Here is a 72,089-nt window from a genome sequence, read left to right as displayed (position 1 = left end):
TAAAAACTCGACAGCTGAAAAGTAGTGCTGTAACTTGTTTGTTAAAAAACTTATAACTTACTTAGTTATTACTGTACGAATATTAACGTCAATATTTATTCACAGAATTTGATGCACTTCATTAGCTGCAGAAGTATAAATGCCAGCAGCTTCGCGCAGCCAAAATTCGTAGATATATAATTTTGTAAAAGAAGTGCGAGATATCCTCTTTGGATAGATATTTATTACGAACATTTTTTTGTACAACTTACTTTTCGCAAATTCAATTCTTAAAAATTTTAGTCGTAAAAATATACAGGTATTTTAATACAATCAGAAAAGTCTTTAAAAACGTTTTAAAAAATGTGGTGTAAATATTACGCAGAGGGTAAGGCCAGAACATTGAAAAACTTGACTTATGGATGTATCTTAGCTAAAACAGTCTTAAACCAGGCTCCAGGCCGGCTTTACCACACCAACGTGTAAGAATCTAATTGGTAAGACGGCCAATCTTTATTCCAGCATCTACAAATTAAAGTGCCTGAAACCTGACATTTCATAGACTTTATTCTTAGTTTTTTTTCTTCATACGATAGCATTTGGACTAAACCTATTTATTTTCCTCCAATAGTAAACAAACGGATTTGATAAGAGAATTTTATCACTGATGTAAATATAAACATCACAAATCTGACCTCATCACTAATTCAACGCTTGGTCACCTAAACATTCTGCAACAGCCGTAATGGCCTAAGTAATGAGGAACAAAGCACTGTCATATAAATCTAACCTCCCATGTGGTCTGTCTCACTCCCACTTGATTTGATAAAAGCTTTTCGTAATCCGCTGTCCCTCTCCCCCGTCCCGTTAAACCCTAACCTTCTGGAATTAGAGATGCAGTAGGTATTGCGGTTTGTCTGAGAACTAATACGATTCTATGTACTTTACTTTGTACTTGGTTCCATTTAGAATTTAGTTAGCGTTCGTTATGTTTACTCTGACAGGTTGTTTCAGAGAATTTGAACAATTCTTAAAATTTCAAAATTAATTTTCAAGGTCTGTGATAGTTCTTTTCAAGTTAATTGATTCATTTAGATTGACATTCAGTTTGGATTGACTAACTAAAAACAAAATTAAATGGATTACTTAAAATACAGATTTTTTTTTGTAATTCACAAGAAGAACTCATATACGGATCTATTATTACTAATTATAACAGGCCTAAAAACAAAAACAAAAATGCTTAGCACACTTAAGGCCATGAAGCTGTGAAATAAATACAAAATGAATAATTTGCCAGATTAACGACGCTATGGATAAAATTCAAAACACATGAAAATTGATAGATGAGTACGAAGGAGAGTCTCGCTAGAGTTCCGAAGAACGCGTCGTTTCTACGACTCGTCTTTTAGTTCAACTCGGCTGTGAAAAGATTTACCAGCCTCTTTAAAATCAATGTTCATTCCTTCCTTTCTTCAAAAAACCCTCTACACATCATCCCCAAACCCTCATGACAGCAGTCAAAAGAAAGAGATATACGTCGTTGCAAAAGCAAATGATGTTGTGGTGCTGGCCACCGAAAATAATTAATAACAAGACGTAACAGTTTTCGCATTCAGTCACCCGACTTACTGATTCATCTTGAAAGTTTATAAAATATAAGCCAATTCGGTGGTCGGCTTTCTTCCATTAGTTACTTGGTCTACAGTATACACTGCATAAAATATGTACTTAGGTACCGGAAAAAAGCTATAAATTTTTCTTACAATGGGGGAAGATCGAGTCTTTTGATAAGAATAATTTAACAGCCTTTTAGTTTACCTGGTTAACATAATATATTAGGCTTTCCGCTCTGATTTAAGTACAGGACATCCCAGAGGGGTGATCCCCACCCTAAGGTAGTCAGAAGAGTTAAAGTGGTATTTCGTAACGTACATATTGAGTATAACTTATCTACCGTAGATATAACTTTGCGGTTGGCTCTCGTGACAAATGGCGAGATCTTTTTTTTTTCTGGCACGTGAATGTTACATAATACAAGTATAAACAAATTTAATATTCTTGTTTTTTATTGTTGAACGAAATAACTACCATTCATGTCGTTCTCGCGCGATTTTAATAAAAGGGAAAATTCCAGTAACTTTTTCACTTTATTTTTGGAAAGGAAATCCACACCAAATAAAACCATCGCATTCGGAAGGAGTGCTTTTTCATTTTTACAATGGGAGAATAAATTTGTTATTGTGGTTCATTTTGTACTTTTTCGTTTACGGTTTTACTTTCTCTGAAAATACATACCATTTAATTTTGAAATTTAAATACGTGGTTGGTTGTATTTTTACGTAAATATAAATATAATATCTGAAGATGTTTAACATTTAATTATACACCAAAAAACATATGTGTACTATTTCAAATTTCGAGGTGAAAAAATTTATCAGTATAGAATGAAATCATTTCATATTATGTGGTGCAAAACTTCTACGAATTTTTATTATATTTGTTTTAGAAAATTTTGTTCATTTTATAATAAAAAAAGTTAAAAAATTGTAAATTTTCTTACCTTAATTTATTCGTTCACTTTTATATTTTCTTCATTATTTCGGTTATAATATCTATGAAACAGTTATTCAAAAGTTTAATTTTATATAAAATATTTGAATTTTATTTTCTTCATGAAATAGTTATGTTAATGTACCTAGTAGGTACATATAAAAAAACTCGGTAAACGTATATTTGAAATTACAAGTGATGATGCAGTAATTTTTAAAATTAGAAAAAACGAAACGATCGTGCCGATTTTAATAATGATAACAAACAAAAGGACGTGTACACTTTTAACATGTGAAACAAAAATGATCACCATTGCTTCAATACATTTCAAATTCAAAATTTTAAATTAAATTCAAATATAGTAAAACTCATCCATTAAATGTTCACTTTCAGAGAATTGGAGCATAAAATCATGTAATCCGTGCGGTAAAAATATTTCAATGGGAATTCTAAGTAAGCCAACAGTGCATGTCAATTAGTTTGAAGTAATAATTGTGTTGACGTTACGATTGCCAAATTTCGTTCTCGTAACGCAGCACAAAATACTGCACGGGGCTACGACTCTACGATGCTGATCTACGAGAGTCTAATGTTTATATTTCCGCTACGATAGATGTTGTTTAGAACAAAACTCTAAGGGTTTAGAAGTAGACTCCGATATAATCATTTTGCATTTGCACTACCTATCTTAATCAAATTTTAATGACCTACAATTGAGGCGATTATTGATGGTATAGCAACCTAAAGTTTGTAATACCTAACTCCATATCTAACTAGTGTACTAGAGTTTCGCTGAGACCTAGTCCTCCCTGAAACGTTTCCAAAACTATTTTTTTTTTTTTGCAAATGCATATGCACGTATCTTAATGCAGTATTTGCAGGAATTTTACACTTTCTTGTAATTTTTTTCATCAAAGAACGCTCTAGATCCAAAAACTTTTTTTTTTGTATTTGTTTGTTTTTTTTACATTTACTAACCTCTCCCGATCCGGCACGCCACGCAGCTGGTGGGCAGGCGCATCTTGAATACAACTAACCCGATGAACTCAGGCACCCCTGCTAAATCATCAAACGTAGTGAACCACTCGAGGTGACCTATGGTAGAGGTGTTGGTTATCGGAGCGACGGTATCCAAGCCCTTCTCCCAAATTGAGAATTGTTTGCTTGCTAAGAACTTAGTGGATGGGCTCTTAAAATAAATCTTAACAGTAAAATAGATATTTCAAAAGTAAATAGTTCATATATTAGGTAAACAGTTATGTTAGAATTTACAAACAGAAAAAGCTGGGCAAATTTCGATAACTTGGAGTTTAAATATTGTATCTACAATTTTGGTCGGAAATATGTATATATGTAATGTACTGAAAAAAAAATCTATATTTTTGGGTTCAAATATTGCATCTTCCAAATCTGCAGTCTCAAAGATATAAATATATTTAAATTTATTGCAAATCCTCCAGACAATGATTTAAAGAGCACATATGTCCTTAACAATTATGACTTATCTTTATGCTTAACGAAAGTCAATGCTTAAATATTGTATTTGCATCAGATAAAGATAATATAATAGGGAAATAAAAATTAAATATAAATTTCGAAGGCTTAAATACTGTCAATCGTTTTCTCATTGTTATGGATTAATGGGAAATATTTTAACTCTAAGCGATCGATTTCGTGTCGGGTAGCTAACTGTCCGTTCAAGAGTATTTGCTCAAGCGGGCAAACATATTTTCTGCTGTGTTGCTTAAATGTAAGCGCATCATTAGAAATGTCAACATGTTTTAATTGACTGCGCTTTTAACAGTGATTAAATAATCATACGACGACTATTCACGAATAAGTAAGTTTGTGTTTCCCAACCTTTTGGGACTAAACTAATATCTCTTGGGTTCATACTATACCCACTCCCCAGTGAAGTTTGCACACGCTCCGCAATCAGACCACCGGTGAGTGGACTATTTAATTATTCACTTTCAAATTATAACACATTCCGCATAATAGTCCCGAGAGGTTATCATTACATTAGAACAAATCAAATAACCCCTTCCATTGACATAATTAACACTAGATGAGCCATTGGCTCACTAAACAAACTATTGATTTCGGTTGTCGGTGCATGCGTGATGATGATGAGTAATATTCCTGTGCGGAATGCTTAAAAGTATTCATGTTCAATAAACCTTTAAATAGGGATCAAAATAATTTTAATAATTAATGGTTCTTTATTTGAAATGTGCACTTATTTTGTTTTATCTGTTTGACCGATGCGGATTGATGTAACATTCGAAAAGTATTTTTTCGTTTGAAGGGAAATGATCTAAAGGCAAATATTTGTTCTATAAATACTTTATAAAATGGTAGAACCTGCACTGAAACTGCCTCGTGGTACGACTGCTATTTAAATACATCTATATAAATTTAACTTTTGTTTTCAGGAATGAATTAGTGCAAATTTTTGGAGCGGAAATTAACCCACATCCCAATCATTCACATATACGAGGACATATACGATGACATTACAGCAGTGAATATACGAAATAAATGTTGGTCCTACCCGATAGGCATTTGGCGAAGTTGTTAGCTCGGTTGACTTCAGATCCTAGAAAGGAAGGTATAATTAACAGTCAAACAAAAAAAAAGTTTTAAAATACATTCCAAATTGCATTACGGTTATTTTTTTTTCACTCTGATTTTTTTATTGTTAAAATTATTGAAAAATCTATTTTTTATGATAAAATTAATACATTATATTATATCGTCCATTTCCTCTCAAATGAAAATTTCATAATTACATATTTATACATATTTATGATAATTAAATTAAATATTTGTGATCAAAATATGATTATTTCAACATAAGAAAGCATTTGAAATAAAATCGGAACCATTTTTTATTTGATCGTTTTGTTTAGTGTATCATTTGTATAATGCTGGAGTAACCAATGTTAGATATTATGAAATCAAAGGCTACTTACCCTTTCATACATAGTTATTAGTTCCTACTAAGTGTAGACTTCGCTTCCGAAAAAAGTATGTTTTCTCTTACAATAAATCGATACTATTTTTTTCTCTGAAATCATTAGCTTCGTAAGTAGGCCCTTAAGAACCTACCTACTTAAATTAAAACCATGTATTTCAAATAAAGCTTTTTTTTTAATGTTACCTATATAATTTTATAATTAGTTCAAAGAAACATCATTTTCTCAGTGTCAATTCTTTTTTTAAGCTTTCATCGGGCAGGTAGTTACCATAATATTAAAAAAATGCTAATAAGAAAGAACAAATAAACACGATGATTTCAAATTTGAAAAATAATCTTTAATGAACTATTAACGGCCATCATCTTGAACCCGAAACAAAATGTACAAACAAATTTACAGACAGACGAAATCCAAAACGGACGTGTCAAAATAAGACTTCGCTATGCTCAGTCAATAATATAATACGAAACTATATCGGTATTGTCTTCTATATTTCTAAGGAATACATCCAAATGTTCTGGAAGATTTCTCATTAAAAGAAATCCAGTGATTTTTGGCCAAAAGTTTCGAAGAGCGTTGCCTTTTTAAGGATATTCTTGGATATAGAGAGGAAATTATGAAAATGTAATTGCAAAAGATGCTTGATAGATGATATTTAGATAACCCTTTTTTTACCCAGCCCATTAGCAAAAAAATAAATCAATTTGTATACTTCATATCCATCAACGGCTCGTAGTTTCCCGATAGTATAATAAGGTAGAATTTTCTATTCTACATTATTACAATGTTCTATGATTATGCCAGTTACCTTTGATCTTCACACAGTTCGTCTGTCAATGTTCCCAAAGTAAAATGGCGGAATGAATTGTTGTATCACCAAAACTCAACAGTGGGGTCTGCTATACATGGGCTCTTCAAAGTTACCCCTCACCCCCCTCTGTGTTGACATGTCATTAATCAAGGGTCAGAGAGAAAGGGGGTGCGGACATATGATGTATAAATAAACGCTTCACTTAACCCATGTTACGGCTTTGTTAAGAAAAGCATCACGGAAAAAGAAAACAAACTTTGTTACAAATTGCAATTAGTGCCTACCTAATTTATGCTTTTTTTAGGAAAAAGGATTTTGTAAACAGCTGGATTTTTTATAAACCTTTTTTTAACGGGCCTCGTAAAAAACAGTTAAAACACTCAAATGCTTTAGTTTATAAAGCCGGCGAAGTGCAAATAAATTAACTAAATTTCCAGAGTAAAAACTCTCAGTATCTTCTTGGTAAAATGTCAGTAATCAGAATTGAAACGTTGCTTGAAATGGCTTAAGGCGTGTTTGATGACCAGATCGTTAACGAATTATGCCAAAAACAAATAAATTATTACAAATTTAATCAGCTGGGGATTCGAAAATTTTACTTCTATGATGACGTATATCTGTGACTGTAATTAGTAAAGAGATATGTTATTATAGCCTTCTTTTAACTATACTCCATGCTGTTGAACACAGCTACAATTTCTGCGAAAGTTTTGCAAACTCCATGCAATCTAGGTACAAGCGAGTAAAATTTATCTAAATTACTCATTTCTGATATTATTGTTGCAATCAAAAATTATTTTCGATCGATTATTTATAGTTGGTATGTTGAAGGTGATTAGACTGAATAAATCAGGTCATGGCATTAATAATGTATAAAATAACAGTCAAGTGTTGATATCCGATAAATGAAAACTAAACGCCGAAAACCACTATAATTTTGCGGAAATACCGGCCGAAAAATGATTATGTCATTTGATTAAGTGATTCCGCTACACGGTATCACTTCTACATAAACACACACGTTATTACAATCCGCATACCTGCCTTGATGATGGACACTATAACGCTATCTGAAAAGTTTACTACAAAATAACCAGAGATGTGCAAAATGGGTAATCAAAACCAAATGAAATGCAAAATGGAAACGGGTCAAAACTTTTTCATTTGAAAATGAAAAATGCAAAATGGTTTTTAGAAAAGGATTTCAAATGTAAAATGCAAATTACCTATTTTCAAAATGCATTGAAAATGCAAAATGGTTTCTCAGATCAAACCATTAAAATAATTATAGAATTTTTAAACAATTTTGTCATTTAATAATGGACATCAATGTAGAACAAATATATTACATGATGGTAACACCAAAAACACCACGACTACAGATTATGAAACCACAAAAAAATTGCGCGGGACTAATGTTGCCAACGTAAAAACATAGAAACTGCTATCTAACATTTAATATTACAGCGTCATGCGTCATGGCCCCATGTTCAGTATTTGAATCAGTATTTTTTGTAATGGTATCACTCAATTGCTAAGGCTTCTACCAGGGAGCAGCTTGACAAATTTAAATTATCTCTCATATCGAGGTTGAGGACCGACTGATATTTGGGGCTTATGAAAAAAAGATGAATGGAGATAGTAGGAAGAATGTTGCAAATACGCATTTAAAATGGAAAATGCATTGAGGAAAGCATTTAAAATGCAAAATGCAAAATGGTTTTTAGAAAAGCATTTAAAATGGATTTATTTGAAATAAAGCAGATCTCTGATAATAACACTTAAATATGAAGTAATTATAAATTACAGGATACATACAATAGAATATTTCCAATTTGTTTTAAGTTAAAAGATATTTTTATATCATGAAATTAATTATTTGACTAGGTTTTTATTGGATACCAGAGTAATTCATTTTGGTTAGTGGTTAGCTTTATAAGCAGAAGTCAAGTAAGAGTTGGGTGCTTTAAAATCACAGACATTTAAATCCTGCATTCAGATTATATGATGTGGTTTCTCGAAACATATTCATGCTTGGTTTATTTTATTACTTTTGTAGAAATTTGTTCGGCCCTGATGATGACTAACCCTTTATTTAGAGTAAATAGTTGTTTTGCTGCAAAAGAATCTAAAATCTACGCCAATTAGTAAGGGGTAAAATATAAACAAATGAAGGAAGAAAAATATACCTAAGTTACCACAATATATCATAACATTTTAATTCTGTTTGAATAGTAGCCACCCATAAAAAATAACACACTTTTTTTGTTAACTTAACATAAACTGTAGGTCCTAGAAGTGGTACTTTCATAGATCATTCGTTTTTTTTTTTTATAGTGACAAGAGTCCCAACTGCTCCCGTCTGGAGCCAGTGAGACTATGGCATCCCCAATTGGGGGATGTTGTGAGGCTGAAGGTAAGTGGGGAAGGAAAAGAGGAAGGTGGAGAAGTACCTGGCTATTCATATCTAGTCACTAAACCCTACTAAAGCCATTTGGAGCAACGTTTCAATTCTGAATGGTGGTCTTACACCAAGGCGATACTGGTAGTATCTTCCACTCTGGAACGTGCCGCAAATATACTATATATTATTTTAATTAATTAATTGTGATCACACCCGAGATAAAATCGCCGACTTCCTTTAAAGAATCGCATATCATAATTATCATTCTAGTTTATATGGTACGTACCTTTAATATTCTTTAAATAGTGAATACCGACTGCATTTTTTTTGTAAATTTCTTTTTTGCAAATTTTCGCAATTTAAATAAAATATGTTTAATAGAGTTCATTAAAGTATTTAGCAATTTCAAAACTTTCGATTGTGTATAAACTTAATCATGAAATTTGCCACCACAAACCCTTCCAAACAACTTTATCCTAAATATTGATGACTTGAGTTTAATTACAAAGTGGAACAAAAAGCGTTTCTGCACGGCCAGCATTGAACAAAACAACTTAAAAATATCACCTTAAATATACTGGCTTCTGAATTATTTAGGCGGTTCCCACTTTTCTCTTTCGGCTGCGGTTCGTAGTACGTAAATTATTAATTTGTCGGGCCGGTGAAACGGGGAATTTAAAACGGAATTTACTCGTGAATGGTGGTGTTAGGGATAGGTCCGTCCGATAAACAAAATTTACAAAAAACACCACGGAAACTGGCGCTCTCGGGTTCCGAATGAAACTCATTCTTAATTCAATAGTTGCCAGTTTGTCTCAATATAGATTAATCACGAAACATTTTGATATTTAGTTGGGAAAATTCGCATTTTTTGCTCTCAGTGGCATTTTTTTACTCTAGAAAGACGAGATTTTTCCTTGTCTTGGAGAGTTTTACAATCGAATTATGTCGGTGTTAGTGATTTTAAAAACCTTACGATAGGCAGAATTCACCATTTTCTGATAGATATATCTGATAAAGCCCAATCTGAGAGACCCTGTGTTGCCACTGCTACTAGAGTTTTAATACTTAATTGATTAAAAAGTATTTTTATGGCTTGCAGATAAAACCAGGAGTACACATTTATCCAATCAACAAAATCGATGTTTAAACTACATATTTTCTGATAATATAATCGTTTCGATACTAAACAAAATTGTCGTAAGCTTAATTAAATTATTATTGAATAAATAGGTGTCCAAATTCAAAACAGATTATCTGGTAATATAATGGTTACGATACTAAACTGAAGTTGTCGTAAGTTTCATTAACTTGTTATTGAACAAATGATGTCAAAATTCAAAATTACATTGTAGCGGGAACACTCTAGGCGCAATGCTAGTGTTCGGCGTCCTACCTACAGTTATGAAATGTTCTTGAATGCACCCGGACGGCTATATAATGAGGCGCGCCCAGAAGTACAGGGTCAGTCATTAATTAGCAGTTTTATGAGTGACCAACAAGGTAGCGCTGCGACCGCTTGCTGCGCACTGAGAAGTCGGCCGCTATGGCCGGTTCTCCGCGCCGCGTCCCGTTTTTTCTTCACCTCGCCTCTACAGGACCTGCTCACCTACACCCGGCTCTGCACGGACCACAATGCTCACGTTATATACTGCGCCTGCTCTCAACATAGGAATTTCAAATCAGACCAGAGGCGGCTCGTGACAGAATTTGCCAGCAGTGCATTTCACAAATAATGGTAAAATGTAAAATAGGAAAATAAAGTGATTTAAAGGGAACTACATACCCAGTACAAATAATTCATTTGTAGTGAAAATCTATTCGTCGCTCTTTCATTTGAGAAAATTCTTCAATTACAAGATTATTAAAGACTGGTATAGACGAGATCAAACTTTTTTCGATGCTCATCATTGATAAAACATTGAGACGATCTTGGGACAAAAATGTTTTTACACGTTTCAACGTAGAAAAACACCTTTCGCACTCGACAGTTGTCATCGGAATAGTACAAATTATTTTTAACAGTTCCACTATTTCACTAAAACACTCCACCAAATTACACTTGTAAAATTGATATTGCTCCGTCAGCATTCGCAAAATCATCTCTAGTTTGTTGGGATTAAATGAACTTCGGTTACTTTTGATAAAACCGCAATGTTTTCATTAGCACTCATTTTTAAAAAGCTTTTTGCAGAGCAAAACTCGTAAAAACTGTTAAAACGTCGCGTCAATCGCCAATAATGAATACTGTCAAGTTTGCAGATATGTAGATCGCGCCGGTAACGCTAGAATATTATAACATTGTTAATTAGTTCGAAATCTGTCAATCCTAACTAATGCATTCCAAACGTTTTACGCATGTTTAAGGTTTTGATACATATCAGGGTGTTTCTGCGCATGCGCCGATAATGCACAGACCTGCTTCTATCTCCACTGCTCTAACACATCATCAGCCGTTATGGGTCTCTACCTGTCTCGCTCATTTCACGGTTCCGACCTCTAGAGACAGTGCCTATAGAAGGTACATGGCATGTCTCGGGCAAAGCCGAAAATGCACGGGTTGATATATTACACTGTTTTTCGCATGCGCGGCAGTCTAGTACAAACTTTGATTGGTAAGAATATTATAATGATCTGGCGTGAATTCTTCGTGAGTGGATATACGAATTTACATTTCTAACGTATATCGATGTTTGGCAGTGCAGTGCACAAATGCACTAAGGCAGGGACCGCCTCTGAATCAGACAGGCACAGAAAATCACCAATGTAAATGTAATTAATAAAGATGAATACAAAATAAATAAATAAAAATCCTTTGTCCAAAGGCAAGGAAATTCTATTACGTTGAAATTCTTTTAGGTGATATAATTAGGTATATTATAATATATAACTAATTGTCAGTGTTAATTTTACTTTTTATTTAATGTTGATTTTTGCTATTTAGGTACTGTAGGCAGACTATACCTTCTTCGCATTTCTTATTTGTTGTGAAAACTATTACATTAATCCATTTTGTTCGTATTCTATTTTTATATTCTATTGTTTGCTTAAGTTCCAATGTGGATAACTTAATTTACAATCACATTTATATAACTGCGAATAATACAATTTATTTAAAAGATATAAATATACAATATAATGACTGGTATCTTTTTTATGTGTCCCAACTGCTCCTAACCGTCTGCAGCCAGTGCAACTATGGAATCCCCAAAAAAATGGCGTATGCTGCAAAGCTGAAGTTAGTAGGGAGGAGAAGGTCATTAAAAAAGAAAGGTGGGGAGAGAAGTACCTGGCTATTCAGATCTGATCATCAAACACGGCCAAAGCCATTTAAAGCAAGATTTCAATTCTGATTGGTTGTCTTACACCAGGGCTATACTGAAAGTATATTCTACTCTGGTATGTGCCGCAAATATACTTTATATTATGTTTTGAGTAATTTATGAATTGACATAAATTAATCAAATTTCAATTAAAAAATTTACGTTCGCACATTGGGATTTGAACCAGCTACCCAAAGCTTGCTAGCCTAGAGGCTTACTCCTCGATCACGAAGGCAATAAATATTATGTTAATTTCAATACTAAACTAATAAAATAAATAATAAAATAGATAGTCCCAAATTGCTATCCGTCATTAGTTATATTCCAACGAGGCGTACCAGGCACACTACACTTTTTCATATTGAAGCCAACAATACCAATGCAGCAAACAACTCGGTAATTACTTTGAAAAATTACTACACTTAGACATATTTCATGATTCCTTTCTAACATACATAACTAACTTATCAAATTTCTTAGCGTTATATATTTCAAAAACACTTTCGCTTCATTTTTCAAAACTTCTATGTATTAACAGTCAATTCGTGAGCATATTATAATTCTTGATTTCAATTTATTTTTTTCTCTCCCAGCACTTTCTGCCTTTTATAACTATTACCTACTCATAAATAGATTTAAACTTAAATTTATTAATTTTAACTTAAAATCATTAATTTTCAGAACAATCTCAGGCGAAATTACATAATGATATTTTATAGACATACGTAATAGGTACTAAAACTATGTAATAACGAAAAATATCCTTAACTGTATCTTATTGTACTGTGTATGTCTAATAAATAAATAAATACATTAATAAATTAGGACTTGTTTTACGTAAAAGACCTAAGGGCATAAATTAATAAATAGGTTCCCGGAATTCATTTGGGCAGAGGTCTTTTGATCCTAAGTGCTGGTAGCCAACCAATCAAATACATTTCACTTGCTACTTTATTATTCATGTCAGCTTAACGAAAATTTCAGTTCTTAGTGACTTGAATTTATTATAGATGTCTTTTTTAATAAATTTTAGCTACTTTAACTTTGTTTTTCATCAAAAGACACGATAAACTTGGCAAAAAATCGACACAGATTGGTCGAAAATATAAAACAAAAATAAAATTTATGATTTAAGATTTTCACGGCCAAAAGTATTTTTGTTATTTGTTTTTGGGGTGTTATGCCGTGCTGGCTAAAGAAGGAGTTAGCGCAACACGGCATAACACCCCAAAAACAAATAACAAAAAAAAAAAATTATTCGAAATTGTTTTGTGATCAATAGATAATAAAATTGTTTGTAGATTGTAAAGCCACGTCTTGAGTTATTGTTTTTCTTACGCAATATTATCTAGTAGGTATTATACGTATTGCATCCGAAACTGCTTGCGAATTACAGCTTCAAATGAACGTGAATTGTGAACTGTAGAAGAACTAAAGGATACGAAATGAAATGGTGTTTGTTGGAATTGCGTGATAGTATGTGTAAGGAACGAAAGAAGATACGGAAACAAGGAAAACAGGATGACCACTTACTAAGAAGGAGCATACAACACAATATAGTGAGTTCAAGCACATCACAATCACAATATATATATGAGTTCAAGCACAAGCACATCACAATCACAATATAATAACTCAACTGAGTGACAATTCAACACACTTTTAAAAAGTGATATAAAGTCATTAGATACGATGAAAAAATTATTTTTTTTGACCTAACCTAACCTACATAACCCAGTTAATAAAGTTTTTGTTTCATCACTTTCCGTGACTTTTTATAACTTCTTAAAGATGTGATGAATTATCATTGTGATGATTTATCCGGTTACCGTTCTTACCATAGTTCCAAATTTCCAAAACTTTTCCAGCAAGGTAGACATGCCGGTAGAAACTAAGCATACTCTCAATTCAAAAATAAATACTCTTGTTTTCAAAAAAACAACATTATTTTTATAATTTTTTTGGAATGCTAGTACCGAACAAGAGTCCCAACTACTCCCTGCTAACCGGAACCAGTGAGACGATGGTATCCCTAATTAGGAAATGCTTTATATATTTTTGTAAAATGTAAAATATATATATATATATATATATATATATATATAATTATATATGTATTTTGAATATCTGTAGTCTGTATGATACTAAAAGATAATAACATTACAACTGATCTGAAATCTGTCACTATGGCAGAAAAGCTATCTGCTGACGTGATGTTTGTTAGACTATTCTATAATGCGACTCTAATTATGACCTTAGGTCTGCGAGACTCATTGACTCCACCGTTGTTCAATGGATTCTAAATTGTGTACAGTGTATAGTGGAAAGCCAAGATGGTACTGAAAAAGAGAACAATATCTGTAGAAACTGTGCATAGTTACAACGGTTGCTGTATGTGTGGAATAAGATAGATTGCCACATCAGCAGCAAACGGTTAACAAGATCCATTGTTACAAAGGTTGTTGTATGAGTAGAATAAGATAGATTCCCACATAGTAGCCGACGATTAACAAGGTCCGTAAAATAATATAGACTCAGCAGCAGATGGTTGAAATGGTACAAAGTTACAAAGGTTATTGTATGCGTGGAATAAGATAGACTCCCACATCAGCAGCAGATGGTTAACAAGGTCCATAGTTACAAATATTGTTGTATGCGTGGAATAAGAAAGACTCCCACATCAGCAGCAGACGGTTAACAAGGTCCATAGTTACAAAGATTTTTGTATGCGTGGAATAAAAAAGACTCCCACATCAGCAGCAGACGATTAACAAGATCCATTAGTTCATTTCTGCCATTATTTTTTTGCAATATCTGCGACGTCGAAATGGTTTATAACTTTATTGTCTAATAAATTTAAGCCTGTCACCTTTCTTTCCATAGTGCATTGGAAAACTCTCATTTTACTGACAGTGCTTTTAGTTAGAGCCAAATTTTGTGTGCTATTTATTTATTGGACAATTTATATAGCGCCGCTTTTGTGAAATATCACCTTAGGGGCGCTTTATTATTATATATATATATATATATATGTACATATATGGCAGCGTGGGGTCGCCAGTATGATAGCGATGTGTGGAGTGTAATTTACGGTGGCTGCCGGTACCGTAAATCTGTGTTCAAGGAATTCGGATGATTGAAAGATAAAGGTCTGCGATCTTTGTTGAATTTATTTGCGAGAATGATTTTACAAGTTATGCGAACGCAGAGACGGTGGTAGCGGAGAGTGGTGGTCTGGTCGAAAGTTGAAACTAGAATGACGGAGAGTCGTCTTCCCGTCCGCGCCTAGCTCCTCCGGGGCTTCAGGCGGCGGAGTAATTATTTTAGTGTTATCATATGTGGGATGAGTTAAAGTAGTCCCACACATATATAAGTCACAAAAGAATGGAAATGGTGAAATATGAGGGGGATTTTTGTTATTTTTAATTACAATTCCCTGCGATGGTTTTTGTTTAATGCAGCCCGCCCTAATATTGTGCTCAATTGCACACTAATTAGAAAACAATGTTATAATTTATGAATTTGGAAAACACCTTTGGTCTGGAGCCCCAATAAAAAATCCCTTAACTTTGTGCAGAAACGGGCAATTCGTTTGATGGATTCCAATATATTAACAAATGTTTGCTGATCATTTTCTACCGGTATTTCAATGAACGATGCTCAGAGGAACTAGATTCATTTAATCCTTTTGGTACCGGTGCAAAGTCGGGAAACACGTCAAACGCGCGCCCAACATATTTACATATTTGTCACATGAGAACAGGTCGTTTCTGTGCTTCCTTCCTCCTACAAAACGGATCTATTCAAGACTGATGTTAACTTCTTCATATCCTCAAAAATACCCTCTAGACAGCATCCCCAAACATGAAATAGGCCGCAAGGGAAAAAAAATAAAAAAATAAATATTGACGTAAAAATTATTATCTTTAAAAATTGTATGGTTAATTTCATCGGAACAAACTTTAATTCTGAAACTTATTCTCATTGTAAAAAGCTCTCTGAATAACTAGCCACATCTCTATATCCCGCCCAAAATATGTGAGAAGTAGCAAGATAAAGGAGTCGGGGGCTTTCTGCGAGGCAGTTATCGAACGCGCGTGGGTATATTCTACTAATAAAGGGTAAGTGGTTTCGAAACTCTGAGGTCTGCAAAAACTTTTCAAATAAGATTATCTATGATATGGCACGAAAAAACTCGGCTTCTTGCTAGGAAATTGTTTTCAGGCTTCTTCCGGATTAAGTAAAGCCCTTAGACATGAATTAATTTTGGTGAAATAAAAAATGTTTTTTTTTCCCGTAATTTAAAAAGATAGTCTACTTGTATAATACACACCGTCTTACTTATAAAGATTCCCCAATACCCCGCTACAGCGTTGGTATAGCTATACCGTATTTGCTTTGGTTAATCGATATTTTGTTTTTAAGTAGGTATTCCTCTGATAGTGCTGCAAACGGGTATTACTGCTTTTTTGCCATTTTCATTGGGCCACCGATCGATATTCGTCAAACCAACCAGTAAAACAGTCCGCGATCTCCATCATAATACTATTGTAATACGTCTCTCTACCGAGATCGGGTGGTTTAAAAATGTGTCATTTGCCGGTATACGCAGTACGCATGCGTGTGATTATGAGTAACATTTTCTACTAACCCGTTCTTAATTCTAGTTGCTACAGAATCTACCATCTAAATTATCAATAAAAACTGGTAAAACAGTAACAATGCTGAAGAAATGAGATCCCTGAGGCGCATATTTAGAAAAACCATATATGATCGTGTGAGAAATAGAGATTCGCAGAATAAGAAAGGCACCTTTTTATACAAGGTGTCCGGGGATTAGTGGGCACCAACTTCGGAAGTGATTTGACATAATATACAACAAGTAAAAAAGTAACAAGATTTTCAGGTAAATTATTGTGAATTAGTGGAACGAAAAAAAAATTCCATGAAAAAATATTAGTCTGCGAAAAAAACATACGAATTTCTAAAAAAGTTAGTTATTTTTTTTAATTCTACCATTATGAAGAATCACTTACCTTTTAGTGTTTTCATCTATATACCTTTTTCTCCTCGTAGTATTTTCCGAATTTTACATGATTGATGATTTAATTGTCTATCTTGTCGGTGAAATGATATCATATTCCAATGTTAAAGGGCATCCACGATGACCTCAGTAGAGTTGAGATAGACCTTTAAAGAACCAAGGCTCAAATGGCAATCCCTGACCTAAAGCAGATAACTAAGAAGTTCAAGAAGGAATCTATTAAACTCATTAATGGGCAAATCTGTCTAAAGAAATGCTGAATCATCGGATGATTCTCAATATAGTTTTCATGTCACACCACTATTATTTGCCATATATAAAAGGATAGGTTGTTTCACTTAAACAGTTGATTTTCAAGTTTTTTGAAGGTTCGATTCAAGTGTTACTGTAAAATATTATTATTGGGCAGTTATTTCACGAAACTGAAATAGTGGCAGAACTTGAATAGAACCTTCACAGAACTTGAAAATCAACATTGAAATTTGATGAATTGTTTGAATTCTATGAAACAATCCGTCGTAAGTAATATTAATGAGAGGTATTAAAAAATATATGTTTCACAAACATGATAATGAAAAAAAAACACGGGATATACTGAATTTTTTTTAAATATCTCAATTTTGGAAATAATTTTCTGTTGAAAACATTTCATAAAAGTTAGGTACTTTATCGCTTTTCTGATATCTTCAAACATTCAAATTAATTTTTGAAAATTAAACTTAAGTTCAAAGCATATTTGAGTTCATTGTACTAGAGTTTCACAAGAAACAAAGACAACCAAAATTATTAGTTTTGATGTTATCTGCCCTTGTTTATGGGTAATTCAGGTACTTCATTCAAAAGCGAAAATATTCTTAGTTTCGCCCATGTGAGAAACCAATTTTCGAAATCGAAACGTCACTCGAAAGCCTACAGCTGTGTTAAGACATTTTATACAATGATCTTAAAAAACCTCTTCTTATCTTAATTTTCCCTCCCCCACTACTTCCAGCTCACGAATTTCCAAGAAACGGGGAAGAATGATACTTTTAGAATTCCCATGGATTCTAAAAATGTCACATTAATCTGATACAAATTACCATTTTTTTACTTACCAAACAATGTAAGTGTGTTGGAATTACATTTTTGTGCCTAAAATTCATTTTTTTCATCACATTCATATTAAAAGCAGTAAAAGGTTAAGCCTCGTTCCCATGTGGCGTCTTCTGTCAGGCGATAATCCGAGAATTAGACGTAATCTCCCGCGGCGCGAGTATATCGTAAAGTCGGCGGGATTTGCCTAAGTCCGATGCGACACGGCTCCGTGCCGACACTCAACGACTTTTGTGAGATGTGTAAACACACCTTAACTTTCGTTAGGGTGTATTCAAGGCGAAATTTATATTTTAAAGGATGTAATAGCAAAGTAAACGGGTCGTGGTTACTGCCGTAAGCCGTATACAAAAAAATATTAGATTTTTTTTGGGGAGATAATGTAAGAATTTTATTGGATAGACTATCTAAAAATCTAGATCATTTACACGATTGGACTTGATAAAATACTAATATATTTTGATAATTTGTAAAGGAGAAAAATTTCATTGTAAACACAATGGAATAATGTGAGAAGCAAGTACGTGGTTCTCTTTTAAAAAAGGTCTATTACTATCCAATGTATTTTGTTAAACAGAACTATGCAGTTGGTTCTATTTACATGACATCTTATTTTATCTTTCATAGACTTTTGTTAAGGGTAAAGGAAACAATTCAACAAAATAAGCAAAAATATGCATAAATTAGGGATATTTTCACGATCATCCATCCAAAGGTCAACAATATAATCCTTTTATTTACATTAGATCCAATTTAGACAGGTGGAAAGTGCCCACAAACACTGCTACGACCACCAAATAGATAATGTGCACTAGAAATGCCTTCCGTGTAGGTTCAAAATGAAACCACTCTCACCACAGACTTTATATATTCTGGTTCTAGTTAATTTAGCTGCGCTTTGTCGCCGTTACACTTGCCTGAAATTGTATATCGCCATCCCACTTGAATTCATAATGATAATTGAACACAGTTTTTCATTTAAAATTTAATGCACGATTTGCCGGACTTTTGGACGACGAAAACCGCCAATAAAGCATTTTATTGTTATGGCTAAGGTTTAATAATAACAACGCCAAAACAAAGCCAATGCTTCATATTCCTTTTTTCTTTAAATGAGTCAAAAAATTTTCACATGAACAGCTTAAAATGTAAAAGAATTGTTATTTTTTAAAGTTTGAAAATAGCATCATAACAATAATAATAACAGTTCAATGCGCATTAGGGTGGAGTGACATTGCAAAAATCAAATCTCGGTATTGTAATAGCTGCCAAAAGATGCTTCATTTCATTCATATTCTCGTAAAAATACTTTAAAAAATCTAAACTTATGTCTTCATTCAACAACCTAGCGATTTCGTAACGTAAAAAACGTAAATTTAGCCTTTTTTTCCCAAAATCTGAGTACAGTCTCAAAAATATAAAATAATATCCATTACTTTCAATTGCATTTACCTTATTGAACATTACATGTTTTATAAAAAAAAAACACTGCATAAATTGCTCTTAAACTAGTGAGTTTGTGAGCGCTGTGGAGGTGGGGGGGATAATTGCGCTCCTATTATTTCGTCGCAGAAACTAGATGCGACTTGCATCTAGTTTCGTTTCGGCTACCGCTGACCGTAGACGTGTTAGAATCCTTGTCCGATTAAATTTTAACACATATAATTGTTGTGAAAATGAATGCAAATTACACGAGAAGCAAAATTTTATGTCCAATATTCGGGGCACCAACTGAAATGAACTCTCAAGTGTTACCTACTGTCTCAGAAGTGATTAAACATTATTTGTTCTTACGATATGAGCGTAATCTTAACTCTACAAAAAAACCGTCAGTATTCGAAATAAAAAGTGTTATATTTGCAATTGTTGAAGGAATTTGGAAGCGCGCTTCTATTCCCGTTGTTTCACACAATCGAGTGATGAAACTGATCCAAGATCATTATAACGAATACTTAAAACTTAAAAATTGGCCAAAAAAAGTGTGCATTATTATGTTAAGTTAAATTCTTATAAAATCAAAATGAATAAACTTTTCGATATTGCTTCATGCAAATGTAACAATCTGAATATGTGTTCCTGCGAAAAGACGCGCAAGGTACCCACCAAAGAACAAGCATTCCTTGAAGACCAAAGATCCTCGAGAAAAATGATGCTGGGAGCAATAGACACCGACACAACAAAAAAATTACATCGGAAAATGAGGATGCAAGCTCGTTTATCTGAACTTGCTTCGAAGGTCAGCTCATCTACAGCATCAGCGACAAAACCACGTCAACCCTTTTTTGATGAAAATCAATCATTTTCTTCACATTCTTCGCAACCTCCAGAAAATTCCCGTATGATGTTAACAAGTTTTAAAACTCCCCACTTTGGCCAGAATCTGCGATCAGTATGGTTTGTCAGACAGGTCGGCATCAGCTGTTGCAAGTGCTACATTACAAGATTTTGGCATAGTAACCGAAGACGACTCTAAAATGGTGATTTATAGGAGCAAACTCAGACGAGCTAGACAAACGTGTCGCACTTCTTTAATAAAAACATGGCAGATGTCGTCGGAGTCAACAAAAATTCGAGGTCTATATTTCGATGGAAGGAAGGATAAAACACTGTCTCAGGAAAAAATAGGGGATAGATATCATCGGAGAACGATTTCAGAAGAACATTATTCCATTTTATCTGAGCCGGGGTCTCAATATGTTGGACATGTTACACCATCATCAGGAACTGGCAAAAACATCGCAAAGAGCATGTTACACCATTTAAAAGTGAACGGTTTTAATTTGAATGATTTATCAGCGATTGGATGTGATGGGACTGCTGTCAATACAGGTAAAAGAAATGGAACTATTAGATTCATGGAATTGGAATTAGGTCATCCGTTACAATGGTTTATCTGTCAGCTGCATGCAAACGAACTTCCCCTTCGCCACTTGTTTCAACACTTAGATGGTGCTACAACAGGATCTAAAGGGTTTTCAGGACCTATTGGAAAACTTCTTTCAAGCAGCTCTGAAAACACCGTTATAAATTATTCACCAATACACTTTGAGATGCACAAACTCAACGCAGAGGAATTGAAAAATTTGAGCACGGACCAAAAATACTTGTACGAAATATGTTTTGCAGTTACAACAGGTCACTGTCCACCAAATTTAGCAAACCGTCATCCAGGTAGTATTTGTCACTCACGCTGGTTGACGACAGCAAACTCTTTTATTCTTTAATACTTCGATTATATATAAGAACAACTAACCCTTCAGTGAACCTAAAAATTCTTGCTGAATATGTTAAAGCATATGCTCCGACATGGTTTGAGATAAAGAGGCACCCGTCGTGTAAAGATGGGGCATTACATGACTATAATAAAACTCACCCGATATTTGAGCACCGATCTACGAGATATAATTAATCCAGTAATTCAAAGAAACGCCTATTTTTGCCACCCGGAAAATCTGCTACTATCCATGATAATGGATGACAACCTTATTGTAAGAGAATTGGGTTTGAGACGAATATTAAAGACGCGAGATAGATGTCCGAGTTCATCTGTTGTTAGAGACTTTATTATTCCAACAATAAACTTTTCAGCAAGTAAATATTACGATATTATCAACTGGCAGGAATGCGAAGTTACACTGCCACCGATACTATCCGAAATCAGTAATGATGGCCTAGTCAAAATGATAAATAATTTCGGTGAAGAAAAGGACAGTATTGAATTTCCCAGATTTCCCTGCCACACTCAAGCAGTCGAGAGGTGCATCAAATTAGTTACCCAGGCATCGTTGTCTACAGTTGGGCCTGAAGCAAGAGATGAATTCATTCGGGCGACAATAAAATCTAGGCATATAATGCCCGAATTTCACACCAAATCTCATTTCAAAACACGATAAATATTATAAAACTTCGATAATGTTTAAAAAAATTCTCTTTGTTAAAGTATTTTATTTAATAAAGAAACATGTTTCTCAAAAACACGAAAAAAACAATAAAAATCAATAATCCTCTTCAAAAAACCAAAAATAGACCCCGCCTTGAAACTATGGTACTTTTATTTTTATTTTCAGATGTGTTATTCACCTTATTAGCTATAAAACCCCTAATAAAATGGTATTTTTGCTATGAATATCGCTTGTTTATAATGCTTGGCAGAGTTTTCGGCGACTTTTTTCATACAATTTTTTTCTAAATATAAATGTGCTGGTTGTTGAATAAAGGAATGTTTCGATCGAGTTGATTTTTTTAGACGAAAGAGGTGTTATATAAAGGCAACTTTTTTTTGCTATTACAGTACTGGCATCTTTAAAAAAAAAGTCCCATACAACGTCACTCCACCCTAATGCGCATGCATAAACACACACATATAGAGTACACGTATCACCTGGCATCTAATGAAAATACACACTCCATACAAGACATTACAAGGAAACACATCATAGGTATGCAAATAAAAAATTTAATATTTGTAAATTATTTCATCACTACAAGCAATGTACCATTCGTTTCTATAAAATCAAAAAAATAACACATAAATATCCTGTGAAATTCAAAACGATGTGTTAAAAACATTTTTTTATGACCAGCACAACACAACGCATTCAAACTTAAGAGGAAGCTACAAGCCAAAAATGTGTATATTCTTGGTATACCTTATATTTTAGGTAGATAATAAGCATTAAAATCGCTTGACAAACGGAGTCTAGATTATCTAAAATCGTTCGATTTCAAGGAAAAAACTGGTTTTTATTTATTTTTTAAATAATTTTATAAGAAAGCAAAAAAATTAAACAGATGAAACTGTCACAGATAATCTTAGTTATAAAACTCTATTTTTTTAAAGTTGTTTCCTTTATGCGTTCATACATTTCTATTGAAAATAAAGTTTTTTGTAGTTTACATTTATATTATTTATTAATTATTTAATTTGTATTCTACTCAAGCGAAACGATAGAAAAACTTTCAATTTATCTAAAGCATATTTTTTAGTATTCATAATATACAACAATTCGTTATAAAGATTATTCAAAATAATGATTTGGCATTAGCTTCGCCTTAACGCATATGCACCTAATATTTCCATATCTTCATTGAGGGTTGTCAATAAAACAGATTTTGTAGTAAAAACATATTTTTTTCAATTATTTAAGATCAGACAAGAGTTGGCTTCCAAACGTAAGAGTAAAACTTGTGATTTTTAAGGGGTCAGTACTTATTTACAAACATTGTATCTACTCTGAACAATACGCCCAACTATTTAGGAACTAGCTTAACTCTGGCTTCGATAGAACCTCCGTGTCTGAGCTGGGCACTTAGTGTTACACCGAGTTGTCAAAGGAAGGCTTGTTGAGAAGATTGCTTCTGTTAAAGGAGACCGGAATATCGGAAGTGTCCGAAAGCAGTTACAAAAGTAATAATTTTCGGTTATTTTACAATGAACCATGATACACGTTTTCAACGAACGTTGAAAATCAGGGAACTAAAATAGGATTGTTTTGTAAAAGCATATAAAAATTTATTATAACTCACAAGGAAAAATTGCGACAGGTGTTAAATTAAGTTGCGTTGACGAAAGAATTCTAGGTAGAAAAACCATTTCGGTGAATTACGCCGCTAAGTTCCCGTAGTAAGCGTTCAAAAATGGTTTGAAATGGAGATATGTACATGCAAACGTTTGAGGAAGCGCGCTAATATTAAAAAAACGATAATGATTAAGCAAAAATGGTAAAAATACTAATAAAACACGATTCGTTTGAAATAGAGCAAACATCTATCGACTAATGCTTTAGTTGAATATAAAATACACTGTGAATTTTTTATGCCTACAACTAACAGAACAAAACGTTTTTTAATAATTTGGGGAGCTTACTTTGCAATTATTTGATAACGAGGGAATTACAAATCTAACAATTATCTCAAAAAAAATTTTTTTTTGGAACTTAAAAACTTAAAGAGTTAACGAGAAACTTTATTTAAATCGGTAGAAATTGGATATTCGGGGGCTTAAGCATGCTTTCTGTCGTAGTCGACTCAATCATTTCATGATACGATCATTACAATAAATGAAATGGTATTTATCTAAAGCGATAAATTTATATAACTATTTCTAATAAATAGCTTTCTCTCTAAATTAAAAAAAGGTTTGAATGCACCGACTGTAAAATTGATAAAATATGATAAAATTTTAAACAATAATTAATAATATGTCCTGTTTTAAAATTTTGGATAACGTGTGTTGGTTATTTAGAGGACCGCCAAACTCTATATATATATTTGACTGAGTGTAGCGAAGTCCTGTTTTAACTTGATAGTTTGACATTTTGTCCGTCTGTTAATTAGTTCGGTCTCTATTTCAAGATGGTGGTTGTTTTAGTGTGTCAGTAAAACATCTTTTTTCAAATGTGAAATCGTCGTGTTTGTTTGGACTTTCATTCGCATTTTAAAAATAATATAATGATGCCTTCGTGCCTGAAAAATGATTGAAAAAAGAATTATCATTTAGATGGTGACGTATCTTTGGACAAATTGTATAATTTCTTATTTGAAGTGAATTTTATAAAAAATTACTTAAAATTTTGGTTAATGTAGGCATTTGTACCTTCTTACAAATCTAGTGATTTCATTGAAATTTTAGTTTTGATTTACGTACGAGAAAATGTCTCGCGTCTAAAAACGTAATTTTGTAGACGCAAAGTCTACTGGTAAGTTTAGATTCTAAGTTCAGATTATTATGGTCAATGTGATTAATTAGGTACCTACCTAGCAATCTATTTCTCTCATATTGCAAAAATCTGCTGGTACCTACTGATTGTAGCGGGTTCAGTTGTTCCATCAATAATTAACCGCCCCAATCTAAAATTCTGATTGGTTCTGGGTACCCTCACGTTCTCTTAAGTGGTAGAGATAAAAATCTAATTAGAGGAAACTACAGACCTACGGTTTCTCCAATATTAATGGCTAATTGTTCACCGCGTCGCGCCATTTCCTATTTCCACATTATTCGGAAGCGAGTTTTCGATTAGTTTTACGAAGTTTTAATAATTTAATGTTTTTCTACTGAATTTTTCATCACCTCAAAGCTTAATCTATGTATAACCTATTAGCTGTGTTTGAAGCAGTAATCTCTAAACATCGTCTAATCCCAAAATACCACGGGCAGGTAACTTCTGAGATGTTTGAAGGTAAGATATATATTTTTACCAAAGAATACATTACCTCCGCGTCTAAAAATTTTTGAAAAAATAATTTTATTTGAGACACGTTTTATTACCATTTTTATGTAAACAGAGTTACTTACCAGCTATTCGAAAATACGGATCTATGATTTTTTTTATTTTAGTTCCTTGTTAAATCATTCTCGAAAAATAAAAATAATGGAATAATTTTGTTTTTTTTTGTATTTTGAAATATTAGGGCTAAAATTCCGAAGCAAGAATTCTTTAACCCAGATTTCGACTTCTGTTCGAAAATATAACATTTTTCGCTCTTCAGTTCAGGAATTTTTAAATACCTTAGTGTCAATTCGCTAAGAATTTATAAGAAATTGAGGATGAAATTGCTAGATGGTAATAAAAAAATATATGCCACCTAAAATTGTAGTAATATCCTGATTTTTTCAATTCCGTGGTAGATTTATTAGTTATGAGTAATGTTGATTTATTGAAAATCTCTTCAAATTATTAGTCATTCTGTTAAAAACGGGACTGCAAAACGCTTCCTAATAAACTGTTGGTTATTTTTATACCAATCAATTCATACGTTAATAGCCTACAATCCCGTTTTTAACAATTCGAATAATTTTAAGAATCTTTTAATAAATTAGAAATTTATTTTATTTATATATTTAAATTGGGTTTTTACAGATGTTCTCACTTACGTGAAAACTATCCAGTTACAAAAACACTTAAACAATCTTAAAATTACATACATACAGGTAAATATTCAATTAAATACAGGTTACGTACAATTAAAATTATGAAAATTTACCCCTGTAATATCGTTGATAGTAGTGTCTGAGCTCACCCATAGGTTACCCATAGATGGCGTTTAGCTGTAGAATATTTAAGAGACGTAAGGATATGATGAGTGTGTTATGATAATGAGGTGGGAACCTCCAGGTCGGGTTCCACATTATTCCAACCGCATGCTAAATAAGATATCAGAGCCGAATGTTAATATTTCACATTAAACGTCCAAGTGTTTTGTTGAGCCGGAGTTTTATTTAATAAGAGAGTTTGTGAGAAGGCCCGAAGATACAACGACCCCATTCAATGATTTGTAAAGTAACAAATACATAAAAATTCCTTTTTTATTAATCGGGCGTCAGTTATTGCAAATTGGGTGATCAAATTAACAAAGAAATATATCTAAAAAATTATGACGTTATTATTTCCAAACAAATAACGCCGCTTTGTTTCGCAACCATCCAATTCTTTTCAGGAGCAAAACAAAACATTTTTTGTTGTTTAATTTGTAAAGAAGAAAAACCGAACTCACCCCAAATATATCATTTAAATCGAGATAATTAACTTGAATAGCAAATGCTTTGCTTTAATCCATGGACACAGGATTCACTTGATGGGCCACCACTTATTTAGACAAAGTTTTTATTATCATGTTTCCGGTTCATTTTGTTTGAAACATTGGATCAATGTTAATAATTTATTATATTTCTTGTGGCTTTAATACACGAGTTATTCTGATCTATTGACAATCTATTCAAATAAATCATCCTCTTAAAAACGGCACTGTAAGCCACTTCCTGATTAAGTGGTAAATTCGTAATTATATCGGAACACGTGTTCATCCAACTACGTAAGTCTTAGTACTATTTCAAGACGAAATGAAAAAATGTTAGGACTTGTATGAGCACGTGTTCGGACATGATGACAAAGCATAGATATTTTACTTAAGTTTTTTAGGATACATATCAATTCATTGGAGATTGCAACAATAACATTTGGCTGTCATCAGTTGTTTTGTTTTGCTCTATCTAAAATTAATTTTTTACCATTCTTTTTTGTTTTCTGGCAAAAAAAAAGTGTAGTGTGTTGTGCTTTGAGGTTTCTTCTCCCTCCTGATCTTCCAGGAGTCACTTTTCGCTGCTGATTTCCAGATATTTATAAACTTTTTTACTTCTGTCATTTTTCATACTATTATTGTAGTTGTTTACTGTTGTGAATAATGGAGGAAGATTTCCCTCCTGGACCCCCTACAAAGCCCCCAGATCCCTCTCCGGACCCCCCAGACGGGGAAAATGTAGAAATTTCTGACAGTGATTCTGTCATTTTGACTTCTACCAAAAAAAGGAAATTTACTCCTTCTTCCCCAATAAAACTTGACTCGCCTTCGACTTCACAGTCCCCACCAGCACTTTCTCAACTTCCTCCAACAAACTTTTATTCTCTTCATTCCCGTGGCCCATTCATAGTATACGCCCAAAAAACTGAGCAAGGAAAAACCATCCACCCTCTTGAATTTGGCAAATTCCTATCAAATAGCAAGAATCTTTCAATCAAGCCTGGAGGTGTAAAAGCCGAGGGTCGCTTCCGAATCTCCGTCGAATTCCTCTCAGGGTCAGCTGCCAACAGTTTCATCAAAAATATCTTCATTTCATCTAATTCAAAGTTTAAGGCATATATCCCTACTTTCAATGTCACTCGCATGGGCCTGGTCAGAGGTATCTCGACCGATCTGTCCATCGAAGAAATTCTGTCTTCACTTTCAACCCCCCAACACATTGGCAATCCCATAAAAGCCAGGAGGCTAAATTACAAGGACTCCTCTGAGGGTATAATTTCCTGGAAGCCCTCCCAATTTGTCGTTATCACCTTTGAAGGTCAATCTCTTCCCTCCCATATATATTTATTCTTCAACTCATTACCAGTTGAAATGTATACTTATCCCACCACTCAGTGTTTCAATTGCTGCCGTTTTGGTCATACCAAAGCTGCATGCAGATCTCAACCCAGATGTTTTAAATGTGGAGAAAACCACGCAGCTGACCAATGTTCTTCTTCCTCCTCACCTAAATGTTTTAACTGCTCAGGCTCACATACAGCTATCAACACATCTTGCCCAGAACAATCTCGCCAAAAAAATATTAAAATTTCTATGGCCTCTCAGAACTTGTCTTTTCTGCAGGCTTCTAAACTATTCCCGCCTGTCAAAAAATCATTTGCTGAGGCTTTATCTCGCGCAACTCCTCATCCAACCCTCTTCCCTCCACTACAACAACTTCTTCTCGTTCAACAAAATTCACATACAAAAACGCTATCTCTAAACCGGCTCCTGGATACGATCAGCAACAACACAACTCACTGCTCTTAAATCCCAATGGTTCACCTCTTTCAAATGCCACAAATGGGTGTGCAAATAATTATAATCCGTCCTCAATGAACTCTCTTAAACTTTCTGAAAAACTCTCCCAAGACAATTCTTCATTTATCCAAACTCTTATTATGCTTCTAATTGACCTTATTTCTTCTCAAACTAATCTACCGTCCAACGCTGCTACTATTATTTCCACCTTAAAATCATTTATTCAAAATGACTCTTCAGGATGTCAGAATACTTCAGTGGAATAGCCGAAGTGCTATTTCTAACAAATCTGATCTCCTTAACCTATTAAATTCCAACTTTATTTCTTTGGCTGCTATCTCGGAGACTTGGTTTACTCCATCCACCCACTTTAATGTGGGAGGGTATTCCTGTCTCCGCGACGACCGCCCGGAAGGTTCGGGCGGCGGTGCTGCCCTTTTTATTAAAAAATCCATATCATTTTCCCCAATAAATAATATCAAACCCCCCAATGCTGACTTCCAAATGGTTGCAGCTAAAATAAAGGACACATCCTTTATTTCAGTCTATCTTCCCCCAACAGCCCACTTCAATAAACAAACTTGGTTGCAAATTATATAAGTCAACTAAGCCCTCCTTTCTTTATATTAGGCGATTTTAATGCCCATTCCCCCGTCTAAGGTTCTGCTTTCTCCGACCGAGATGGTCGAAGTGTGATGGATTTCCTAGATCAATCCAACCTTTTCCTTTTGAATGACGGATCTCCTACTAGGATCTCACGCCCCAGCACAAACCCCAGTGCAGTGGATCTCTCGATATGTTCTACTAGTCTGGCTTCTCTCTCCTCGTGGGTGGTGTCCCCCGACCCTTGCTCCAGTGATCATTTCCCGATCATCATTACTTATCAAACTTCTTTCCAATCGGACAAGTCTCATATTTCGACAAAGATTAAAACGAAACACACCAAATGGGATGAATTTAACTCTCATATGGACAAGTTCCTACTAAATTCACCCGCCACCGATATATTTTCCGTCAAAGATGATTATAATAACTTCAAATCAATGCTCATAACTGCAATAAATAAATCAAATCCTCCCCCTAAAACTAAATCTCTCAAAAAACTCCCTCCAACTCCCTGGTGGGATGAGGAATGTTCCAAAGTAGTAAGAATTCGGAAAGCTAAATCTCTTTCCTATCGTTACAATATGACTATGGAGAACTATCTTATATATAAAAACGCTGAATCCAATGCCAAAAGGGTATTGAGGTCAAAAAAAAGATCCGGGTGGTACAACTTTTGCAGTTCAGTATCTCCGAACACTCCAATTTCGGAAGTTTGGTCTATGATCCGAAGATTTCGATCCTCCTTCAGTTCACCATCTCCTCGAGCGTCCCATTCTAAATGGATAGATGAATTCTTGGACAAAATTGCCCCCCCTTCTGTTCCTAACTTAGATGAAATAACGCCCATCTATAATACTCCCATGTCTAATCATTGGCTAGACTCTCCATTCACCTTAATTGAGCTAAAAAATGGTTTATCAACAGTCAAGGACTCATCTCCAGGCAGAGATGGTATACCTTACAGCATAATCAAAAATAGTAATGATAATGTTCTAAACCACTTCTTAAGCATCTTAAATAAAATCTTCCAGACTGGTATAATGCCTGATGACTGGAGTTCTCAAATAATCATCCCTATTTTAAAAACAAACAAATCTCCAAATTTTGGATCCAACTACAGGCCAATCGCTCTTTCATCCACCCTCAGTAAACTTTATGAAAAATTAATTAAAAACCGATTAGAATTTTTTGTCGAGAGTAAACAGCTTCTCTCTCCATCTCAATTTGGATTTAGGAAAAAAAAATCCACTCAGGATAACCTTGCCATCATCACCACTGATATTAATTTATCAATTTCTAAACAGGAAGTTTGTCTTGCCGTCTTTATAGATATAGAAGGCGCCTTTGACAATGTTTCCATCCCAATCCTGAAAAAAAAACTTCTAGGCCTTGGCCTTCCCCCCATGTTTGTCCAATCTATTATTAATCTATTTCTAGATAGAAAAATTTTCATTGAACTTCCAGATATTTCTCCTCAAAGTAGGTCTATTTGGAAGGGTTTACCACAAGGCGATGTATTGTCCCCCTTACTGTATAATATATACACATATGATATGCATGTCACTATTCCCCCACAAATAAAAATTATCGAGTTCGCAGATGACATAGCTTTCTTCTTATCATCCAAAATCATCCCTCTTGCCGTCAAATATCTTAACGAAGCCATGAATGCCCTTTGCACATGGCTCACGTTACATGGTCTTGAACTTTCAATCCAAAAGACTCAGTGTGTCACCTTCTCAAACCGCCATAAAAACCCCCCCGTTCAAATTTTATTTAAAAATTCTCCAATCTCCAACGCTTCTGAAGTAAAATTTTTGGGAGTAACATTTGATAGGAAACTTAAATGGTCTTCCCATATTAATAATTTAGTTACTAAATGCGAAAAAATTTTTAATATCATCAGATCATTATCTGGCGTTTGGTGGGGAGCTCACCCTACTTGCATTAAGTTGCTTTACAATGCACTTATTCGAAGCCATCTCGACTATGCCTGCCCACTTTTTAGTACTGCCTCAAAAAATGTACTTAATAAATTAGACAAAATTCAATCTAAATCTTTGCGAATAATAACTGGAGCGATGCAATCGTCACCCATCAATTCCCTTCAAGTAGAATGTTCTGATCCTCCTCTTTATTTAAGGCGTCAACTATTTGCTGACAAATTTGTTCTTAAATGTTTAAATTCTAAATGTCATCAGGTTATCCCCAGCGTCTCGTTGTTCATTGACTCAAACCATTCATCTACAATCAGAGCTTCAACTAAACCTATTCCTGATATCTGTAAAAATTTTAAGTCTCTCTCAGAGCTCCAATCATCCAAAATGATCTACTTCCCTTATACAAACTAAAATATAGTCACGTCACCCTATCACCAACAATATTAGAAGGGATCGGAATCTTTAAAAGTCATTCCAATCTCCCGGCCCGAACTGTCAATAATATGTTCAATGACATTATTTTATCTAAATGGCCCAACTTTTCTCTTTTATTTACTGATGGATCCAAATCTCCCGACTCTCCTAACTGTGGTATAGGTATTAACGTTTACCACAATAATTCTAATGATAGAATATTTCATTCAATTTCAAATCAATTTTCAATATTTTCAGCTGAGTGCATTGCAATAATAGAATCTCTCAAATATATAATCAAAAATAATTTTGAACATTCCCTCGTTCTCTCTGACTCTCTCAGTTCCCTCCAAAAACTTAAATCCAGTCCTCTTCTTCATCCTGATGATCATTTTGTATGCCTTATTCGAGTGATGATAGCATCCATTCAAAGCTCTGGTAAATCTGTAACTCTGATTTGGATTCCTGGACATGTTGGTATCATGGGTAATGATATTGCGGATGCCTTGGCAAAACAAGGAGCGTCCAACCCTGTTGTTACCCTCGTAAACCACATTCCCTTATCTGACATTTTTTCCATCATCAAAGAAAGATCCCGCAATGTTTGGTCAGAGTATTGGCACATTGCTAGTCAATCCAAGGGAGCCTGCTATGCCTCAATACAAAGGACTATACCATCAAAACCGTGGTTTCAGCAATTCCCTCATTTTTCCAAAAAAGAAATTTCTTCACTCATTCGAATGAGGATCGGTCATTGTTCCGTTCCTTCCCATCTTTTTAAAATTCACGTCCTTGACTCCCCAGATTGTACATTCTGTGGTCTAGAAGTGGGAACTTTAGATCACATATTTTTTGGTTGTCCCTCTCTAAACAAATATCCTCTCTTCTATCAAGCCTTAACTAAAATTGCCTCCCCTCCATTCAACATTTCATCTCTTTTAAGTCTGAACTCGACTCCAATTTTCATTAAAATTTTGAAATTTGCCTATTTAAATAAAATTAATATTTAAATTCACCTTTCAATACACCTTTCTCAATAATTTTAAATGATGGCCAAGAACACCCTTGAAGGGTGAAAGCCAGAAATAATGGAAAAAAAAATATCAATTCATTCGTTAATGGCCTACAATCCGTTTTAACAGAAATACTAAAAATTTGAAGAGATTTTTAATAAATTAGAAATTAGTTATCTCCGTGTAATATCAAATTACGTACGTAAAAAAAAATGAATGAATGATCCAATCTATTTATTTTTATATCTAGGCTTCAACCGGTGACGTTTTTGCTCTATTGTCCTGCAGCCCGCGGAAAGGATCCTCGTAAAAAAAAACCCTCCTGGGACCTTCCCCTACGAAGGACTAACGACCCAATTAAAAAAAAAACATACATGTAGATTAGAGGTTTTTTGGGTTCAAAAGTGCGTGACGGTACGTTGTATTTAATTATGTATCAAACATCTAAATACCTACACAGTTTCAGGTATAAATAAGAACCTTAAACCCAACCAACGGTTTATGTTTAAAAATAACTATAATAATACCCAGCTCCACCTGCTTTCGGGTACACCCTTTAATCTGGTATTCATGTTCATGTTTCGTGGAAAGTGCTATGTTTTAGTTACTATCTTTACGGTTTACAATTCATTACCCGGTTGTTATACCTCTGTTTCAAATATTGAATAATTATTGGTTGTGTGTCTATGTTTTAGAGAGCAAGTATAATATTTAGATATAAGCAGAGACTGCTTGAGACTTATATTGCCAGCAGTGCATTTCAATTTTAAAACATATCTTGCCCGTAATATAGGTATGTTAAATAATTTTCTGCAATAATTCATTTACTCCACTATGTTTCGTTTGAAAAGTAATTGAATAAATAATTCTCATATTAGTAAAGGACATCATCTCGAGAGTAAAGGAAACGTAATTCATCGCTGAATATCTCGCGTAACCATTTAAATTCATTGCGCACGGGAGCAAATTTGTGAATGTTGTAGCACTAACATTGTAAATTAGTATTCCCAATCGAATTTATTTAAAACGCATTGGTTAAGCTTGAACAAAGATGCGCAAAAATCACGTGCCATCAAAGCGCTTCGCGCATGCGTAGATACTACACATGGTGAGCCATATATCTGCACTGCTCTAACACGTAATTAGCTGTTAGGAGCGTAATCTGTCTCGCTTATGTTACCATTTCAGCCGACCAAGCTGTCTTGATACCGCCAGATACTGTCTCTGTAATATGGTATTACACAGTTTTGTGCAAATCGGAAAATGCACGACTTGTTTGCGCTTGCGATGGAGTAACTAGAAAATAGCTCAAATTCCCAACTATAAAAGGAGCGCAGAGACGTAAAAGTCTGAAGACAAGCAGTGCTCACTGAAGACATACGTGTTAAGTTTTGATTGATTTTTTTAGTAAACTTGCGCGAGACCCGTTAAATAATCACGGAATTTTATAATTGCAGGATTTGTTAAGATGAAAGTATTTATTGAAAAATTTTTGCTTCAAAATCATTGCCATTGGAAAGACGATCAGATATTAACCTTTCGAATGAACAAAATCTGTAAAAAAATAAGCAAACCAAAGAATACAGATTTTAAGCATAGAATTATAATTTTGATACCTAATATTTGCTTGTGTGGATCCTTCCTACAATCGGTTCCAATTTTGAAAATCAAAGCAAATCCCAGTTCAAGGGTAATTGAACCGTAGTTGAATACAGACACAGAGACACACCGCCGAAGTGATTATTTTTAAAAATATATTTAAAAGAGAGCAATATTCCTTAGTGAGTGGCAGAAGAAACTCTGCAGTAGTTCAGTTCTAACCCAGCTTCTCCACTATACGAAAGAAGATCTCTGTACTAATATTACGTTATATCGATTTTTTTTTATTTTCTGGAGGCAGAATTAAAAATATTAATGAGAAATTCGTAATCCTTATTCATCGCCATTTACCTACAAAGATAATAAAAATTCTTATTACATAAAAAATACCTTCCATAATGAAAAATTTTCTTCTTGAGAACCTATTAAATATTGTTAATTTCATATTAATATAGATCTAAAAACGGGTTAAAGTAATAAAAAAATTAAATTTGTTTTTCGTGTTTCGCAAATATTATAACTTTATAAAGAGAACTTTTCAAATTATAGCGTTTGTAATTTTGAATAAAATGAGATTTGTCAATTAATTGTTCTTTCAAAACAGCGATTTTTCTCTCCAGCGCCTGTCTTTATTTAATTAAGATTTTTCTTCGAAGAATTCGAGGAAATAATAAAATATTTAAGTAAAACATTGTTTCGTTTCGTAGCTTGATTTCTTCAGCAATTGTCGGAAATTATTGAGGTATTTGCCAGAACGTTTTATTGTATTTTTGGTGAATTAATCTGGGATAAAATTAAATTAAACTTTTATTTGGTTTTCATTCAAATCAGTTTAATAATCGTAAAGACAAACTTCTGTTATGAAAACAATGGGGAATACCGAGATTGCCTACTTCAGCATTTTAAATTAATTTCATCTTAAACTGAGAAGATTATAACCATTTCATTAAACATTTATTTCAAATATTAGACTTGTTTTATCTGGTTAATTCGGTGTGTACATTCAGATGTATAGTAAAAGATATAATTTGTATAAAACACTGTGAAATTTGATGGTGTACTCGTTCGTATGGTGTACTCTTTTGTATGGTGTACTCTTTTGCATGATGTACTGTTTTCTATAATGTACTATTTTATTGGTGTACCCTTTCGTATGGTCCACTGTTTTTTTATGGGATGCTCTTTCGGATGGTGTACTCTTTTGTGTAATTGTATGGTGTTCTCTTTTGTATAAAGTATTCTTTTGTATGGTGTACTCTTTTGTAAGGTGTACTCGAAAGCAACAATATTCTATCTAAAGTGTGATACAGAGGAATAACGTTAATTTAAAAAAAAAAAATTAATAATCACGATGTATTTTAAGTGATGCATGAGAATGATACTGTATGTGAACTTTATAGTCATGATTAATGAGTTTAAATTTGGAAAAGTAATGAAAATACAATAAGCAAATGACTCGACATAATCTATTTCCTAGAAAATCAATTGGTTATAGGAAGTAAAATAAGTATATATTTAACATTTTTATATTGGAATAACTCATCATGGAAAACGTCAAATTATAAAATTTAATCATTGAAGATATTACTCACTATTAATAATTTTAACAAAAATGTGAAACTGAAAAACAAGAAAAACAATTCAGTCGAATATAGGAATTTGCATCGATGAAAAACAACAAGAAAAAACCAAAAGCCCCAGAAGCGCTGATTGCTTCAAGTCCTTAGTTTCTGAGATGCGATCAAATTTTTTTTCTGATTTTACTGTTTGACATTTGTTAAAATTATCATCAATGATAAGTTAGTATATATTTATTTTATTTTAATTTTAATCGAATGTTCACGAGAAATTATTTTCTATTGCTAGATCAAAAGACAGGACAAGCAATGAGGTTAGTAAGGCAGTCTTTGTTTTTGTGATAATATTTTGTTATGAGGAAGCAAAGTATAACAATTCATGAACAAAAAAATAGGTAAGAGAAGTGTGTCAGGGGAGACTATGTTTGCTTCGGGGTCCTCGAATATGACCAAGCAAAATTGTCACAAATGACATTTATGATACACAGTAATATCGTGGGCAGGGGTAGTTTTCATTGGAAGGGTAATATTACCCAGGGGTTGGCATGACCAAATTTTTGTTCAAATTCTTAACTTGTGTTCTGCAGATCCCTGATGGTCCGTGATGTACTCTCAGATAGTCGGCGAAGTACGAGTATATGTACGTGGTTGAGCTATGAACTCACTACTTCTGGTCTCGACAGGAGTGGGTCTTAACCCCGTAATATAAAGTCCTTGTCTATTGAAAGTAGATAATATATTCGCCATTTATTCAACAGAGTAAATAACCATCAAAATCACCTCTGGGGAGCGTCGAGACGCATTGCTTTAGCTAGGTTTAGTGATCCGATTTGAAAAGTGATGTCATGATATTTTTCTCCATTTTCTATACCCGATATAGAAAAACTATATATCCATAAGTTATGGAAAATTATGAATATTGCACGGTATCACATATACTTCATTAAAAACATAAATTCATTGAACACTACGCTGGAGTGGTAATCAAAACTACTTAGTGAAGCCATAATAAACCAATTGCAACATCGTCAAACTAAGTAAAGCGAATGATAGCACAACAATGTTGTGCATGCATTACACATTGTATTCGTTCATAAGTTGTCATTTTGGTACAATAGTTTTCAGCAAGCGCGAATACAGAGTTAATTTAATTTTAATTAGGTTTGGCCGGAAAGTAACCACATTTCTGATTTGTTGAATTAATGACGTTGGTGAACTAAACAGCAATCATCGAACTTTGTTGTTATCGTCCACAAAACAGCCAACAACTCTACTTTAAATTTTTACCTTCGAAAACTTAATTAATCAGATAATGGAATAATTATTAAAGTTAAAGTTCGGAGATATTGAAGGGCGCTTAATTCTCATATTGATTTGCCCGCCGAACGCTATTTGCATTGGCAATTATTATTACGTGTAAATACTTCATTCGAATCGTTTTAAAAGTTTTTCTATTTGTTTTAATAACCTGCATTACAACCTACGTATAAACCTAATGATTAAATATTTATAAAACTTTATTCAACATATTTATTCAGGTGAAAACCCGTTTCACACTGATACTGGCTCATTGGAATGTTTTGTTTTTGTTTATGCGATACTGTTTTTATCCGACTATCTGGACCAAATGGAACTTTGACAGCTCCATTTTGGGAATGCTGTAAGGTTGAAGAAAGTAGGAGAAGGAAACTATTCAAATAGTACTGAACTTATAATAAGTATAAGTAAATTCATTAGGCAAAGTATTGCCTCGATCAACAATCTACCTACTAACTAACGTACACGCAAATCAATCGCTCCGAACAAAACAATTAAAATATAAAGTTTAAAACGCTTATAAAACAAAGTTTAAGTTTTATCCGTGTTTACCACAGATGATTATAGTGTCACATCTAATTAACAAAGAAATATTCTTCAATTAAGTGATTAAAAAAGAACAAATATTGAAGTGAGGTGACAGATCAGCGTCATTTTACAGTGAATTTGTCATATTATCTCCCAGTTTAATTTGAAATTCAATCTGTTGGTGATATATAATTAATTATCAAAGTGTTCATAATTATTGGTCCCGTAATAGTGTTTAAAAATAATAAAATTACAAAAGTGAACTGATAATATTGAAAAGAACAGTAAATTATTAAATTTACAGGTGCTCGGTTATATTATAAGCCGTTAAAACCACGGTCCGCCGCAAGCCTTGGTTGGTTCAGTGGTCTAAGGCGTCACCTGAATTTGGTGCAGACATTTGATGATCCTAGGATCGAATCTTACCAAATCCAGAATAATAAAATAAAAGCGATTTTATTTTTATTTTATAATTTATAAAGTTCAACCAATATACCTAATTCGATTATCATCGTAGTGTCGTTATAAAGCAGGAAGTAAATATATTATTCAAGATGCACTGCAGAGTATGTCCAGAAGCCGTCCTTTCAGACGATTCAATATTTGTGTGTGCGACGTGTAAAGGCACCTATCATTTAGCCTGTGGAGGCATAAATGAGAATACATACCGTCGATTTACTCAAGAAAGGCGTGCCCAACAGAAGTGCAAGCAGTGCAAAAAGGATACTCACTCAGCCGCCTCAAGTGCTACTATTTTAACGGAGACCACCAGTGATACCGCAACATTGGAACCATCAAAAAAAGTGACCAACAAAGCTTCAACGCCCACCTACCAACCATCAACTAATCTAGAAGAACTGCAAGAGTTAGTCATTTATAAAACGACTAATTTGGAAAAAAAACAAAATGATATTTTGGACCAAAATAATAAAATTCTAGAAAATATCCAATTCATAAGTGCGCAGTATGAGGACTTTCTTGCCAGATTTCGTAACATGGAGCAACGGAATGATGAGCTCACGAAGAAGAACGCCGTTTTGGAAGCCAGAATTACGGTCCTGGAGAATGGTCTAGAATTTCAAGAGCGTGCCCTCAAAGCAAATAATGCCGAAATAAGAGGCATTCCTGAAATCAACGGGGAGAATTTACAAGACGTAATGTTCAACATCTGCCAGACTACAAAATCCTCGATTCAAACTAAAGATATCGACTCTATCTATCGGTCAGCTAAAAAAAATAATAAACAGAATCATCCGAGAGAAATAGTTATCAAATTAAAGACGAATCTAGCTAGAGATCAGCTGCTAGCGGATGTGAAAAATTATAATAAAAATCAACAAAATACCGAAGACAAACTTAACACATTGAACATTGGAATTGCCGGTCCTTGCTCGCCTATCTACGTTTCCGAACAACTGACCTTTCGATCAAAGCAGCTCTGGTTTAAGACACGCCAATATGCCAAGGAACGTATGTTTCGATTCGCGTGGGTTAAAGGAGGGAACATATATATTAGAAAAGAGGCGGGATCAAATGCTATTCTCATTTCCGATGAATCAAAATTGTCAACACTGTGATAAAATTGTACCAATTTCGCTCTCGAGGTATATTTCGTCTCGCTTGTTTACTATTATATTTAGTCGTTGTTCCCGCTTCATCAAGTCTATTGCTTTCCACTATCTGCTAGGAACTTGTATTATCACCAGCTTCATAGTAATTTTAGGTGTCAATAAAACTAAATTAGATATTGTATTAAAACTTATATTATGCGAAAGTTTATCACAGCACCACGTTAATCTAAAATATAATAACTATGTTACGCACTACTACACTTATTTAAAATATACTAAATATGTTTCGTTTACCATATGATAATTATAATGATTCCGATATAAATTATAACACAAATGTTATTTATGATCTAAATAATCTAAACAAATACAATTGGGGCTCATATAGTCTAAAAATCATTCATCAGAATATCAGAAGCATTTCAAAAATCGATGATTTTTTATTATTTCTTGATCAATTTAATTACTCATTCGATGTTATAATTTTGTCGGAATGTTGGATAAATAAAGAATACACCTCCAAAATTATACAAAATTACTCTGAATATCACACTAACATAAGTTTAAATAAATCAAGTGGAATCGTTGTTTACATCAGAGACGGAATACAAGCACAAGTAGATGAAATTTTATTATCACAAGCAAACTGTCTGAAAATTGTTTTGAACAACAACTTATGTATCTTTGCAATCTACAGATCACCCGCTTTCCAAAACATCGACACTTTTTTGAGCTCACTTCAAGCAATCATCAATAGTTCAAAAAAAATAGAACGTCAAATCATCATAGGCGATCTCAATATTAATACTATTCCCGAATACCATCGTCAATATAACGATTATTTATGCCTGCTTACTGAAAATGGATTCATTCAGACAATTAATAGCCCTACTCGAGAACAGGGCATGAGTAAATCTTGCCTAGACCATATCAATGTTAAAAATGTTAACCTAATCAACTCATTTGTTTTTCACACTACAATTTCAGACCACTACACCACAGCTCTCTGTCTTAAAAACAAACCTCCCACTGATGCTAAAATTAAATATGTCCCTCGAACAAATTACAATAACTTAGTCGAAGACTTGCGATCAGAAAACTGGCAAAACGTTCTAGACCAAATTGATACTGACTCAGCAATGAATGAATTTATCACAAAATTACATTCATATATATCTAAACACACTAGTCACATACACATAACAAATAATCAAGTAAAACTCACACCTTGGATCTCCCCTGGCCTTGTCAAATCTATTCACAGAAGGAATCAATTACACGAAAAGGCGAAAAGATGTCCTGAAAATATTTTAGTACAAGCTCATTATAAAAAGTATAGGAATTTATGTAAACATTTAATTAAATCGACCAAAGAAAATTATTATAAAAAAATTATTTACGAAAATAACTGTACGCCAAAACGTCTGTGGGAAACTTTTCGTAATATATCTAAAACAAAAATTAATAAATCTTCCGAAATGAAATCGTTGTACATTAATAATATAAACTGTTCAGACCCAAAAATTATGGCAAATTTTGCCAATAATTATTTCACTTCAGTGGGAGTCACTCTTGCGAAAAAAATTCTTGATAAACTTAATACTACTGAAATTGATCTCGCTAAGTTTACTACCTCTAATTTCGGTCATAAAATAGACAATGTACAAACAACGACAAACGAAGTCATGAAAATAATTGACGATCTTAAGTCATCAAATGCTTGTGGTCCTGATAAAGTCTCATCAAATCTGTTAAAACTTATTAAATCCTCAGTCGCAATCAGTGGCGGCCGGTGGTCAAAATATGTGGGGGTTCACCGGATTACAACATTAAGTCAGAAAATAAATTAAATAAAAGTACATACGTATTAATAAAGAAGTTCTTTTCTCCGCTCATTTTGTTTAGCGAAGACCTCTATGATTCTCGTGTTGAAATCAGGCATAGACTGAATAAACCTTTTTTCAATGCTTAACACTGATATTACGTTCAGTCTGTCCGGGCTCAACGTGTTTAAATGATTTTATTCTTTTTAACGTTGAGAAACATCTTTAGCTTTCAACTGAGGTCATTCCAAAGGTCATGAATGGTGAACACACGTTTTAGTAATTTCACAGTCTCGGAAAAGTCTTCTAATAAACAAGTACTATAAAAAAGTTGTAAAATTGATAAAGCGCCGTTAGCTTTTGAAAAATCGTCGCGGGCGTAAATTGCACAGAGTTCACCTTTTAACTGAACTTTATTTAGGAAGTCATATGTTTTAAGCTTCACATTGTAATCATGTTGTGGGAAATTTGACCTGTATCGATTTTTATTAACTAGCTCATTATGGTGTTTAACTTAGGCACGGTAGACTGAATCCAATTGCATTCTTATGTCAACTTTTCCTAAAACCTTTAAGCCCAAAATTTTTTGTAAATGTAAATGACAAGAATTATGTTTTTTGATTTTATCAGAAAGGTGAGTTACATCAGAAACACCGCTGATTGTCCAAACTGAATCAACATCGTAAATTAAATACGGAAAACAAAATAAACTATTCAATTGATCACATCCACAGAGCCACGAAGCTTTGTTATACATTGTTTTGTTAAATGATCGAGTAAACTTCTTCGATCCAGATTTGCACTCTTGTTTTATTATCAGTTCAGGTTTAGGTGAACCGGCATTTTTTATTATCACTTTTTTTTCAAATCTCGACCTATTGTTCTTAATGTATTCCACATTCAAACTCATTCCTAATTTATACGTTGAACAAACACAAAGTAATCATAAATTAGTATAACCTGCAATTGATATGCCTTATTAATAATTGATATACAAGATCGATATAACCTGCAAATTAAACTTCAAAACTTTCGCAGAGTAAGAAAAGTTTCAATTGCAACAGACAATGCCCGGCAACGGCGAGTACTGACTGAACTGATAATAAGTAATCTGACTATCACTCATCTCTTAATGACAAGTTTTATCCTGTATGCTTGTATCGAAGAAGCGGAACATTCGCTGAAAAATAGCAGATGGTAAATTGAAACCACGATTTCGACAATAATATCAAACATACGCGTTTTAATTTAATTTTCTTCTGAATAAACCGTTCCTTCTGATGTGGTGGTAAAACCCCGAACGCCGTCCTTTATATGGTATTATTTGCAAAGAATAGTATGCATTGGTATGTACCCACGCTTTCGACTGTTCAACAGAATATGCGACAAAGCAGTTAAATTTTGGATCGCAATCGAAAACGAACTGCTACGAACATAGGCACAAGTCGGTCTGCAAGTTAAGCGCGCTTAATAAGTAGGTACCTTTTGAATGAGATACTATAACCGAACAGAGTTTCGTATTGTGATTAGCCATGTCGGAAATCTCGTTGGTTGTTCGGCGCTCGGGAGCACATATTAGCTGGCCGCCACTGGTCGCAATACCGATCGCGTTCATTTCGAATCTAAGCTTTAAATCAGGAATATTCCCCAATCATTTAAAACATTCAGTAGTTATATTGCTTCACAAAAATGGTGACAAATCGCATGTACATAATTACCGGCCAGTTTCTTTGCTAAATTCGGTCTCGAAAATTATTGAAAAAATTGTAAAAAATCGCATTAGCACATATCTGGAAGATAATAAAATTCTTTCTAATAGACAATACGGCTTCCGACCAGGTTTAAGCACAGAAAACGCTATCGCTAACCTGACAAAAATCATCTCTAATAATATCGATGGAGGAATTAAATGTACTGCACTATTCCTGGATCTTGCCAAAGCGTTCGACACTATATCACATAAAATTCTGTTGAAAAAACTACAGTGCGTTGGAATACAGGGTCAACTATTAAAGTGGATGGTTAGTTATTTAGAAAACAGAAGCCAAAGAGTGAACATTAATGATACTCTAAGCGATTCAGCAAATATTAAATTTGGTGTACCTCAGGGAAGTACTCTAGGGCCAATTTTGTTTAATATATATATTAATGAGCTATGTAACAGTTCCCTTGCCGACCACATTATTACCTTTGCAGACGATACGGTCTTGTTATTTGAAGGTAAAAACTGGAATGAAGTTCACAGTAAAGCAGAAGCTGGTATAAACAGTGTTAAACAATGGCTTGATAATAATCTACTCACACTCAACACGGAGAAAACAAAATTCATCCGCTTCAGTGCAACTCAAGCGGGACAACCGAAAGAAACACAAAACATTATTATACACCACTGCAATAACCTAACTACTTGTAATTGTAACACCCTAGAATGCGTAGATAGTATAAAATATCTAGGAATTATGATAGACAAATTTTTGAGATGGGACCTACATATAGACTCAATTTCCACAAAAGTCAGAAAACTTACTCATCTTTTCCTGGACATTAGAAATATTCTCTGCATAAAAGATCTTAAATGTTTATATTATGCTCTGTGTAACTCATTACTTGAATATGCATCTTTGGGATGGGGCGGATGTACCAAAACAATACTGGATCCCTTAGCAAAAGCACAGAAATCACTGCTAAGGGTCATCCTAAAAAAACCATTTAGGTACCCCAGTGATGTATTATTCAAAGAGATACGAGTTCTTGATGTCAGGCAACTATACATAAAAAAAATTATATTACACACTCAAAAACAACGTCACCACTACCCTTCCATTGATCATTATCACGACACTAGACATTCAAGGAGGAATCCAGTTGTTCCACCTACTACTATGACATCCTTTGCCCAAAGACAATTCTATTACCTTGGTCCAAAATTATTCAACCTCTTACCCGATTTATGGAAATCGAAAAGCATAAGCATTCTGCGTAAATTAGTTTATTATTGGCTTCTAGACTTGGGAAGAGTCGAAAGCGAACTTATGATGACCAACAGATAAACAAAAATGTTCTGTACTCACATTTATTCATTGTTATTGGCAGTTAAATAAAAAATTCCTACCATGCATCTGATTTATACAATGCGATTGATAATTTTTGTGATTGATAATGTTTATACAATATGTTTTCATGTACCTTGTTTATATGTTTCTTGATTATGTATATTATATTATATGTACCTTGATTATGTAAATTAATACACAGCACAGTAACAGCGATCAAATTAAGAAACCCACCTAATATTTTTCTTATATTGTAACTATAAATTGAATTAATCCAATATGTTATCATGTACCCTGATACAGTGTTCCTTAATTGCATATTATTACATGTACCTTGATAAAATTTATCAGGTGTTTTCATAAAAAAAACTAATATTCGGGTGTACAAATATGTCTGAAAAAGTTTTTGTTTTGATTACTTTGATAAATATATATGTATATAGACTATATTACTAGCGTAACTATTAATGTAAAGTATGGAAATATAATTCATAACAGCAGCGTGTACAAATGTTAACTAAACCAGGCAATTTGGCTGTCCTAAAACGGGAAAATTTCCTAGTTGGACAGCCAAAGCTTCCTTAATATGTATGTAATTATTTGTATCTAATAAATAAATAAATAAATAAATAAATAAAGATTATGAAAATGTTATAAAATAACACATTGCTTCAATTATGAAGAATGTTATAAAATAACGTATTGCTTCGATTGAGACGAATGTTATAAAAGAACGCATCGTTTCGGTTATGAAGCATGTTATAAAATAATGCATTGTTTCGATTATGACGAATGTTATAAAATAACGTTTTGCTTCGATTATGAAGAATATTATAAAATAACGCATTGTTTCGATTATGAAGAACGTTGTAAATAAAATATTGCTTCAATTATGAATATGATCATGAAGAAAATTTAAAAAAAAAAGTTAATTAACTATATATTTACATAAAGGTTTTTAGGAAAATGTACGCGTTTTCCTATTTGGATTCTCACTGCTTTTGATATTGGTGATATTTTAATGATCACGATTTTTCAATTATCATCTTATTTTGAAAATTATTATGTTTTTATTTAGAGGATGTTTCAATTGTTATGATTTTTATCACAATTAGCATGAAATACAAATAAAACCACCAAACCGCAAAAACTGCCCTTTTTTGTTCAATGCATTACATCCTTTGACCCTAATTATGTAAATATATGATGTGTGTATATTATGAGCAAGTAAAAAATAAGAATATGTACAATGCGGAAGTAGAACCATACAAATATACGTTACAAATCTATGATAAACTAATTGTTTGTATTTGGCGTAACTACATAAAGGTTTGCCGTAGGACCTATATCGTTGAATAAACAAGTCACCCTCAGACCATATTTCATAACCACATTCAAAGGGTGTAGATTTTTCATTGTGTCAGCCCGATGACCAAACGGATATTACATGCTAACAAATACGGGTACTATCACGGGACCAAAAATGGAATGGTTTATCAATCGAAATGTTATATTTCGTATAATTATAGCAACATTGACAGTAGGTAATGCTTCAATCTATTGCTCTGAAGTGGATTTTTGTCACGTTAAAATATGGTACCTTTTCTCAGTGGCGGCTCGTGACTTTTGAGAGTATTTATTTTAATATTAGCATTCTATTACTTCCAAAAGTCACGAGCCACTACTACCTTTACTAGGTAATATGCAGAGAATATGGGTTATTTAGTATAAAGCAGAAAACACCCTCGAAAATGGCATAAAGTTCCCACAACTTTTTTTGTCAAAAGTAATTATTAAATTAAATTTTTTTCTAATCCATACAGCACACCACTACACAAGTAAGGGTCTATTTATCTGATTTTATTGTACCTATCTTGAAAACAGAGCTTGGCACCTTAAAATAGTGTTCTTTAAATATTATTTAAAAACAGGGCCCAAGGCTCCAGTGGAATGTTCAACCTTCACCAAAAACCATTTTTCAATGACCCATCGGAACCTTTATGGATACTGATTCATATCATTTCATTTCACAGATGGTGAACGGTTTTTCAACCCCGCCCGGCCTACACAAATATTTCAGGGTAGCTTTTTATATCACCTCCAATGTGACTCTCCAAAACTTTTCGTATATATCGGAAAGGAAGATTTATGGGTAGGACAAGTGATATTTTTTTCAACGGAAATGGAATATTTTTTCCAGATTTAAATTCAAATAAAAAAGGTTGTAAATTATTGTCTTCAATAAATGTACGGAAAATTGTGTAATATATATTGTGTTTTTCATTATTTAAAAAAAAATAATAGCATGTGAGATCAAAGTCATATACTACATATTTATTATTATGATTCTTTCACTTGTAGATTTCGCACACACATACCTGGACGGATTACGAACCTCGTGCTGGCACTGTTGGTGGACGCAGTGGACTCTTTCGCTGCAGCAGCTGGTCCAGTTTCTTCACCACTTTCTTTCTTCAGAGGGCGAAACAGCTGTCACGCGTAAAAATAATTACACAACAGAACTTGTTTAAAAATAAACTGTTTTTATAAACCCAATAACGTAAGAATTTTATTTACTTAGTCCTGGCATATTTTTCTCGGGCATCCCCAACTACTTCCATTTCATACATTCTCCATACACGTCTTTCTTCGTTCATCGCGTTTTAACAAAAATGATTATTTGATTCGTGTCTTCCTCGAGCGTTCCCGACTTTTTCTATCATTCGATTTGTGTAATATTATAAAATCCTCATTGTTAGTGTTAAAAATTGCATTATACGACATTAATTCAACTCTTTATCTCATTCCAGTGCAGATATAATGCGTTAAGTATTTCTTGAGCGTCCTCAACTTCTTCTACTATTCAAATGGCTCTCTAAATACCCCTAACACTAATAAGAAGAAAGTAGTTTTGATTCTATAGGTCACACACATACGAAAATTGCCTTTTATTTAGATAGAAGATAATTATTTTTACAAAAATACCTAAACAACTTCATTCTTCCACCCCTAGTTGTATATATTTTTAAATGCTTATTTGTCTATTAATTTTCACATGTCTTTATTCTATCGTTATGACGGTGTCCCTTTGGTTCTGAAACGCGTTGATGATTTTTATTAAAAATGTGTTTAAAACCAATTATTTTCATGCGCATAGCAGAACTCTTAACCTTTAGAAGAAAAGCTGTCAAAAGAGATGTGTTTTAGCTTAGGAAAAGCACAAATTTCTTCAGTTCGCTTTCAATGGAACTTTGAAACTTCTATTTATTTATAATATTTATTAAGTTCCTACTCGGGCTATTAAGTATGTAAATAAGACCTTTCCCACACCACCGCAAGGAGTTTATTAAATCCATCTACATTCTACTCGGGTTGAACCTTTTTGTGATGGCGGCATGTAAAGCAAAAACCCGACACCCGCCAAAATCATTTCAGCGGTCAAGTTTCACTGAACCCTAAGCAATTGAGCCACAATATTTATGATTGATAGGCTTTTGATGTTATTGATTAGAAAGTACCAATATTTATGATTGATAGGCTTTTGATGTTATTGATTAGAATGTACCAATATTTATGATTGATAGGCTTTTGATGTTATTGATTAGAATGTACCAATATTTATGACTAGCAGTTAAAAACCCGCTCTGCGGGTTTTTTTCTGCTAGGCCCTGCGGGCGGCTCTTAGTTGGGCTTCGCCCATTTTAAGTGATATTAACAACAGTTACATTTAATAGATAGATATTAGAACATTCACAGAGAGAGAGTGAGTATATATATTGTTAAAACACCGAACAGGAAGGAGTTAATTAATAATAACATGCTAAATTTACGCATAATAAGAACGACATTTTTTTGAGTAAATGAAATTTTACGTATTTATGATGGATTATTTCAAATGAAACACTATTATTGACTACATGTCTACAACTGATATTAACTGTTATCGTACCTAATATAATTAGCTCATAGGAGACTTGCAGTGCTTGAATATGTGTTACAACCGTCAATGTCTATAAGTTGAATCAATATCGTTTAGTTTGTCACAATTAAAGGTAGTTTTAACAAAGTTGACTTAAATAATAGATTATTACATATCGATTAATTGTACCCGTGTTTATGAATAAAAGGAGGGTAATTGTGCGATGACATTAGCAGTCGGTTTAATTAAAAGGTGTTAATTTTACTCCAACTGGTGGTAATTCTTTACCTACAACTGTTACTGTATCTAATAAAGTTTAAAGCTAGATTATATATACACCTTCATCAGGAGAGTAAAAATCTATATATAAAGGTAGATTATTACAATATAGCGCCCCTGAGGTGATATCTCACAAAAGCGGCGCTATGCAAATTGTCCAATAAATAAATAAATATAATGTTTACATTTTATTTTGTATACACCGAAGTCAAAAATTAAATATAGATTGCAATTGGGAAAGAAGAAGTGGAAGGAGGGGGGAGGGGTAAGAGTAGGCTGGGTTTATAATAATTAGGAATTACAATATCGTTAGACGGAAAAGACCAGTTGAGTGGGAAAATATTTAAAAGAGAGTTTATAAAAAAATTCTTGTTAATTATATCTGCTTTTATATTTATATGTTTCCTCATTTCTAAAATTTCAAAATTATTTATAGTGAAGTATTTTAAGACCTGAAAAAAACAAATAGCATATAACCATAAAACAATATATTCATACGACAAATAGTTTTTAATAACGGTTATTCTAATAAATTGATAGTTGAAATACCTAATAAATAAAAAAAAATTAAACACATTCTCTTCAAACCGTCTTTCTAAAGATAGAAATAAACAATGGCGTAGAATTCTGTTTGTGGATAACGATACTTCTAAAATTATATATATATATAAACAAACCTGGTACCATTCAACTGGCGTTTTACACTAATAACAATGAAGAAATATATTCTTAATAATAAAGATAGCAAAATTCAAACAAAAAAATCAGGAGTTTAAAAACTCAATTGAGATGATTGTAATTTCTTTTACAAAGGTAGAACCAATAGAAACTTTGAAGTCAGAACTAAAGAATATCGGAGGGCTATAAATGGAAATAGTGAATCTGAGTTTGCAAATAATCTTTTGAATAATGATCACACTTTCGATAAAAATTCAGGTCTTAAAATACTTCACTCAGGATATAAAACATCGTAAATAAATAATTTTGAAATTTTAGAAATTAGAAAACATGCCAATATAAAATCAGATATAATTAATAAGAAAAAAAAAATTATAATGATAAATGCCATTACAAAGTGATAAGCTTCCAGAAGAAATCTTCTTATAAAACGCTTGTTAATGGTAAGTAGTCAAGTATTGTGAGCTGCATATTTAAATATTCGCGCCAGGCATTTGGTTCGTTTTTAAACCGCCAGAGGTGCGCTCTGTCGGCCATCTTGAAGAAACGCGTGAATTTTTATAAACGTCAAACATAATCACGTAACTGTGGAGAATTTTCATTGAAATGTAATTAATCCAATGGATTATGAACTTTCTAAAACATATTTTCTTCGATATTATCCAAAAATTATATGAGCAGAAACGATGCTTTTGAAGAAATCTCGTATTATTATGAGGCGATCCTATTTTAGTATGGAATCGTGTCTTAATATTCAAGTTACCCGAAACAGACAATTTTAATTTGACCAATCAGAGGGCCTACATCGTCCAGACGCTGGGACAATAATACTATCAGATTGATAGGCTTTTGATGTTATTGATTAGAATGTACCAATATTTATGATTGATAGGCTTTTGATGTTATTGATTAGTGATTAATGTACCAATAGAAAAAAAAAACATTTTTTTAATAATATAGTATCCTGGGTAACTTCGATGAGTGATTCTACATGAAAGGAGAAATTCATATTGGGAGGCGGGTTTACGTACCGCCGACACATTAACTATTTTTGGATAACCATCACCTCTGCCATGGATCACCCCAAGTGATTCGCTACGTTTGGCGATTTAGCAGGGGTGTCCAGGTTTATCGGGTGAGGTGTGTTCAGGATGGGCCTGCCAAACAGTTCGTGGCGTGCCAGATCGGGAGAGGCTGATTTCCGGAGACCCATTGACCTCTCTAACTGGTCTCTCGAACCATCACTCGTAGACACAGTGATCCCTACCCAGTACCCAACCCTCATACCCTTTACCTTCCCAAAACTTCCTTTCCTTCGTATCCTTATAAAAGACCGCCCAATTCGCATCCCGTCAGATGGCGTAGGTTCTGAGGGAAATTATTTTCCTTAGACCTACTGTGTGAAGTTAAATTAAAAAAAAATAAAAACAACTTAAAAGGTATATAAAATTTTTGAACTGCTTTGAGTGAAAAACAGACAAGTTTTTATCCCATTCTCATTGAAAGAAAAAAACTTCGAAAATAATGTTACAATTAAAATCCACTCTTCCGAGTGTGAAAATAAAAAATAATGTAATCATATGAAATGTTAACCCATAACGGGCAAAAATAGTATTAAGTATCTAGGTGTTATAGTTGACAGTCAATTAAAATGGAACGAGCAAATCAAAAATACTATAACCAGAGTAAGAAAACTAATACATTTTCATTAAATTAAGAACCAGTGTATCATTCAGGATGATTAAAATAATATTTTTTCTCTTGCCCAATCCACATTACAATATGGTATAATCGGTTAGGGAGGGACTTTCAAACATAACCTTTCGTCTTTAGAAAAGGTTCAAAGGTTAATTGAAGTGAAACTTCTTTACCCGCGTCATGCAATTTCGAGTACCGGAGTAAAACCAACTCATGACCGAAACGAAAATGCGGGACCGATTAAAGTTCATTTGATCTAGTCAAAGTTTTGAAGTAAAATATAAATGCTTCTTAGCTCATCTCGACAACTGGCGTTGGTGGTGTAATGGTCAGCGTAGTTGCTTTCCAAGCAGTTGATCCGAGTTCGATTCTCGGCCATCGCACATTATTTTTTTGTTTTTAACGCCTTTTTTTTTTTCAATGGTTGACCATAATATCAATCCACTAAGTAATATTTTAGGCCTGTAGCATACTTGAAAAGTTAAAGAATGATATAAAATTTTTTATGATGTTAACGATAAAAAAATAAAAAAAAACATAAAATTACCATAAAAAATGGGCCAACGGCACGCGGTGTTCCCAAGCGGTCACCCATCCAAGTACTGACCGCGCCCAATGTTGCTTAACTTCGGTGATCGGACGAGAACCGGTGTGTTCAACATGGTATGGTCGTTGGCAAACGCTAAACAATATTAATTTCTATTCTACCTGCCAATAAATATATGAAAATTAGTATAAAAAAGCCCTAATAATACTGAAAACATTAGCAAGGTGTGTGCGACGTTGATAAAAATAATCATTACATACGCGCTTGAAAAAGATCGTAATTACATCCATAACTTTGCAGGAATTTTTTTTTTCAATGGTTGACCATAATATCAATCCACTAAGTAATATTTTAGGCCTGTAGCATACTTGAAAAGTTAAAGAATTTTATGATATTATTAATGATAGTAACGATAAAAAAATAAAAAAAAACATGAAATTACCATAAAAAATGGGCCAACGGCACGCGGTGTTCCCAAGCGGTCACCCATCCAAGTACTGACCGCGCCCAATGTTGCTTAACTTCGGTGATCGGACGAGAACCGGTGTGTTCAACATGGTATGGTCGTTGGCAAACGCTAAACAATATTAATTTCTATTCTACCTGCCAATAAATATATGAAAATTAGTATAAAAAAGCCCTAATAATACTGAAAACATTAGCAAGGTGTGTGCGACGTTGATAAAAATAATCATTACATACGCGCTTGAAAAAGATCGTAATTACATCCATAACTTTGCAGGAATTTTTTTTTTCAATGGTTGACCATAATATCAATCCACTAAGTAATATTTTAGGCCTGTAGCATACTTGAAAAGTTAAAGAATTTTATGATATTATTAATTATAGTAATGATAAAAAAATAAAAAAAACATGAAATTAAAATAAAAAATAGGCCAACGGCACGCGGTGTTCCCAAGCGGTCACCCATCCAAGTACTGACCGCGCCCAATGTTGCTTAACTTCGGTGATCGGACGAGAACCGGTGTGTTCAACATGGTATGGTCGTTGGCAAACGCTAAACAATATTAATTTCTACTCTACCTGCCAATAAATATATGAAAATTAGTATAAAAAAGCCCTAATAATACTGAAAACATTAGCAAGGTGTAAATATTATATACCTAGTTTAACTCACTCTCCTAACTCATCTTCGCTGTCTACAGGCAGAGCGCACGACTGTGGTCGTGAAGAACCGAGGTTCGATCCCCGCTTTAACTAATTTTTTTTTTCTTTTTTTATAACTTTTAATTTTTTTTATCACATGCTACTTATAAATATGTCAATAGACAGAAAAAAAGAGAGAATGAAATGAAAAGAGAGAGAGAGAAGAATACTAGAAGTTTCACTTCTGTCTTGCGTAGGCTTGACACACCCATTTTTTTGAAAGTAATCCTAAGAAAACCATCTTATCTCTTTTAGGGTTCTTAGCTAAAACAAAATTTTCAAAAAGAATGCACTGTAACAAATTCATAAAGACTATTTCAATTCAACAATTAAATCACGTGGTAACATAGAAATCCCTAAATGTAAAACTAGTGCTTGTCAACAGCATTATATTTATCAAGGTATAACAATTTTTAATGGCCTTCCCGATAAAATCAAAATAAAATAAAAATTATAAAACTTTCAAATCACAAATCAAACAATTTTTAGATAAACCCAACACTAATCACAAGGTTTAATTTCATTTGAAACATTTTTGACATAATTGATTATTAGATCATTTATAATTTTATAGATGGAATCGTATTATGAATGTAAGGATAATTAATCAATGATTAATTAAAAAAATAGAAACAAAATGTAATATTAAAAAAAAACGCTAAAATTATTTTATGAGCTTCCAAATATGCGTTTATTGTTGTTGCATTTTATTAAGTTATCCATTTAATACAATATTTCCAACTCCATCTTTGAAAAATTTACAACCAGTTCTGTACCTACCTTCTATTATTTCTTACCTAATGAGTACATTTTTATTTTTATATCTTATTTTTTTAAGTTTAACAACTATTTTATTATTTCAGTTATATTTTTTAAAGTTTGTAATTATCTTTTTTATATTCCTAATTATATTGTGTTATCAAATAAATCTTCTAGTTTTATAACTATTTGTTAATTTTTAACTAAATCAAGTAATGAAATTTTTCATCTTATAAACCATAATGACGCCACTCCCCAATTCAAACACGAGAAATAATTTCTCAATTGAGTTGGGGAGTTTCGTTAAAAAACATTAATTTTTTCGCGATCCGCCCTGAATTATCTACTTTTGTAATGTAATGTGTTTATATATTTAATAAAAAAATAGTGTAAAGGTTAATCAAATTTGAAGTTTCAAATGAACGGAATGAACTGTCAATTTCACTGGAATTTTTTTTTCTGACGAATAAAAAGTTTTAAATAAGATGTATGCAAGCAATGCATCCATTCACGTGTTAGAATCGACATTCACTGCGATACTTGATAACCGTGTCGTTTGAATGGAGGCTATCATTTTACATGTTTTTGGTTCTTTCACTGATTCGCTCACGACCATCGCCCCTACAAGATGACCCATACAAAACAATCATCTGGCAATTTCTACACCCCCGCTGCACCGCCCCCGTGCCCCTACGCCCTAGGAAGGACGAAATCGAAATGAAGCCGCGTCTTTTGTCTTCTGCCAATATGAACTATTACAAACAATTATGCAGTGATTAGTGTATTGTTATAGTGATTATAATACTTTTTGTTTTAGAATTAAGTTTTTTCATTTGGACATCTGGAATAGTTTTGATGGCGTTAGGATTAAGTTAAATATTATATTAATTTGTATGTTAGTGATTTATACCTAAGTATCAGTATGTTAGACTAGATAAGCAGTTCGTAGAAGGGAATGGCCGACACAGTTGTCGATGAGGCTCGCTATCCATCACATCGCCAACCTTTCGGTGGCGCAAAGAGGAGGAAGGAACTCGAACAATGTCGAATTGGTACGTGGAATATTAGAGGAGGTATGGAAAGAAAGATGAATGAATTGTGTGACACGATGGTTAGCAAATACTTGGACATACTTTGTGTAACAGAGAGTATGAAAAAAGGGAGCGGTACAATGCAGCATAATGATAGGCTCGTCATTTGGTCTGGGAGACCAGATACAGAGAGGGCTTGTCAAGGTGTTGCAGCGCTACTGTCTCCCAGAATGATTGAATGTATGTTGCAGTATGAATGTGTAAGTCCGAGAATAATGTGGATTAGGTTCAAAATCGGTTTGACAAGGGTGTTTCTTGTTGTTTGTTATGCCCCTGTCAATTCTGAGAGTGACGAAGAGAAAGATGATTTTTGGACTGGTGTGAATGATGTGATGAGACTGAAAAATATTAATGAAAGGATTATAATGGCAGGCGATTTGAATGGGTGGGTAGGAATTAGACGTGACGGATTTGAATCGGCCTTAGGTATGTTTGGGGATAAAAGAACGAATGACAACGGGAACAGAATACTTGAAGTATGTTTAGAGTGGAACCTGTTTGTGTCCAATACTTTTTTCGATCATAAAGGTATCCACCAATATACGTGGGAAAGAGGAAATGAGAGGTCAATTATCGATTTTGTAGTAATTGACTCTAGGTTGAGAGCCGTTACCGAGGACACGAGAGTTTTCAGAGGGGCAGAGGTTGAAACTGACCACTTTCTGGTGGTGTCGAGAGTAAACCTCTTTTGCGGTTGGCGCTCTAAAGTGAAAACGGTACTAACTCCAACAAGAATCAAAATAGAAAAACTACAAAACGATAATGAGAGAAGTAAGTATGTGAATTGTGCAGAGATGAGATTGAATGAGAAAAAAATGGATGGTCTAAGCATAGACGAAACATGGAACCACATAAAAGTGAGTCTTTGTGAATCTGCTAGAGAGGTGTGTGGAATAAGTACGCAAGGTAGAAAGAAAGGTGATGCATGGTGGGATGATGATATTAAAGCACTGGTCTCAGAGAAGAAGAAAGCATGGTTATGTCTGATTGCGGCTGGCAGTGCTTCCAGCGAAGAGAAGGATCGAGCGAAAGAAGTATATAAGGAATGTAAGAAAAAAGTAAGAGTTGGAGTGAAAGAACGAAAGAACGAAAGAAACGCCTGGAAGAGGAAGAAGGAATGAAAATGACAAACCATTTCCAAGAAAACATTAAGTTGTTTTGGAAGGAAGTCAAAAGGTCCCGGTGTGGCCCTGAAACCGGAAGCATGAAAGTAATAAAATCGAAAGATGGAAAAATGTTGACGAATGAGGAAAAAATAAAAGAGAGATGGATGAAGTATTTCGAGGAAGTCTTTGAAAGCGAAGTGAGTGACAGTGATTCTAGCGGCGAATCAGATATGAACGATGATGGACTGAATGTTACCGAAATTAGCATGGATGAGATAGAAAGATCAATTAAGTGTATGAAGAATGGTAAGGCTGTCGGTTTCGACAATATTGCTGCTGAATATTTTAAAGGAGGTAGCCGTATAATTCTCACATGGTTGTGCAATCTTTTTAACCAATGTTTAAAGGAAGGTTACACGCCTTTAGATTGGAGAAGGGCAGTGATCATGCCATTATACAAAGGTAAAGGGTCACGTATGGAATGTGGGAATCATAGGGCTATTAGCCTGCTAAGTTCAGTTGGCAAGCTGTATGGTAGAATTTTGATTGAAAGGATAAGAAAGGAAACAAAGGATAAAATATGGGATGTGGAAGGTGCTTTTATGAGTGGAAGGGGGTGCATGGACCAGATCTTCTCATTGCGTGTGCTCACCGAGAAGTTTCTGGCAAAAAACCAGAAACTTTTCTGTGCCTTTGTAGATCTACAAAAAGCATACGACCGAGTCGACAGGAAAAAGCTATGGAAGGTGTTGTCCAAGTATGGAGTGAATGCGAATCTGACTCAGGCAATTGCGTCTCTATATGAGGGAAGCGTTGCATGTGTTAGGGTGAACGGTGGTTTTACGGGGTGGTTTGATATCACAAAAGGTATTAAACAAGGCTGCGTAATGTCACCGTGGTTATTCAATCTATACATGGATAATTGTATGCAAGAATTGAAAGATGTAGGATTGGGCGCGAATTTGAGTAATCTGAAAGTATATTGCCTGTTGTATGCTGATGATGCGGTGCTGATTGCTAATAGTATGGATGATCTGCAGTCTCTCGTGTCTAGGATGAACGAAGTATGCGTGAAGAGTGAGTTAATGATGAATGTAAGTAAGTCTAAAGTAATGGTGTTTGAAAGAGAAAGTACGAAAACAGTGTGCAATATAGTTGTGAATGAGGAATACTTGGAGCAGGTGGATGAATTTGTGTATTTAGGAAGCATGTTTACGAGAGATGGAAAGGCTGACAGAGATATTGAAAGAAGAGTAAATGCAGGTAACTCCATTAATGGAGGACTGAACGCAGTTGGCGCTAACAAAAAATTGTCCAAAGAAGCGAAGTTAGCAGTCCACAATGGAGTGCTGGTACCTACCCTGATGTATGGAAGTGAGGCATGGAACTGGCAAAGAAAGGATGAAAGTTGATTGAATGCTGTTGAAATGAGATCCCTGAGGCGTATGTGTGGTAAAACCATGTATGATCGTGTGAGGAATGTGGATATCCGCAAAGAGTGCAAGGCTGATGTAAGCGTAATGAGTAAGATCAAGAAAGGGACGCTTAGATGGTTTGGGCATGTAGAGCGAATGAGCGAAGAAAGGAGTGTAAGGAGAATATACGATGCAAATGTGAATGGTAGCAGAAGTCGGGGACGCCCGAGGAAGACATGGCACGACCAAGTGAATCAGATACTTGAGTCGGGCCATGTCAAGAGTCAGAACAATAGAAGAGTATGTATAAGACGATGTATGAATGTGAATGAGGCAAGGAGTGTGTGCCAAGACCGAGTTGTTTGGCGGTCCGTCCTCTCTGCCTACCCCTGCGGGGAAACGGCGTGATGGTTAGTTAGTTAGTTAGTTAGTTTACAAGGGGAAAAATGCTAGCTTTTAAACTTTTCCTATCCTTTGTCGTCTCTAGGATTGTACCTCTCCCTAAACCCATCCACTTTTATTTAAGCGAGATGAGTATAATTTATTTTTGATCTCTTCCAAACTTCAACGTGAATATTTCAAGAAAGAATTTCTCGATTTAATATGAGATAAAAGTTGCCGAACACTTTCATAGCCTTCGGGTGAAAAGTTAAAAGCAGTTTCCGAATTGGTGCAATGTGAAGAATTGGCATTCTCACTTCGAAATAGGAAGGTAAGAGATGGGAGGAATTGCAAACTGGATGCGGATGTAGTTCTTTCAGGCTCTCTTTTGTGATTATTTCCAGCAACACCGCCTGAAACTTTGCGTTACAGCCTGAGATTAGTTACCATTAGGCACTTTGAAGGAGTCCATAAGTGGAAGGTTACTTACAAAATAGCGAGACAAGGTTGGAGGAACCACAAAGCTTATAAAAAATTTACAGAATTTAAAAAAAAATCAGCATTCATTAAACATTTGTTTCATTGCATCTTTAATTGAGAAAAGTTTGCGTTACTAATTTTCTCAACTTTCTAAAGGAAGCTTCTTCCTAGAGATACTACTATTGGTGTCGCAAAAACTGCGACTCTACTGTATTAATTGGTCTTTGAAGGTACTGCTGGGATATGCCCTATGTGACGCACTCGAAGAACCATTCCCAGGACGCAAGAAATGGCAACTGCTATTTTATATGGTATAATTTAATATTCATCAATGTTTTAAGTATGGGATTCTGGAACATACGATAAGCATAGATTAGAGTAAAGACAACAAAGGACTTACCGTCGCACTTAAGGCAACAGATTCTGGATGCTTCACTCTAGTAATATGAATATAAATAATATGTTGAATGTAAAATTCACAAAATTGTATCCCGTGGTCCGCCCTGAGATATTATTTTACACTGATAACCAATGAGCATACTGTCGCTATTATAGTTAGTTTTAACATCGTATAACAATCATACCCGTCATGGTGACAACTTAGGATATATACATTGGGTAACTAGGATAATTACGGGATTTGATATTGAGATTTTCTATTTATTTATTGTTTTTGTGTTTAATTTGAAATTTGATTTTAATTAAATTAAATTTAAAAAAAAGAGTTATTCTATCTACCAAGTCTTTGCAAATCCATGCCTACCTTCTCTACATATATTTCACGAACAACTATTAAAATCATTTCATTCCTTAAATTCTTTCTTTAAATCAAAAAAAAAATGCTGCCCTCCTTGTTTAATACATAATATAGACTTGCGTTAATTTGGGTTTGTGGAAGCTACAAAAATTTATTTTAATCCGCTATTTATCATTTTAAATACTGTGGTTTATATGGCAAGCAGCACTTATTTATTGTACTTCAAAAGCTCTCTCTGTTGTCATAAAATTGAATTTTGTTCTTAAGCTATTGAGCTTTGCAATCGGAATTTTCTGAATTCCATATTTATCAACAATGAATAGATTTGTAGATGAAGCCAATAAGTAAAATGTAACAAGATCTGTTTACCCTACGGCTTAAAACATATTGTTCTTTAACATTTATTATTTTAACCGTAGGTCCATGTTTATTACTACCCCAAACAACTGAAATGTCTCAAATCCACCCCTTCGGTTATTCAGACGTTCAGCCGTACGGTCGTTGAAGGCGCAGCATATTGCCCGAGGAAGTAGAGAAGGGCGAAGGAGAGGGAGAGTGGTAAGCATAGTAGCTGGTAACAGGGTGAACAGACAACGAACAAACTTCCCCGCGAATAGAGATTCCGATTGTTCCGGATCGTTTGTGTGAACGGAATGGATAAAACTCTAAAGTTAAGACCAGTGGCGGTTTTCCCAAAATACCATTTGTGCAGTTCTCATAAGAGAGAAAAGTTGACAAACATGTATTTGATCTATACAAACATGTATTAAATTTCTTGCTAAAAAAATCACATATCCAAATAACACTGCTCAAGGAGCGAGAAATAAAAAAAATTGCTAAAAAAGTGTTAAAAAAATTTAAAAATAGAATTGCACCATTATTTAGTGATCTTTAAGAAAACTGACATTATTTTAATATACTTTTTTGTTATTTCTTATCTTTTCGTCTTAATTGCTTCATTAAGGGGGTATTTCACTATCTCTGATTATGTTCTGACTAAGCACTAATCCGCGATTAGTCATTTTTTCGTTTTCATTATATCTGAATAACGCTAACGCTCGGGTTAAAGTTCGATTTGACTAATCAGTGCTCGAACTTCATGTTAGGCGCTATTCCTCGAATCAAAGATGGCGTCAAAACATTCCGAGTTTGACAGCGGAGAAGTGAGTCGAATTTTGTTGAATGAATTTGAATGCTTGTATGATCCATCCTGAATTATTTGATTGTGTTCAAAATAAGAAACAATGTATTAATTCGACACGAATCTATCTAAAATGACCTGATAATCAACATAACATAACCAAAAAAATGCACACTTTGCGGTGTGCGGACTGTGACGCATGACAGCCGTGGCAGTAGATGGAGTAACTGCAAACATTTTGCGATGTTGCCAGACTATTTCGAGTGTTATCTATCCGGAAGCTCGAAACAATGGTGAAACGGTCGCCGTTGAATAACAAAGTTATTCTGATCTTTAAAGCCAGCCAACGGATTGCTAGTCAGATATTTAGCCCGACATAGTGAAATACCTCCTTAATTCTTCATTTTATTTTCGTTTCACTACATTGTGTCTATATAATATTATGATGTATAACTCGATTTAACTGCTACTAACCTAATAAACAATACTGCCGCCATGAGCGGAACCATAGTTTCCTCGTTGAGATTCTTAAATAAGATATTTGTTTTATAACCTATGACGGCAAGAAAAAAATATGCGAACACCTCAGCACACGTTCTCCGAGTGAGGTGTTCACAAAACTCTTAACCTATTTACATACAGATACTGATAATTAACATTTTCTGTAAAATATATGTACGAGAATAAAATAAGTTTAAAAAAAACAATTCAACAACTATATGACTTTCTCTTCTAAGACATAATAGTTCATACAAACTATGCTAGCAGGACTAGAGCGGTATGCATAGCGTAATAGTAAGACATGCAAAACCATTGAGCAATTACTTCATTACAAAGTGCGCAGCGACCAAAAGATTTGATAACATAAAAATTTACACAATTTAAATATTATATTTTCATAAAGATATCTAGGGGATTTTTGAGCATACATTACAATAGTGGCAATATTTTCTGATTTTGTGACGTTCTAAGGACTTTCTGGGTAATTTTAAATTCAACAGGAGGGATTTTTTCCCTTTTTAATCTCCGATTGAACTCTTATGATAAACACCATGAACCGCCACTGATTGAGACTGTCTTCTCGAAAACGGTTTACGGGCGCCACGAGTGAGTAATTGTATATTAGTTGAAAGTTGGGAATTTATATGTTGACGCCGCTTGAGGATTTGTGCATCTGTGCTCCTCGAAAAACAAATAATAAAACTCTTGCGGGATTTCAATTTTATCATTTTACAACTTTGTTGATCCCGAGTTCAGATTATAAAAATATTAAACGGAAAAAAAATTCAAATATAAGTTATTCCAATCGATTATTTTTTTTTTGAATTTTTTTTATGTTCTCCAATAGAAACCGTAATTTTTATCACGATCCCAATATTTAAACCCGTTTGGCGCCATGAAGCCTGAAAGAATGGCACTAAAGTTCGATCTTAAGCTTCGCATGTGTCCGTGAGAGTGATAATTTTTCCAGAAACGAAACTGAATGCAGATTTTGTAAATGATGGCGCTAAAGACTTCTTAATTTATTCCTATCAAGATCCCAAAATTTCAGCCCGTTTCGTGCCATATAGAGTGAAAAATTGCTTTTAGAGTTTGAATCTATGAATTGCATTAGTGAACATGAGAATGATGATATTTCCAGAAAAGCGAGTTTATGCTGATTTTGTAACTGATTTTGATTGAAACCGTGATTCTTATCACTATCCCAAAGAATCAGCCCGTTTGGCGCCATGCCTGAAAAAATTGGTTTTAGTTCGAACCCAAGTCTTGTATTAGTGCCCGAGAGAATAATGATTTTTCCAGAAATGCAAATTATTCAGATTTTGAAACTGATTTCGTTTGAGACCGTAATTCTTATCAAGATCCCAAGCCCGTTTCGCGCAATATAGATTAAAAAAATTGCTTTTAGAGTTCGAACCCAAGCCTTGCATTAGTGCCCGTAAGAATGATGATTTTTCCAAAAATACAGCTTTCTGCAGATTTTGAAAATGATTTTGTTTTAGAGCGTGATTCTTATAAGTTTCCGAAATTTCAGTCCGTTTGGCGCCATAGATCCTGAGAAATTGGCTTTAAATTTCGAAAACAAGCCCTACATTAGTGCCCGCAAGAATGCTGATTTTTCCAAAAATGCACCTTTTGGCAGATTTTATTACTGATTTCGTTTTAGACCATGATTCTTACCACGATTCCAAAATTTCAGTCCGGTTGCCGACAAAGATCCTCCATAGATCCTGAAAAATTGGCTTTTAAAGTTCAAACCCAAGTCTTACATTATAGTGCCCGTGATAATGATTTTTTGTCTAGAAATGCAAAATTATGCAGGTTTTGTTACTGATTTTGTTTGAGACTGTGGTTTTTGTCATGATCCTAAAATTTCAGCCCGATTGCCGACAAAGATCCTGAAAAGATGGTTTTCAAAGTTCGAAACCATGTCTAAAATTAGTGTCCGTAAGAATGCTGATTTTTCCAAAAATACACCTTTTGGCAGATTTTATTACTGATTTCGTTTTAGACCATGATTCTTACCACGATTCCAAAATTTCAGTCCGGTTGCCGCCAAAGATCTTCCATAGATCCTGAAAAATTGGCTTTAAAAGTTCAAACCCAAGTCTTACATTATAGTGCCCGTGATAATGATTTTTTGTCTAGAAATGCAACATTATGCAGGTTTTGTTACTGATTTTGTTTGAGACTGTGGTTTTTGTCATGATCCTAAAATTTCAGCCCGATTGCCGACAAAGATCCTGAAAAGATGGCTTTCAAAGTTCGAAACCAAGTCTAAAATTAGTGCCCGTAAGAATGCTGATTTTTCGAAAAATTCAAATTTCTACAGCTTTTGTTACCAATTTTACTACAGACCGTGAATCTTATCACGATTCCAAAACTTAAGCGCGATTGCCTCCATAGATCCTGAAAAATTGGCTTTGAAAATTCGAACCCAAGTCTTGCATAAGTGCCCGTGAAAATGATGATTTTTCTAGAAATACAACTGTATGCATGTTTTGAAACTGATTTTTTTTTGAGACCGTGATTCTTATCATGATCCTAAAATTTCAGCCCGATAGCCGCCATAGATCCTTAAAAAATGTCTTTTAAAGTTCAAACCCAAGTCTTACATTAGTGCCCGTGAGAATGATGATTTTTCCAGAAATGTAACCTTATAAAGATTTTGAAACTGATTTCGCTTAAGACCATGATTCTTTTAACAATTCCCGTAATTTCAGTCCTTATAACGCCATAGATCCTGAAAAAATGATTTACGAATTTCGAACCCATGTCTTACATTAGAGCCCGTGAGAATGATGATTTTTTAAAAATGACACTCTCTGCAGGTTTGGTAACTGATTTTACTTAAGACTGTGATTCTTATGACGGTTCTAAAATTTCAGCCCGATTGCGCCATAGATCCTGAAAAAATGGCTTTCAAATTTCGAACCCAAGTTTTAAATTAGTACCCGTAAGAATTCTGATTTTCCAAAAATGCAACTTTCTGCAGATTTTGTTATTGATTTTACTTAGGACCGTGATTCTTATGTCGATTAAAAAATTTCAGCCAGATTGCGGCCATTGATCCTGAAAAACTTGCTTTCACAGTTCGAACCCAAGTCTTAAATTAGTGCCCGTAAGAATGATGATATTTCCATATATATCATAGATTCCAAAAATGCAACTTTCTGAAGATTTTGTTACTGATTTTACTTAAGACCACGATTCTTATGACGATTCCAAAATTTTAGCCGATCGCCGCCATATATATTAAAAAAATTGTTTTCAAAGCTTGAACCCAAGTCTTATATTAGTGCCCGTAAGAATGATGATTTTTCCAAAAATGCAACTTTTTGCAGATTTTGTTACTGATTTCGCTTTAGACCATGATTCTTATAACGATTCCAAAATTTCAGTCAATTCCAGAGATTCCCGTAATTTCCATCCTTATAACGCAATAGATCCTGAAAAAATGGCTTTCAAATTTCGAACTCAAGTCTTACATGAGTGCCCATAAGAATGATGATTTTTCCAAAAATGCAACTTTTTGCAGATTTTGTTACTGATTTTACTTAAGACCGTGATTCTTATCACGATTCCAAAATTTAAGTCCTATTGCCGCCATAGATCCTGAAAAATTGGCTTTTAAAGTTCAAATCAGTTAAAGTTCAGTCTTGCATTAGTGCCCGTGAGAATGATGATTTTCCTAAAAATACAACTTTATGCTGGTTTTGAAACTGAGTTTGTTTGAGACCGTGATTTTTATTATGATCCTCAAATTTCAGCCCAATAGCCGCCGTAGATCCTAAAAAAATGGCTTTCAAAGTTCGAACGCAAGTCTTGCATGTGCCCGTAAGAATGCTGATTTTTTAAAAAATGCTTCTTTCTGCAGATTTTAAAACTGATTTCGTTTGAGACCGTGATTATTATAATTTTTCCGAAATTTCAGCCCGTTTTGCGGCATATAGCCAGAAAAAATGCTTTTATAGTCCAAACCTGCTTTGCATTAGTGCCCGCGAGAATGATGATTTTTCCAGAACCGTAACTTTATGCAGATTTTGAAACTGATTTAGTTTGAGACTGTGATTCTTATCACGATCCCACAATTTCAGCCCGTTTGTCGCTATGGAGTCAGATAAAATTGGTTTTAAAGTTCGAACCAAAGTCTTCCAGTAGTTCCCGTGAGATTGATATTTTTTTCAGAAATGCAAGTTTATGTTGATTCTGTTACTGATTTGAGACTATGATTTTTATCACGATCCCAAAATTTCATTCCGTTTGGCGTTATAGAGCCTTAAAAAATTGGTTTAAAATTTGAACCCAAGTCTTGTGTTCATGAGAATGATTCTTTTTTACCAAATCCTACAAAAAATTTTTTTTCTAGTACTTCCTCTCCGTCCTTTTCTTAAAAGGAGCCTCCACACAGAAAGCCCGAGTTTAGGGAAATTATTTTTCTCAGTGCCTACCAGAGTGCTAATAAAAATGTTATAAATTAAAATTCAAAATTATAAGCAAATACTCGCAAATCGGGACAGTAATCGCGTCGTAAATAAGAATTACAGCCGGTATAAACGCAGTCATAACAATTATTTCCCCATATAAAGCCAACGTGCATTAGGGGGAAATACAAGACACGGCAATGCATTTTCCAATTATTTATAAGCTACAGTGACGCCCTCGGCGTTGCGAGATACTAATCGACAAAGGCAAGTTGTTTCTTGGTTACGCAAAGCAAGGGGCTGTATAGTAAAAATGTGGAAAGAAGCCGAGTGATGAAAGTTTCTTTTGCATGCTTTATGATTTGCATGCTTTGCATGAACTCTGAACGAAGCATTGATAATAATAATATTTGAATGATTTGTGTTACCTCGTTATCATCTCAAGGGCGTTGTACAAATAAGTATATTTTTTATAAGTCGCTATCCTATTATACATATTAAATAATATTAACTCCCTTTTATAATTTATAACTTATGGCAAACAGATTGCATCCGTCAGTTAATGTGTATAGCAATAATATGTACGTATTATCTATCACCAACGAGCGTGACGCCGCTTAAAAATGGAATATACGACATGGTTAAAATTCAAAACAATATTTCTAGGTAGGTACTTTAATGTTTTAATTAATATTCAGTAGCCATTTAAAAATACTATTCAATTCAAATTTCATTACAAAAAACAAAAGAGGTTAGCTGGCAATAAGAAAAATGAGCTCTCCATGATAAAAACAATATTGCACAATAAAAAGAGGAACATGTACCATTGAAAAATGAAAGTACGATAGAAATATAACTTGTTTTAATTTGCAACCACCAAGTACCATAGAAAACCTCAACTTGGGTCATAAAACACAAGATTCCCTAAATAGCGCCACAATATTATTTATATCGTCTACAGGTAGATAATAATATTATTGGCAGATTATTTTAGTGTTTATTACAGAATTTAATATGCAGATTTGCACGCGGAGGACTAAATATTGGAAACACGCTCATTATTTGATATTGTGGATGGTTCCTTATATTTTCGTTATAAGAAATGGAAAAGAATAATTTCCAATGACGGTACAGTCAAGTGTTTTGATATGAAATCATCTTCCTAAATTGATTCGTCGCTCATTAATATACAGATTAAGATTCGAGTTATTTTATTTCTTATTTATTTATAGATTATTCCAACTTCTTTGTCAGACTGGGAAGAGTTTTGAAATAATTAAAAATGCATCTTAACGTTTCACTTATGGACTTAATTACGTTTATTTGCAAGAATCCACTTTTTGGATTACTTAAGGGTTTGTTTCGGTGATTTTCACACGTATTGTTAAAGTTTTCATTAATCATTCAACTTCCTTGTAGTTATTTCTAAATGTATTGCGGTAAGGTAAACACAATTTACTCAGTATTTTTTTCATCGTCGGTCGATCTTATCTTCAAAGGTAGTGGGTTAGGTCAAGTCACGTTAAGCATTCTATAATAATTTCTTGATTAGCGATCGCGTTATGTTTGGCTTAAGGGCTGGGAATGAAAACGAGTTAACTTCAACCATTAAAGTTAACAGTTAGGCATTATTAATACTGAAAGTTAAAACACCTCAATTAAGATACTGCTTAACAAAGTGGTTCGAATTGATAAAATCCAAGTTTAACGTGAAACGCCCCGATGCTTGTCTTAATTATTATTAAAATAATCTACACGCATATTTAATCGGGAGCTTTAAGGTTGTTTTCAGGGAAAACTTTAATTTTTCGTGATAGATGGTAATTCGTTTATTGGATGAGGTTTTGAAAGGGCGTCTTAATACGTTACTTCAACCGACCTTTAATTTTACTACTACACGAAGAAAACTTACTGATATAAAATATTGTTATTTGTTATTAAAAATAGAACTGCAGGGCTATTACGAGTGAATCGACTAATTTCATTACAAAATATCAGTAAAGTAGGTACGAATATGTTAGGAGTAAATCGGAACACGTGTTCTTAAAAATTAAAATATTTTTGAATCTCGTCCATTAAATTTATTGGGACGTGGTCACCTACGTGAGTTACTAATATTTTATTAGAAAGTGGGCATGCAGCCACATTTGTATAAATATTTTGATAAAAAAAGCCTTATTCATTTTTCTCCGTGTAATATACGTAATGTAACACTATTACAGTGTTTAATTCATTAAAAAATTGGATTGTAGATTATTTTCATGATATGTATACTATCATGATCACTGATCTAACAGTATACAAAAGATTACTGAAAAAAAAATGATTTGAATTTTGTGTATGGTTTTCAGGTTTCATTTATCTTAGTATTACTCGTTTACTAATTAATTAATTAATTCTAAACAAAAGGGCATAATACGAATGTCCTTACTAACAGATCAGCATTATGTGAAATACTTTTATGTGTGTCGCCATATGAAGGTTTGGAAATATTGATTTATTTATTTATTTAAAAAAAATTGTTAAACCTAGCATTTACAAACAAAGAAACAACTTAAAAATACTGTATGGCTCTGAAGGCCTACTCCCAATTAAAGGGCTTCTCTGGTTTATTATAATTATGGATAATGCGGGAGAAAATGCGTACAAAAAGCCATTGGTGCATAGTCACAAAGATTTACTGAAAAAAAAGGCCTAAAAATTCCACTAATATCAAATAAGTATGGTAGCAGAACACTTGACTATTTGATACCTGTGATTTATAACAAATTTAACGAAAACTTTAACTTGAAAAATAATGAGGAACCTTGCCCTAAACTGACAAAAAAGTGGTTAATAAATGAACAAAACGTTTATCTATCCTAAACATTATATTTGGTATTTATATTTAAACTTAAGCTAATGTGTATTATGTTATAACATTAAATGGTAGAACCTACAGACAAGCTGATTGTCACAGCTTTGTGGGACTACCCATATCTTATATTGTATAAAATGTAACTATATTTAATTTAATAAATAAATAAATAAAAAATAAAAAAATAAATTAAAGCTATTTATTTAAATTTGGTAAAAACTAATATTTGTTGACAATTGAAACCCAAACGTCGAACATAAAACACTGTCCTGCACCGATAAATCTCACTATCCAAAAATAGCTAATAATAGAATGATATAACGATAGAACTTCATCCATTTTATCTTCACTGTTAAACCTTACAATAATAAATGTGTAGCTTATGCAAAAATATAAATAGTTTTCAGGAAGGTAACTGAACCTGGTGACATCTGGTTGCAAAACAGATGCATTTGAACGCTAAGTCACAAATCATTTAATATAAACTTTTCAGCAAATAATAAACAAAGAAAGTATGTTTCATCCCTGACAGAGGGAGCTGTTAGCTGTTAGCCTCGTGAGCCGCATGGCGTGATACCCAATCAGTTTAACTTCCAGCAGTTAAATACTTGTATTTCCATGCAAGCATTTGTGCAGTTTTTTCCCTGAACGTTCATTTCCATCGCAGCGTGTTACGTTTGATGCGGGAATTTTTACTGCATCGGTTGGCATTTAAAAACCAGTAATTCTAGGCAATAATCGTTATATTTTCAACCTTAATGAATCGTGCTTTTAAAGTAGAGGTTGTAATTGTTTGAAATGGGAATTTAGTTTTTAGAATTGCTAAAGCATACTAATTAATTAATGTTTAATTGCGCAAGTTTAATTCTGAGAAATTTAGACGCATTACTTGATAATTATGTATGTTTTTTTTTTTTAATTCGTTCGATCGCTGTTTGTTTGTTAGTCGTGTGGAGCGGATATGCTTGGAATTATGTTAGGGATGGGAAATTTGTATAAATATTCACCTGCATAATGTGTATTGAGGAAATATTATAATATTTAGGGAAATACGCGCGGAGAATATCTGCAGTAGGTGGAAATACGCACATAGAAAATCTGCTGACGGTTATTTGTGGAAATGCTCTTTAGGATTACATTCATAGTAGTTATGGAAATATACACCTATGAGGTACATACGAAAAAAAATTGTGAAAATACACGTAGGTACTAAGAATTGGTGCCCAGAAAAAAGTTTTGGCAATATTTATGAAGGTATTGTGGAAAATGGACAATTGCCTAAATGCATGAAGAAAGGGCTGTGATCTACATTTTAATGAAATATTTTGTTCTTATTATTGGAGTAATACAACATAGATTAACACCAGTTTATTGATAACTGTGACTCAAACACCAATACGTAATCTTGGCTTGTGGCATATAACAAACAGACGACAAGTAAGATAATCAAAATCCAATCATGCGTTACTATTTGATGAAATTCTTTGGATTTACCAAAATAATATGTTGGGTTACAACCTCCAAAAGAATGCCGGCTTCGGATAAACAAGAGTCTGAGAATATGAAATTTGAGTCTTTTTTTTTCAACATCCACATTCAAATGTATATACTGATACTTTTTAAAGTTCGTTTTTATTATTAAATTCATTCTCCAAGTTTAAATATTTTTAAGCCCGTCAAAACGACCTCAATCCGAGCTGTAAGAAGCGGAAGAGTGCGTGACTTCATCCGGTGCATAGTTAGTGCATTTTGTATGGAGACTGTTATTATTTAGCAAGGAATTCTAGTTATTTTTTTTATAAATATTTAATGGCGAACTAAATTAAGGATTTTTTTATACCAATTTCATTCCGAAATTAATTGTTAACGTTAGAATTTGTTGTTCTCGCCAAAACATTGCTAGACAAAGCCCGTACACTGAAGTCTACACGGTATCGTCAACGTACCTACTTAGCATACGCTGCGGCAGTACGGCGGGTTCTCGCTAACAGGGTTATGGTCATAGCTTTTACGTAAATTTGAAATGAGTTCCTACTTACTCATATAAAAAAATACGTTACATTGTAGGGGATTTTAGTCTCAGTCGCGCTATTTATTTAAGTTACATTTCATTACAGAATTGCTTCAATTTTACCGTTTTGAATTAAAAAACCTTCCAAAATGTCAGAAGTTGCTACGATGTAAGTTAAAACAATCGATTAACTAAAAATGTTTCCCTAAATCATCTCAAAACAAAGATCAACATACCTAACTACACAATACAAAACTGTATAGCGACCTCTCCCTCTTATTATCAAAGTGTTCATAGTAACAGAAAGAGATATTCAATTATTATTTTTTGGTAAACTAATGTTTAAGACAAGATTTTTTATGCATAGCACAAAGGGTAACAATTATTTTTATAAGCAATAATTACTAGCCTGAAATTATTCTGATATTATTCTCGACGCCATCTAGTGAGAGAGTTAGCACTTACAATGCCTTTCTCATATAAAATAAAGTTGGTTGTTTTGAGGTGAAAAAATGTAATAAGCAGTAATTGTTGAATGAAACACTAGTATATATTGAATTATTTCGCGGATAAGAGATAAGCCGCCATAGCTCAGTGGTCAGAGATGTCGACCGGAAATCGAAAGGACACGGGTTCATGTCCCGTTAGCGTCATGTATCTTTTATCAGGAGATTTTTCAATGTGGATGAGTGTTTCAGGCTAATAATTATTGCTTATAAAAATAATAGATATTCAATTATTACGTTATACAAACTTAACACAGTACATTCTACATCAGATTTCATTCGACCAATCATGGAGCGTATACATAGTAAAGCTTTTAAATCATTTTTCAAGAACGATTTATTAATTCTAAAAGTGACATTATAGAAATTTATAAATATATTCAGAATCGGTGTTTTCTTATCAATATGAATATATTTTTTATTATAAGTCAAAATATATTTTACTCATATTCCTTATTGGCTAAGGTGAAATATTTGGAGATTTATGCCCATAGCTTATTTTTTTTTTTTTTTTTTTTTTTTTTTTTTATTTATCGCAACTATACATGGAAAGAAAATTGCTCATATTATGAGATATGAAAGTTTTATGTGTCTGTGAACATAAAGCGTAGTTGTCATTTTGCTTACTGTACAACTTCACTGAACAAAACTTAAAAACAGTAGCGTGCCGTGCCATTTCTTCGATGATTTTTTCTAAAGAAGAAAAATCATTACGTAACACCGTTACTCATCCATAGTACCCATCACATTTGCGAATAAAGGGGTCTATTTAGAATATGAATAATGGGTCTGTATGTATACCATTATAGTTCTTATTTGTTCACAATATAATAATATAATGTAATAGTGAGGCTTATTGCGAAAAGGGGGTATATTATTTTTAACGAAACTGCCCAGCTCAATTGAGAAATTGTTTATAGTGTTTGAATTAAAAAGTGGCGTAATTGTGGTTTTTAAGGTGTTAAAAAATACATTTTTGGTATATATGATAATTGACAAATAAAAATAAACATATATAATAAATTTAAATAACATAATATGATGTTAGCTAATCTGTATAAAACTTCATCAAATAACCTTACACGAAATATCATTTGAAAAAGAAAGAAAAAATACAAATAAAATAACGTAAATAATATAATAGTTAATAAACTTATAAAACATAAGAAATAAAAATAAAATATGTACATAATAAAATGAAATAATAACAAAGGCATACTAATAAACTCAATGACATATTATTACTTCCTGTACACAATAGTAATATTTTGAAAGCTGATATAATAATTTTAGAGAATATGTTAAAAAATATATAAAAGTACATATATCTTTTTTTTTAAATATTATGTTATACATATATATTTTTAATAAGTTATTAATTAATTGGTAATTACCTTTAGGTTAGGTTCGTATAATCAAAATATATGAAAAATTCATCGAATGAAATTAAAACTTTTGATTACTGTTGGTTTTAACTAAAAGTTGTTTGATTTGCGATTTGAAAGCTTGTGATTTTATTCAGTTTTGATTTTTATCCCGGAATTGCTTTGAAATTTTTTAAACTTATTATAATAAAGTATGCATAGCAAAGTAAAGCAATTTTTTGTAAATGAAATATAAAAGCACACATGTACATTTGTTGTACTATTTGCAGGAAACAAGGCGGTTATCGAGCGTGTATTTTAAATGTGTATGTATATGTAGATTCAACAATACTCTATACCTGTGAATAGTTCATATTAACTTGCTCCGTAGTAAAGTGTATTTTAAAAACTATAACGCTCAAATTAAAAGTTACTCGGAGTGTTACGTGTTTGTACTACAAAGTTCTAAAATAATTTTTTATAATATCCGAGTTATTTAAAGTTCCTTCCGAATTAAATCAGCAAAACTATAAACAATACAATTTGCTTTACGCGGGTAGTACGAAAAAAACATTAATTCAAGATGCATTGCCGAGTGTGCTCAGAAACTCTACGTACTGACGAGTTAAAATTCACGTGTGCCGCATGCAAAGGCGCATTTCATTTGGCTTGCGGAGGTATTATTGAGAACACATATCGTCGACTTAATCAAGAACGGCGATCTCAACAAGTTTGCAAGCATTGCAATTCAGCCAAGCCCGGCGCTGCTAGCCCGTTTCAGACAATCAGTGATACTGAACCTTTGGAGCAGATTAATAAAGTTACGGATATTAGTTCAGCGCTCGCCGCTCAGACACCGACAAATCTTAAAGATATTCAAGATCTAGTCATGAACAAGACGTCCAATCTGGAAAAAAACACAAAATGATATTCTAGATCAGAATAACAAAATACTTGAAAGTATTCAATTTATGAGTTCTCAATATGAGGATTTCATGGCTAGAATCCGTGACATCGAACTAAAAAATGATGAACTCACTAAAAAGAACTCAACCCTGGAAGC

General features: G+C 33.5%; 3 non-coding genes across 3 annotated transcripts; all 3 read right to left on the bottom strand.

Moving 5' to 3' along the window:
• Positions 1-51,077: 51,077 nt before the first annotated feature.
• LOC149417973 (5S ribosomal RNA) lies at positions 51,078-51,196 on the bottom strand. The gene has a single exon (XR_016303202.1). It is a non-coding gene; the product is annotated as a 5S ribosomal RNA (ribosomal RNA).
• A 323-nt stretch (positions 51,197-51,519) lies between these two features.
• LOC149417972 (5S ribosomal RNA) lies at positions 51,520-51,638 on the bottom strand. Its single transcript, XR_016303200.1, has one exon. It is a non-coding gene; the product is annotated as a 5S ribosomal RNA (ribosomal RNA).
• A 322-nt stretch (positions 51,639-51,960) lies between these two features.
• On the bottom strand, positions 51,961-52,079 carry LOC149417971 (5S ribosomal RNA). The gene has a single exon (XR_016303199.1). It is a non-coding gene; the product is annotated as a 5S ribosomal RNA (ribosomal RNA).
• Between the last annotated feature and the right edge of the window lie 20,010 nt (positions 52,080-72,089).

Source organism: Hesperophylax consimilis, chromosome 14 (assembly GCF_061612785.1).
Source record: "Hesperophylax consimilis isolate HC1 chromosome 14, BYU_Hcon_1.0, whole genome shotgun sequence".
NCBI lineage: Eukaryota > Metazoa > Arthropoda > Insecta > Trichoptera > Limnephilidae > Hesperophylax > Hesperophylax consimilis.
This window is presented reverse-complemented; position numbering and strand designations above follow the sequence as displayed.